Source organism: Dunckerocampus dactyliophorus, chromosome 10 (genome assembly GCF_027744805.1).
Source record: "Dunckerocampus dactyliophorus isolate RoL2022-P2 chromosome 10, RoL_Ddac_1.1, whole genome shotgun sequence".
NCBI lineage: Eukaryota > Metazoa > Chordata > Actinopteri > Syngnathiformes > Syngnathidae > Dunckerocampus > Dunckerocampus dactyliophorus.
In genome coordinates this window covers 28,135,857-28,198,366 of record NC_072828.1, presented here as the reverse complement: position 1 = coordinate 28,198,366, position 62,510 = coordinate 28,135,857, and the positions used below count along the sequence as shown (strand labels likewise).

Sequence of the window (62,510 nt, the reverse complement as noted above, 5' to 3'; positions counted from 1 at the left end):
CACACACACACACACACACACACACACACAGACACACACGCACACACAGGTTGCTGATTAAATGTTAGGATTTGTGTACACACCCTGCTGGATAACTGCTGTAAGGGATGCCAAGTGAAGTGTGTAGAATCAGAATTATCTTTATTGGCAAAGTATGATAAGCACAGAAGGAATTTGTTGCCAATAGTTGGTGTCACTCTACTACAAAAAAGAAAAAAAACATGATACACGTGAACAGCAAGCTTGCTGTTTAGGGAGTTAACAGCAAGGGGGGAGACGCTGTCGGAATGTCTGCTGCTGCTGGGTTCCACTGTTCGATGGCGCCTGCCACAGCAGGAGCTGGAAAAGGTGATGACCGTTGGTTGAACTAGTCTGTTTTACCTTGCTTCCAACTCTTCAGTGCCGTATTAAATTAAAGCATTTTAACGTGCTATCCCGGTGAGATATTTTTCGGGGCGTGTTTTGCAGGGTGAAAAATGATCGGAGCGTCTCTAATTATCATCACTCGTCTATATCTCTGTCAGTGTAAACAAGTGAGGATGTGGGTGGGCCATGCAAGGACACATTCATCTGCCAGACGTTTCCAGTTGAACAAAAAATAACCTTTAACATTAAGACTGTAGCCGGTGTAATAACAAATTGTGTGCCGTTTTTGAGTTGTGCTACCTCGCATTACCACAGAGATAGCTCGGCCCACCGACCAAATTTTTTAAGCCAATGCGAGTCAGTATAATTGTCCACCCCTGGGTTAGACATTTGACGTGCACGTTTGAGTGGTACTCAGGAACTAATGTGATTGGTGCAAATGACTATGAAAATGTGCGGGAAGGTTGCAGGAATTGGTCAGAGCTGCGAGCCCGGGCACATAATTTGCCAGGATTGGTTGAGTTTGCTACAATTGGCGCGATTGCAACAAACAAAACCCTGAAGGGTCTGGTAAATGTAGTGAGTTTGCAAAAACGACACATTGTTGTCAGCATCTTTATAATATGAATTAAATTCCCTGCTCCATTTGTCTCCCTTTTTGTTTCGTACTCTAGATGTCTCGCTCTGCCTCCACGTTCAGTTTGAGTGACTCTGCCAAAAGCAGTACCACGGTGCAACGCTCTAACTCTCTGGACCACCCTCCTGTCAGTAGCAGAATTCCTGTCTGTGTTCGTATTCCTTGCAGCCCAGCAAATGATAGCGCTGTCCTCAACGCTGGTATGGACACCCCAGAAAGCCAAAGCCCCTACCCCAGTTACTACCCTAGACACCGGGCTAAATCCCCCATCCTCAAAGCTCAGGCATCAGGCCAACCAACACTTTCAGGCCCCCCTATTTCCCAACATTCTGCCAGTGAAGCTCATCTCAACTCTGCTTCGGTTCCAACGACCCAAACCAGCACTCTGCTCAAGTCAGATCGAATTGCTTGCAGAAAGGCTGTGGAGTTCCAGCCAAAGCTCCCAGCTCCTCGTACCACCGGGAAAATGTATTCTGAGTCGTGTCGGGATGCCCAGATGCCTTTGAACCCTCTCAAAGCAGTCCTGTCCAGTCCTCGAAGAGAGACTCTGCTGTAATCTCCAGCAAAGCCCAGATTCTACAGTTTCATGTGAGCAATTATCTCACAACTATTACAGTTAAGGGTGAAACTAATTCTGTGTTTGCTATGACTTGTGATACTTGCATTTAACACACTTTGTGCCTCAATTGAACGGGAGATTCATTACTACCAGGTGGCATATGATAAGTACACATGTGTTTATCGAACCGTTTGTAGTTAGAAATGAAAGGGAATCTCTTTTGAGGGGTTTCTTTGGGATCATTCTTGGGTCTCTATGGGTGCTAGCTGGCAGGGATGCCAGTGGTGATATTCACTTGGTGGCTGGGCTTTGGTGGCAAGGTGGGCTGGTGTCATTTTCATATTTTACATGTACAGTATGTGACACAAACATTGTGTACTAGCTGCTCTGTACAAGATGGCAAAATCCATTATAGATCAGCATCAAGAAGAATGGAGAGTACATAGTAAAACCAGATCTTGTTTACTGCAGTGTTAACGTAAATAACTATCTACCACAGTTTCCCTCGTCCCATCGCGATAGTGACCGAGACATATAGTCCAATTACAACAACAACAACAACAAAAAACACTGGAAAAAGTAAATTACAAAACTAAACAAAATTGCATTGTATAATGCAAATTTACAACATGAAACGTGTTGACAAAGTTCTAATCCAGGGGTGTTCAAGCACTTTCAGCGGGCGTCTTATACGTGAAAAGAAAATGAGTTTAATATCAAATATATATCAACAAAAATAATAATGATTTAATATAAAAGCATTAATTGAGTGAGAACAATATAATACACAAAGCACAACTACGTGTGGCGCTGTGAACGGGCATGCAGACGGACCCACGTGACACTCAAAACCACAGACGAATAAAAAACGAATGCACATAAGTTCGTCGTTTTCCGCTTACGAGGAGTGGAATTACTTACGCTAGTCATTATGGAGGATAAGACAACAAAATATCAGGAGAATGTTGACTGAAGTGAGTCATGTCTGACGAAATATTCAGATATGTCTGCTTCTCGTCAATGCTCACTTCTGGTCAGGTGATGGCGACGAAGGCGTTTTCAAAAAATACCGTTTCAGGTCACCAGAACGCGGTTTCCGTGTGGATGAGAGGCCGAAACGATAAAATGCTTTGCTGTTTCCGTGTGGCTAGCCCCTCAATATTACGGATGTCAGGTGGCAAGGCTTTCCAGTGTTTGGGAGCAGAGTGGCTGAAAGTGGACTGCTGAGGAGGGCAAATGGCACGGTTAGATTGCAGTATCAGGAGGATCTGAGTAGTAGTTGTCTGGAGTGGCGAGGTGGATGAGGTCAGATAGATAAGGAGGGGAGTAGTTGTGGATCCTTGAAGGTATTCAGGAGGAGTTTGCAATCTTTTCTTTGCCTGACTGGAAGCTTGAAGTTTTTGCAGCATGGGGGTGATGTGATGGAATGAGGTGGTCGTAGTTATGATCTGGGTTATAGAGTTATGGACCAGTTGGAGGGACTTCTAGGGGAGACCAAAAACGAGAGAGTTGCAATAATTGATACAGGAGATAACCAGACTGTGAATGAGGATAAACGATGATGGAGGTGGCAGAGTCAACGAATGTTGCAGATCGTTTGAACCTGGTCATGATGGTATGAGATTGTGTGTGCTACCCAGGATGACACACAAAGAGACTGAGACTAAGGATCTGTCAATGGGGAGGGAGAAATTGTCAACTTTGGATAGTGATGATTTTGGTTTCATTGTAGGAAGTTTGAAGTGAACCAGGATTTTACTGATAATAAGCAAGAGGTGAGGGATGAGGGAGGGAGTGTGGAGTTTGGTTTGCTGGAAAGGTAGCACGCGGGGTGTCCTCAGTAAAGCAGTGGAAGTGGATATTAAATCTGCGGAAAATATTGCCAGGGGGAGAATGCGGGTGATGAAAAGAAGGGGTCTCAGTCCAGAGCCCCGAGGTACATCTGTAGTGACTGTAGAGTCCGACTTGAAAGATTTAAAGTGTATGAACTGAGTGTGGCCTGTGTGATAAGAGTGAAACCAGTCGAAGGTTGTGTGGGTGATGCCAGTGGATGAGTTTATTGAGGAGGATGTGGTGTAGGATGATGAGAATTGGGAGAAGCCAGAGTTGGCTGCAATGAAACTATCGTGATCTATAGGAGTGCACTTGCTGTGCTGGGATGGGGGCGGAAACAGGACTGGAAAATGTCATAGAGGGAGTTTTGAGTTAAAACGAAGTGTAGTTGAGAGGAGACGGGGGGGTTTTTGAGAATTTTGGAAATTAAAGGTAAGTTCAAGATGCCGATGGCGGTGATTTCTGGGCGATCAGGGAGTGGAGAACTTGGAAAAGGTTGGCAGTATGGGAGAGGTTAAGGTAGGGAGAGAGACAAAGGACTTGAATTAGATGAGAATTTTCCCGACTCAGCTACAACACTGGAGATGGGTCTTCCAGCATGACATTGACCCAAATCATGCTGCCATGGCAACAAAGGAGTGGCACAAGAAGGAGCACATTAAGATCCTGGAATGGCCTAGCAAGTCTCTGGGCTTTAATCCCATAGGAAGATCTGTGGAGAATCTTTAAAAAGTATGCGACACTGGTGACCAACTACACGAAACATCCGACCTCTGTCCTTTCTAACAAGGGTTTCTTCAAGTACTATTGGTGTGTTCAGACTTGTGGTTGACTTTCTTTGACTTGACTTTGGCACAGTTGACTTTGGTCCAGATAAAACAAACTCTAGTTTGTTTGCTCTGCTAGCACATTTCATTTGGTCAAGTGTGAATGCAGGACGGACCGCCTGAGAGATTGGTGCTGGTGCGCTTGCAAGTGGACTCCAGTCCATCTCAGCTGGTAAAAATTCCACCATAGAAACACAAGTCCAATGAGGGTATGCAACCCAGAAGACATCATTTTGTTTTGGATGTGTCCAATACACGTTCCAATCAAGGCATTACATTTGAGTGAAACTGAGCAAGTGTGAAAACCAACTAAAGAATACAGAATACCGAACTACATGTGTGAACCACCCTAAGTATGTCTTGTTTGAGGATCAAATACTTGAGGGGCTGACAAATTAATTTATAACCTTAGCTTTTTTCTGGCTTTGTTTTTACAATGTCTCACTCTGTTACAATAACCTTCTCAAAAAATGTTGGATTCTTTATATCTTTGGAAAGGTTGTGAACTTACAAAGACCGCATTTCAGCCATTCTGCATAGCTGAGTGACATTGCAAAGCGTCATACAGGCTCGGACATTGCCTAGGTCAACAAGGTTCATGTCAGTTGTTGGTGGACCAGGACAACCTGATGAGAAGTTGGTGACTGGAACACAACGTTCATGGAATAGAAGAGAGAATGGAACTACTGGAATGCTAAGGAACTACCGGAATGCTACCATTCTAGCAACCCCAGCAAGAGTGCCTATATGCACAGATTGTGGGGAAAACAGATTGAGCTACTGACCTGAGGTACCTGGACCCACTGTGGACAAGACGCCTAGAGGACATCAAGGCAACTCTCAGAGAAGTTAGCAAGCTTTCAGGACAACATGTCTTTGACATACAACAGGCTGCCCATGCCTGAGGCACTAGAGGCCAACAAACCTGTCCTCTCAGCAGTGGATGCTCGCCTACACAATAATTAGAAGTCAGGGGAATAAACAAAGTGTACTCTAGTGACAGGTTGATGACAAGAACTGACCGACCAGGGCTGTGACTGAACAGTACTAGAGTGATACATGGGATAAGGAGGCATCACGTAACAGCAGTGCTCAGTGGCTCGTAGATCTGGGAACATCACACAACAACCTCACAGAACAAAATCCAGTGACCGTCACAAAGGCAGACACCTCAGAAAGAGTGTCAAGTATGAAGAGGAGCTGGACAGCACCAGGCCCAGACGTGATTCACATCCACATCTACCGTCACTTGGGACTGCAAGGCTTGACAAACCAACATGTACACTGCTTGGATCAACGACAAGAAAGTATACGACCAATGATATTGGGGAGTCATTCAGATGTGGGGTGTGGCAGGATTAGAGGAAAAGATAATCACAGTTGAAGGGGTTGAACTACCTAAAGGTTGTTCAGGACAAATACAACTACCTTAGAATTGAAACCATACGGAGGCAGCAAGGAAGTCAGTCACGACCAAATACTCACGGCAAGCGGGGCAGGTTCTGGAAAGTCAACTGAATGAGGGGAAAAACATCCAAGCCATCAACACGTAGGTCCTGCCTGTCATCAGGACACGTCACTGATATCATCTCATCTCTCACATCATAACTGTGTGTAGGGCCCTGTGATTTCTTCGTTAACGGAACCAAAACATCAGTTACTACGTCTTCCTTAATCACACTCTCGGGCATTACAGTTTTTGAAGATTTTGTAGCAATGTGTGCAGTGGTTCACATCCCATTAGAAAAGTTAGCTAGGCTACATCCATTTCTCAATTGCTGGGCAAAATGGCCCAATGATGTATTGCATCAATAAATGTAAGGATTTTTGCATTTAATTAATGAACATTTTATTCACTAATCCAAATAGCACACACTCTGGTAAAATAAGTGCAAAGTGTAACCAAAAAAAATCCAATTCCAAAAAATAAAAATGGAATTTGGGGGGAAAAAACAGAATTTGAGAAAAAATAAAACTGATTTCATATGTGATTCAACGGACATATAAATTACTGTTGACACTTTGCATCGCTCAGTTTGGCTGAAGCTTCTCGACGTTAACATTTAAGAACCATCAAAGGACCTCAATGAGTCAGGACCATAGAGGCGTTCATGCTGACGTGCACGGAGAGGACAGTGCTGATGTCTACAGACAATGACACAGTCATTAACGGGGTTGCAGAAACCAGTGCGCTGCTTAGGCAGCAGTTGATGCTATACACACTGTTGGTGCTAGTTGGAGTTCATTAAAACATCTTAGAAATAAAAACACGATAGCAAAAGTTGACTGTTCTGCAGCATTTCATTTCAACCATGAAAAAAGTGCAGCGGTCTTGGGTGTTAAAGAGATAGTTGGGATTTTTTTACATGAAGTTGTCTGACATCCCCATCAGCAGTGTAGTACATCAACGGCGACTTACCCCCCGCCTGGTCCCCTAAGTCCAGTTCTGGTCGGATTTCGGTGATGAAGAATGTAGTTCCAGGTATTGTCATTCGAAACAGTTCTTTTTTACAGACAAGAGGTGCCATCTCTGGTCTGGTTCAAAAGAGTAATACATTTGCATCGTAAAAATGCCACCTTGAAAAACATCGGACTACACAAATTGCTCGGTGTTATATTTTTCTCCCGCCGTATCCCTGCGCACTATCCCTTCTCCATTCATGTGTATGTGATGAAGATGCTTGCATCTTCTTCCGCTGTGCAACACACACGTAAACAAGATGGCTGCGGCACTACGTTGCGAAGAAGATGCGAGCGTCTTCATCACATTAACAAGAATGGACAGGCGACAGTGCGCAGGGCTACGACGGGAGAAAAATATAATACCGAGCAATTTTGTGCAGTCCGATTTCCTAACATTTTGCCACCTTTGGAGCGCCTAAGACTGTGAATAACTTTTATCTTTGCAAGTAAAAATTCTAAGAAAACTTGTAGAATCCGAGGAATTCTAAGATTTTTCTAAGAATGACGTCACTCTGAGCTATTTTTAGCCAGAGGATGCTTTGTGAATATGGCCCCAGAAGTCGAGCGCAACCCTTAAGGCATCAGGGAGTGAGGTTTATCGGCGTACTCTCGCACAGCTGCATTCGCTGTCAACACTGCCACTACCATGATTGACAGCAACTTGACCCATGTATTTAACTCGCCATGATAAATTTATGTTTTTTACCTTAAAGATATTTTTAACATGAGTGTTTTTAAATGCATTAAAAAGTCACTTTGTCCAAATACCCCCTGACCCCCAAATATTTATGAAGCCTCTAAAGTGAAAGCTGAAAGTCTGCGCTTCCATCACAGCTCATTTTATTCCGACTCATTATCACAAATTGTTATTGTGATGGCCTATAAAGATATCAAGTCATATGGATGCAATTATAGATTGTGGATGTACGCGCCGCAGCTGAGTCAATAAATGTCCTCAGCCCCTATATAAGGACGTACTTTAGTTACAAGCTGAATTTATATTGCAGTGGTTTTTTGTCGCGTCTTTTAATCGTGCTTTTCTCCTCTTCTAGTTTCCAGCACGTCATTCCCCAGTGAATCTACCTTCTATGTTTGAGAGGAAGTACCACACATTCGGTCGATCAAGTACAAGTACTCATCTCTTCTGAGATCCTGCATCGTAGCACCACCAGCCGCACCCCTGATTTTGTCTTCTTTGACTCAGCCTTCATATGTATGTGTGTGTACATATACGGTATGTATTTAGTCTGGTTCTGATTCCTAGTTGCACATCCTTCATGTTATATATACTGTATATATAAATATACTAATCTAGCCTAGTCGTTTCTACTTTATTACTATGTGACTAAGACCCGTAATCTGATATTTGATGATTTTTTTTTTTAACAATCATTAATACTGAAACGGTGCCATTTTTAACGTAAGGAAAATGCAATACAGCCTACATTTTTAATTTCAAGTATTATTTCGGCTTGTGTCTACTGTCTTTCTGTGTATAATTTGTGTGTGTGTGTATTTATTCTTTTAAAATACGTTCTAAGAGTCCTTATTAAACCTAGGCAAACATCTGAAGCTCTTGACTTTTATTTTTCACATTTGTATTGTAATGTTGTCAAGTAAAGTTGATTTCACAGTTCATTATTTTGTATAACCATTTATTGGAGCTCTGCATGCTTTTTTTTTTTCTTCCTCCAATTCAGAATGAGTGCTTGTCTAGTTTTTTCATTTTTCAGTATGGCAATGGTGTACCAAGAAATACATAAGGAATTCAACTGGCATCTAAAGTCTCACACAGCAACACCTTAAACCAAGGGTGTCCAAACTTTCCAGCGAGGGCCACATACTGAAAAATGAAAGGATGCAAGGGTCACTTCGATATTTTGTATATATGCTAAGAAATTATATACCGTTCAAGAAAAAACTGCATCTCAGCTTTCATATAAGTGAAGAAGCATATTACTGTGAATTAGCTCTTTGTTCTTTTTTCCCATCTTTGCCATGTTTTTTTTCTAAATATTTCGACTTTCTTCGTAAATAATTGTGAATTTTTTTCTGATATTGACTTTGACTTTTGTCTGTGCTGATTTCCAAAAACTACTTTATTTTGTTTTGTTGGTTTCTCATATTACGACTTTTTAAAGAATATATATTTTTCTTTAATATTTCAACTCTGCACTGCAAAAATTTAATTTTTCCTGATATTCTGAGTTTATTCTCGTAAAATTGAAACACTTTTTCTCGTTAGAATACACCTTTTTTCTCTTAATATTTTGACTTAATTCTTGTAAAATTATTGCTGTTTTACCATTTCTGCTGTTTTTTCCGACTATTTTTACTTTCTTTTTATAAATTTTCTTCTTGTAATTATGACTTTATACCCATAATATAACTAACAATTTTCCAAAAATTTTAATTTGATTTTGGTTTTAAGTTTTTTTCTTTAATACTTCATCTTTATGCTACTAAAATAATGCTATTTTCTTCTCATACTATTTTGATTTAATTCTTGTAAATTTACGACAGATTTTTCCATTTTTTTCATGATTTCTTTTTGTTGCTGTTTTTTTTTTTTTTTACAGTTTTCTTGTTAAATTATATTTTTAGAACATTTCTCAGGCCAATTAAAAAAACAGCCAGTGGCCGCACCTCGGACATCCCTATTTAATCCTTGAATAAAATATACCGTGAATTTTAAAAATTGGTACCCGGAAGCGGTATTCATACATTAAAAGTAAAAACATTTTCATAGCTACCCATATAATCTACATTACAGGACATTGACATTTTTGTTCAAATGGATACAGAACAACAGCATACAGCATGGACACCAAAAAAAAAATTGGAGAAATGAAATGAAGCCAGAAGACTTTGTATCAAATGTATGTAATTGATCAGCTTCATCACCAGAAATGTATTTATACATCATATGGCTTGCAAATTTCAGACATACAGTATGTGCTAAATTGTGAGTAGTCTCTATCCAACACTGCATCAAAGCACATGAAGGATTTGGATACCGAATCGTCAATCATTCATTCATTCATTACAAACAAGTCATGTATTTTCTCTGCTTGTTTTTTTTGTATCTACTTCCTTTCACTGGCTGTTCATTGTGTTCCTTCTCCACATCACCTAATTCCCAGTGTGAGACGGAACAACGAGGCACACCTGCGGCTGTTAAGCACAGCAGCTGCAGCAGGAAGATGGTTACCTGGCTGACTCGTAACTAACTACTGCTTTTGTATTCCGTAAGACTCCAGTTCCTGATTATATCAGCCGCCAGTCCATCTTGATCTTGGTTCTGGTATTATTCATTCTCCCTTGCCCTGTCTTTCTGACTGCCTTGTTGGTCCGTCCTGATTTATACCCTTTTGGATTAACTGGGCAATTTTCAGTTCAGTTTAGTCAGTCTCAGTACCTGAGTATCTGTGGTGTCCTTTGGTGTCTTTGTGACTGCACGGTTGCTTTTTGTTAGTCTTTGTTATGTTAAATACTTTTGTTTAGTCACACTATCAGTGACGTGTGGTCAGGGGAGGAAAGTTTCCTTCCTTCCTGAAGAGCTATGCTCTATTTTCCCTCTGACACGTATGACACCATCACACCTAATATTACCACTTTATTCACGTAAATTTACAACTTCATTCTCATAACCTTTCGACTTATTTTCTCGTAAATTTACGACTTTATTCTCACGGAGTGTAAGGGCCACATTGCAAAAAATAATATGAGATTTTTAGAGTAAAGTCGTACATTTACGAGAATAAAGTCGTCGATTTATGAGGAAAAAGTTGTAAAGTTATGAGAATAAAAGTTACATTTATGCCTTTTTTTCTTGTAAATTTCCGATTATTTTTTTTTCAATGTGGCCCTAATACTCCGTTGTAAAAAAAAAAAAAAAAAAAGCCATAACACTTAAAATGTGTCCTATATAGATTCTGTGCTTGGCTTAACTCAAAGTCCCAGTGACGGTCACGTGACTATCCCAGGCTATGTCCCCAAAATGGCAGCGCTTCAGGTAAGATAGTTAGCTCATTTCCAAAAGCTTATTTTTGGCTATAAAAGCTCATTTTAAATTCATTTCGCTTCTGCAATACGTAAATAGGGTGTCAAATGTCACAATTCAACTCTTTTTAGATACCTCTTTTAAAGAATTTATACAAAACAAGCTAGTAAAATAGCGCCGTAGAGCTTTTAGCTTTAAAATTGCGATGGAAAGTCTGACGTCACGTGTTTGTCACAATAGCAAAAAATGCTAATGAGACACCCAATAAATAAGTATTTTAATGATTTGCATTGAATGTTTCAATTCAAAATATATTTGTGCTACACAAGTAAGTATACATTTACCATTAACAATGAATGAATTAGTAGTATTTTACAAAATACATCAATACAATTGTACAGGTATATTCACCACCATTTGTACTCATACTAATACGGAAAATTACGGGTTTTTTTTTGCTATGTTGGTGTCGTGTTATCCAGAAGATCAAATAAAAGACAGCGTTAACGTTTGTTTTTTTCCACCAATTTCATCGTGGACGTGGTGAAGTGCAGGCTGGATGTTGGCGGTGATGATGATGATGGCGATGTTGGGGGTTGGGGAGGAAGGTTAGGAATCCTTCATCTTCAGCATCACCGCCATTATCAAGTAGACGCTTGTGCGTCAAACATGTGTGGATTAAGCAACAATTTGGGGGAGCGAGCGGATGCCTTTCATTTGCTGTCTTCGTTGATCGTAAGCCATCAATTTGCTCTCTCTCATTTTTAGCCTTTCTTTGCTGTTTTTTTTCCACGGGCTACGTCGGACAAAAAGGATTTATATTCCTGTGAGACGCAGCCAGCGGAGGAAGACAGAATTCTCACTCCTACATGAGAAATATTCCCATGCATGGTAAATATTCTCATGCCTGCTGCGTGTTGTCATACATGCTATAATAGTCATAGGTGGCAAATATGCCCATACAGCCTAGCGTCACCAGTGAGTGGATTCCACGATGATGCTGTTATTAATGTTCACAAACGAGGTTTTGTTGTTGGATGTTTGGGGTGTGGTGTTCCTGATTCGGGTTTCATCTTATTATTTTTTCCTGAAGAAAAGACGTCTCGTTTCCCCCCCCCCCCTCTGCAATTTGCTCCTACATTGGCTGCAGCTGCGCACCTTCACCAGGGAAGCACAGGCAGCCGTGATTTGAATATGTGCTGCTTCCAGCCGTGCACGTTTCCACATGCATGAAATCGCACAACATGACGCATGAACCTTGCAGACTGTGTGGGTGCGAGCGTGTAATTATTCCCCACACACGTCACAAATGATCGTTTGTTAATGATGTAATGCCCCTTTTCCTTCCCATTTATCGTCAATGAATGAATGAATGTAAACGTTTCCATGCTCGTTACTGGGCTGAAGACGGGGGGAAAAAACGTTAAATCTATGTTTATATTTAAATATGTATTTGTGTGTGTGTCTTAGATGAAAGTTGTCCCCATTGGGGCACCGTAGTGCAGGGAAAGTGTCTGCATGGTTTTACATGTTCCTCATTATGGGCTTATTGATTATTTGATATGACATTTCATGTGATATATCAGCCATCTCTTGCACCCTTAGGTGCATTTAGCCTTTTTCTTGTGTTGAAATGACGTGTTTTTGCTCCGGCTAAATCTAGCTACTTTTATCCTGCATAATTTCGTTTTCAAAAGGTGTGACTTGTTGAAAGTATGTGACGTGCTCATGTTTGGTATTCCTTGTTGTTTATGCATCCTTTCTGCTGTTTCTGGAGGCTCCATCAGTCCACGGAGTCCCTGGGGCCGTGATCTACATAGCTCAGCCCTCAAGGAACATATCTGCTCAATGCTGTCTTCATATTTTCCCCTTTCCTTCTCCTGTGGCCCCAAATACCAGTTGTAGGACGAGTGGATGTAAAAAATGAATAGAGTCCTTCCCACTGCAACGGTTGAGTTCTTACCTTTTTGAAGTAGGACGGAACCATTTGGGAAAGGAATCCAGATGCAGTCACATCTGCGTAGAAATGCAGTCATCCAGGTCATCGTGAAGGGTTGAATCAAGGCAACTGGACTCCTGGTTGAAGTCGTTTCACGTTGAATCCAAAATTCTTCAGTTCTAAATTTTTAGGTGTGGAGTCATTCTATTTAGTCTCCGGTGAGTGTGTCCCCTGGGGCTGGTCACAATAGGCTTGTTGCAGTCACTGTTTTCCTGCACACAATATAGCTGCATTAGACAAACAGGTTTTTCATATTGTCAGTCCTGACTCAAGGTCATTTTTCGGTTATTAAAAGTCGATTGGGGCACCTGGCATATGCGTCATGTCGGAATTATAGAAACCATCATTAATCTACAAAAAAAAGCAATATGACAAGGCGTGGCATGACAGAGAGCATTTTGCGTGTTGGGGATGAATACCATGATTGCTAAAGCACGAAACCGAGTGAAGCCTTTTATCTTCAAATACGTTGTCTCCAATACGTCTGATTTACATTTCCGCGAGCATCACGTAACTGCTGCCAGTAAATTTGGCACTTGGCCAAATGTAACAAGTGTCAAACAACTCCAAACCTCTACACTACAATATCATCTGGAGAGGTTCAGAATTAATATTTATCTAATATGACAAAAACCTACAAAAAAATAAAATGTCATCTCTCCTGAGCTGTTATAATTTATGGACAAAATCCATCCTCCTTACCAGATAGCTACTGGCTAATTGGCTACTCTCGAACCGTTTGACTCTGAACAGCCAGCTGGAAAAAAACTGACGTCATCGCGGGCAAGCTGGTGAGGCAAATCTTAAATTGGAATGGTTAAAGAAACAGCCCAATTTCTGATAGTGTTTAAGTGACATGGGCCTGCACTACTGATTCTGAAGGCCCTGGGCAGATTACACTGACATGGCAACACAAAGAAACTAAAATCTGGACAAAAAATTGAACCTACAGATACACTAATGCAAGCAGTGCAGCTAAGAGACACACTATTAAATGAATACAATTTTATGGAACAAATACTATAATTTCAATTGTAAATGTAGCTTAGTGCTTCTGATAGTGTTTAGGCCAGCAGAGAGGGCTTTGCTGGCCCTGACGACACACCACTGGCCTGTATCAATGGCAATATTAGCTCATGTGAAGGGCAGACAGTGTGATGGTTTTCCAATTCAGATCCAGAAAAATTTATTTATCCCATCAGCGGCAATTAACTTGGACAGCTTGAGTGAGGTACACACATAATATCGTACTTAACATGCACAATAAAGGCATAGACCATAAAAACATAAACGATAAAAAAACTGCAGGAAATTCAGAAGGCAGATTGCCAAGAGGATGAAGGATTTTGAATAGCGATGGGATTTGCATGGAGGTGAAGCGCGCCGACGTCCTAAGGGTAGCAAAGACAATTAAACATGACCTGATGAGGTGAAAATACTGTAGTTTATTTTTCTTACAAGTTGTTGGTCCCAGAAAGCTGCCAGCTTCCTGTTTTACTCCTGTCATTTTGGAACAAGGTTTCACAGCGTTGTAGAGGTCGTTTCTGACCTTCAGTGTGAAGCAGCGAACCAGCAGATGAAAGGATAAAACACCAGAGATTTCCATAAAATATCAATAATAAAACGCATAAAATTGTGGGACTGACATAAAACGAATTACACTTATGCAGTAAATGAATTCTCTGTTGCCCTTTTTCTTTTTAATTTGGTAGATCCCTGCACATTCATGATTTATTATTTGCGCATTTTTGGTGAAAAAAAAGATGTAAAAATAATTTTTTGCAATTTTTCACACAGAAAACACATCTCATTCACCCTACGTTCGTAATAGTTTATAAATATGTGATAATACAGGTAAAATGCAGACACAATTGTTTACAAGCGTTGAGATTCGCACTTTGATCAGCATTCCTTGAACGCACCATATTTCCCATGAGACGCAAAAGTGAAGCTTACACCTAACTTCTACACTGCGACTCTGATTCCATCTGTTCATTGATCATCTTATATTATCATTCATTGGTGGTGACTACCTGTACATTTTATACATAAATGTCTTTAATAAGTGTGTGAGGCATATTGAAGAGAGATGGAGGAGGGTTCTGGACCTGAATCTAATGTAATAATTACAGTAGTCACTCCTATTGCAAATTTTGATTTGAAAATGGAGACTGTCAATGTCAAGCTAGCAGAAGTGTTTGGAAGGGTGTGGGCACGAGCTGTGTGTCAAAAATAGCCATTTACTGTATTTGAATGTATCAGTTGCAATGGTTTGAAAGTGTTTGCCCCCTTCTTTTTTTTTTTTTTTTTTTTTTTTTTTTTTTTTTTGCATGTTTGACACACTTAAATGTTTTAGATCATCACCCAAAGTTAAATATTAGTTAGTGGTAACACAACTGAACACACAGTGTAGTTTTTAAATGAAATGTTTTATTATTAAGGGAGGAGAAAAATCCAAAGCTACATGTCCCTGTGTGAAAAAGTGATTTCCCTCTAAACCTAATAACTGGTTGGGCCCCCCTTAGCAGCAACAACTGCAATCAAGCATTTGTGATAACTTGCAATGAGTCTCTTACAGCGCAGGGGAGGAATTTTGGCTCACTCATCTTTGCAGAATTGTTGTCATTCAGCCACATTGGAGGGTTTCCAGCATGAAGCGCCTTTTTAAGGTCATGCCACAGCATCTCAATAGGATTCAGGTCAGGACTTGGACTAGGCCACTCCAAAGTCTTCATTTTGTTTTTCTTCAGCCATTCAGAGGTTGACTTGCTGGTGTGTTTTGCATCATTGTCCTGGTGCAGAACCCAAGTTGGTTTCAGCTTGAGGTCGCCAACAGATAGCCGGACATTCTCCTTCAGGATTTTTTGGTAGATAGCAGAATTCATGGTTCCATTTATCACAGCAAGTCTTCCAGGTCCTGAAGCAGCAAAACGGACCCAAACCATCACACTAAAACCACTATATTTTACTGTTGGTATGATTTTTTTTTGTTTTTGTTTTGTTTTTTTTGTTTTAATGCGTCGTTACTTTTACGGCAGATGTAATGGGACACACACCTTTCCAAAAAGTTCAAATTTATTCTCGTCAGACCACATAGTATTTTCCCAAAGGTCTTGGGGATCATCAAGATGTTTTCTGGCAAAAATGGCACAAGCCTTAATGTTCTTTTTGTTCAGCAGTGATTTTTGGCCTTGGAACTTGGAAGCTGTTTTTTTCTTGGTGTCTTTCTTATGGTGAAATCATGAGCAGTACCTTAACCGAGGCAAGTGAGGCCTGCAGTTCTGTGGATGTTTTTGTGGGGTCTTTTGTGACCTCTTGGATGAGTCGTCGCTGTGGTCTTATGGTCATTTTGGTTGGTCACTCCGGGGAAGGTTCACCACCGTTCCATGTTTTTTGGCATTTGCGGATAATGGCTCTCAATGTGGTTCACTGGAGTCCTCTGTAACCTTTTCCAGACTGATCTATCTCAATTACTTTCTTCGGGGCGCAATCACTTTTTCACAGAGGGCCATGTAGGTTTGGATTTTTTTTTGTTGTCCTTTTAATAATAAAAAGTTTCTTTTAAAAAATACATTTTGTGTTCAGTTGTGTTGTCATTGACTAATATTTAAGTTTATTTGATGATCTGAAACATTTCAGTGTAACAAACATGCAAAAAAAAAAAATCAAAAAGGGGGCAAACACTTTTTCACCCCACTGTAACTGCCAGGTCGCTTAAGTGTTAATTTAGGTATGAGTCCGGACTTACACGTTGTCGGACAGTAACTGGTAACTTGAGGACCACCTGTATATGAAAATCTAATTTCAGTTGGTGGTCCCCAGTGCTTCCTGTGTAGTTACACGGAGAGACTTGTTCAACCGTCTCATTAGCATGATAGTCCCAGTCCCAAGTCAACATCGCCTTGTTCCATCTCGAATCAATAATTGCTCCTTTTGCCTTTTAGTTGCGTTCAAGTCCAGAATGTTATCTTCACACCAGGAAACAAAGGCTGTCATCATCATGACTCTGGTCTACAAGAAAAGAGAATTGAATGAATTAGTTTGGTGTATTTTGACATTCATCTCAAAGAATGAACAGTAAAGCTGGATTATGTAATAAATGCAATATAGATACCACATAGATACCACATAGATACGTGGTCAGTGTTGATCATAAATTTGATATCTTAGCCAGTTAAAGATGTAGTATTGGAGGTATCGATCCGCACATCACTACTCTGCTGCTTTCACTTTACGCGGACTCTGGATGGGCAAATTGTTAAAAGATAGTTAAAATAAATGTTGCACCACTTGAAGCCCTTTTCCACCAAATGTCCGGGAACTTTTGGTTCTTTGTAGGGATGCTCCGATCAGCTGCTGATTCCGATACCGATCATCAATGAGTGAAATCAGCCGGGACCAATGACATAGATTAAATGTACATATTTCAATTTGTTTACGATGCGTGCTATTTGAGAGTGGTGCCGTATAAGGGGGGAAAGTTCGGAACATTCCAAGGTCCCTTGACCGCCAGGGGGCCCAAAAAAGTAGGCCGTTATTACAAAATAAAACGGGGGTGCCCAACGTGATTTTTTTTTTTGGGTGGGGGGCCCCAGAATTCCTGGTTGCACCCCTACTATTGGCTATATGATATAGAAAATCACCTTTTATTTAAACTAAAACATATTTGACTTTTTCAAGAGAACATATATCACTGGTGAAACTTAGAGGATGAGATGCCTTCTTTAAGGAGACACACTATGGGCATCTGCATGTGCGACGAGCTGCGAGTGAGTGACAGCCATAAACGGCACTCCCCGTTATTGGGCCGAAGCACAAATCTCATTCAGTTTAACTCATAACTGTGAAGAATGTAGACTTTTTTTTTTTTTTTCTACAATGTGTTCTCTGAAACCACTATTGCTAGTGGTGGTGGTGGCGGTATATTTTTTGATGAAAGAAAAAGTGTCATTTGGAGCCAAGGCGGGATAGCGCCTTTTTAAGCAATAATTATTAAATAATAATCAATGAATGAAATACATTGTTGAAGTTGGCACGCATGCCTGTGCTGTTGATGAATAATTAATCATTTGTGGCCAATTTAATGTTCCTCTGTGTAGTAAAAGCAGTTGTTAATGTTAGAAAGTAATTTAGTGTCTCTAAATCCTGTCATTTATGGCTAGTGTGGTGGAAATTACAAATCTTCTCCAGCCACTTGGAGAGTATAGTATTGCTGAATGAAATCTACATATATTCTTTTGCTAAAGTGAAGTGGGAGTTCATTTTCCAGTTGGTCCTAATTGTTGCATATTCTTTGTTTTGCAGGGTTCGAATAAGTCAAGCACTTCACGGTCATCTTTCAAAAGTAGAAAATTGGAAACCTTTTTCATGGACTGGCTTGGTTACCTCTTGGAGTGACAAATAAGGATGGTACCATCATTGACTTTGATTTCTAAGGAGTACTGCATCGATTGAAGGAATACCACATTGACAAGGTCACATCTCTCTTCCTTGACGTGGATATAACTAACCGAGCTTTAAAATTGGATTTGTCCTGCCCACGTTGAGTTTGCTTCCTGTTTTAGTGATTATACGTGAAGATGTCACAGGTGAGTATGTGCAAGACTAATTAAATTGGGAAAGACAAATGAGCACAAACGCGGCAACCAAGTCTGGAGTAATGGCTCGGTGGAGGCAACATCCGAGGACAGGCAGCCGACTGCTTCCGCTCTGTGCTTGCAGCGGGAAAATGCCATCCAGTTTGGAGCATCACACAAACAAATGTTGGTCTTTTCTGTGGGTGCTTCTACTGCTGAGTCACATGTGTGCAGTGGAAGCCGACAAACTCGACGACAATGACCTGGTGGTCACGACCCCGAATGGCAAGCTCCGTGGAATCAAGAAGGAGTTGAACAATGACATCCTGGGCCCCGTTGTACAGTTTCTGGGCGTCCCGTTTGCCGCCCCACCCACAGGCCCGCGCCGCTTTCAGCCACCTGAGCCGCTGGTGCCGTGGCCGGAGATCCGCAATGCAACACACTTTGCCCCGGTGTGCCCTCAGAACATCGTGGACGGCCGCCTTCCAGATGTGATGCTGCCAGTGTGGTTCACCAACAGTATCGACGTCGTGTCCACGTACGTCCAAGACCAGAGCGAGGATTGCCTCTACCTTAACATCTATGTTCCCACGGAAGATGGTAAGTCAGTCCACGGACTGCGGGTATAAAGATTGGGATAGAAGGTGCTGGTAAAGTCAAAATCTACTTGGAGTTTGTTTGTCACAAACGTACAAACGTCTTTGTGTCTCGGTAGAGCGCATGACTTTGAGCATGTTTCATGAGCATGAAGTGTCTTCAGTCAATACAGTAACTGTGAGTGTTTTTGTTTTTACTCATCAAACAGTACACCAGCTTTTGACATTTCCAGCCAATGATGTCACTTTAGGACTATACAAACAAAAAGCTCTTATTATTCCTGACTCAAGCAGTCATAGCCATGATGCGATGTTTTGTCATTTGGCAAAACACACTGCACCTCAAGTCCAACATAAAAACGCAACACTGATAACAATATTTGTTTTACTATTTAACAACCGTTTTTTAAAATAGGGAATAACAACAAAACTAGCACTATTAATTGTCTGAATGTTGAAGAGCATAGACACATTTTCCGGACAATAAGGTGACGTTCACACTGCAAGTCAATTCCCATTGTTTTTGCTCATATGTGACCTGTATCTGATTTTTTATTTTCATTTTTTTTTCAAATGCAACTCAGGCCTTGTTCTCAAGTACACTACCGGTCAAAAGTTTTAGAACACCCCAGTTTTTGTAGTTATTTATTAAAATTCAAGTTGTTCAAGTCCGATAAACAGCTTGAAATGGTACAAATGTAAGTGATAAAGTGAGGTTCCCCAAAACTGAAAAATAATGTATTTCAGAATTTCAGGGACCACAAAATGGCTCAACAATTTGAAAGCTGTTCTGCAGAAATGGAGGTTGATCAAGCCTTGGCAGCACTTTCGCCAACTTTTCAGTAAGAAAAGTAGCTACGGGCTGTTGTAGAGGTTGTTAGATGATGTCATAGTGTAATTTGCATGTCATTTGCACATGATGTTGTAAAATGCTGTAGGAAAAAAAAAGTGTCAGTGAAGAGGATCACGTCATTTTCCCACCACTCCTGTCTCCGACATCCACCCACACGCTCCTTGGGACGGATGTCATAGCAAGTTTTCCACAAACTGCTATTGGCAAAAGTCTTGCCCTCTTTCTTTGTAATCTTAATTGTTTAGTGAAGAAAATGTTGACTCCCGTTGCACAAAACCCTTGAAATTTCCCCAAACTCCCAGAGGAGAGCACAAATGGTGGCAATCTTTACTACGGCAGAAGCGTGTGACGTCACTTGTGCACATCACTTCATGGATGCTTTGTGTTCACTAGTAGCATTTTTTTGTTAATGTGAACGGCCACATAAAAAATTGGATTTCATCAAAAAATCCAAATTGGGCATCATATCCTGCAGTGTGAACGGAGCCTAAATAACCCCAGCATATACATTGCATCAAAAAATTGCGTCACAAAGAAGCAAGTTACCGGTAAGCAAGTTCACCAAGCTCCCGATCTCTTTGACATCACTTAGCAGTCTATGAATTAACATTGAAAAACATGTTAAATGATTTATTTATATATATATATATATATATATATATATATATATATATATATATATATATATATATATATATATATATTTTTTCATATATAAGTTGCACCGCAATTCATAGGACCAGCCAAACTATGCACAAAAATGCGACATAGTCCGAAAAATACAGCACTGTATGTTATTCCGCCACATTTTTTGACACTCCACCTTTCCCACATTTCTCAATCGACTCAAACCATTTCAACATGTAAACACTCCGCTTATTCAGGAATTGTATCTGTTTTTCCACATTCCAAATATTCCCCACTTGTCCCAGAAGTCCACATTTTTCTGTCCGAAAGTTTATGAAATGACGTTTTTCCACATTTCTCAAAGCATTCCAGCATCAAAACATTCAAGTTCACAATTTTCCACATTGCGAAAATTCCCACTTTTCCTGTAATTCCACATTTTCAGTACAGCATTTCAGTTCAGCTTCAGCTCTTCAGCATTCTCTCACAATTTCTACACAAATTTCTTTCTGTAGTTGTTTTTATTAATTTAGGTGCTTAACTGAATAGTACAATGACAACATAGTGCTTTTTTTCCATTACCCCACCCCCCCCATCTTTATTTTTGTGTTTTTTTGGTAACGTGATGTGTTTGTATTTGTGTGCGTGTGTGTGTGTGCATGCTAAAACATCTGTGCATTTTGTGTCCAGGGGGCCACATGTTATTTTTTAGTGTTCTATTCATTTTACAGTCAAAAGAATATCCAAGGAATGTGCAAGAAAACCTGGCAAGAAAATGTGTAGACATGGAGGTATGTATTATTAAAATACAAATACCCAAACAACAAACACCAAGAAAGAACAGAAAACTGTGCTACATGAGAGAGATGGAGAGGTAAAAAAAACAAGTTGTCAGTTATAATTTAACTTGAGCTACAGTATATGGGAGGGTGTCTTCAGTTTTTGGCATGCACATACAGTATATACGTGTTGTGTATATATGTGTGTGTGCACGTCCACACACACGCACGCACACACACAGATAAGATCATCAAATTGAAAATGTTTTTCATTTTGGTGACTGTAGATTAGTGTTGTTAAACATGTTTTGACAGAGGGCCACATCACAGTAAAGTTGATATTGATATGATATTGTTCATATTTGGGGTGTAACGATACGCCATCAACACAGCTTGGGACGTACCTCGCTTTTAGTCACGGTTTGGTTCATTTAGGCCAGGGGTCACCAACGTGGTGCCCGCGGGCACCAGGTAGCCCCCCACGACCAGATGAGGTGCCCGCAAGCCTGCTTTTCATTCAGGTTTTCAGTTAATAATGAAAGAACAGTAGAAATAAATGCATTCGGAAATACAAAATGTGAGTTGTGGACTCCAGCATTTTGTTAATGTTCTGGTAAAACAAGCATATTCGCTTTGTTTGGGTTTAAAATAAGCTCTGAAAATAAATGTTACAAAAATGAGTAGCTCTTGGCCATTTTCATTTTGTAAAAGTAGCTCTCACAAGGAAAAACATTGGTGACCCCTGATTTAGGCTATAGTAAGGGAACAAAATGCAAGATAAAACTGCGTATATTTCAGTGCGTTTGCATGCAGTCAAATAACCCTATCATAACCGGCACATTAGCAATAACCCGGTTGCACACGGCCATGTAAACACCAGTAACCCTTTTTTGGAAAAAACGGAATATGCTCATATACTCAAATATTACCCCTGTGTTACTCCTTTTCTAACCCGAATATTGGGGCATGTGTACGCCTATCGAGATATTCCGATCGAAAGGAACATTAATTTGCTTCTGCGCTTGTTCTATTAGAAAGAAATCTTGTCTCTTTGGCAGGAACTACTTGTAAACATGACAACACGCAAAAACTTTTGGAGCGAGAAGGAAACAAGGCACCTCGTTAGTGTGGTGAAAGACAGGAACATTATGTCTTTCATAGACTGTAGAAATTACCGCGATAGCGAAATCCATCAGAAGGTGAGTGAGAAGTTACACGAAGCAGGATTTGTACGAACGCACCATCCTCTAAAGTGTCTGGGGGGCTTTGGTGGATGTAGCATGGATATGGATGGCACAGCTCCGGCTCCATTTCCTATTTCTTCACGTTCTCGCCTTCCATTAATGAACAAAGGGAGACAGAATAGAGTGAAGTACCGGTGGTGGGTCAGTACCAGCACCAAAGCACAAACAAAGGTGTTCATTATCTGCCGTGCTGGTGTTATTTTTGTTTTTGGATACAGGAAGAACCGGAAATGACGTTTTCCGTGCGTTGAGATGTTATCCGTGTGTTTTTTGTTTTTTTCACGTCACACATGTAAACGGGTTATTCTGAATGTTTCATAAACCGGAATATTGACCTTAACCCGAACATTGACTGCATGTAAACGTAATGTTTGATGTAAGCAGGTTTAATGATTGTTTTCAATTAAACAAACAAAATTCTCAAGTATGAAATAAAAATAACGTAAAAAAGAACTATGACATAATATACAGTGGTACCTCCGTATTTGTTAGCAATCCGTTCCAAAAGGTCAGACGGAAGTCAACCCAATTCATCCCTTTCAGACACCCAAAAATATCAAGAAAAAAACATTTTATAGAGAATAATTATTTTTTCTGCAGAAAACTATGTTGAATGCTTATAAATGCGGAATGAAATGAATAAACATTTAACATAACTTTTACCGTTATTGAAGACAATCTTGTTGGCGAAGACGGTGGGGAGTGGAGCGGGAGGACAGGAGGGTAGAGGAACCTTCGTCCTTTGCTATGAGTTTGTTCTTGAATTCAATAGTACTTCTCACCTTCTTTATCTAATTCATGGCACTCGCAACTTTCTTTGGCCCCATGGTGGGTTACTTTGCAGTCATGCACAGTTAAAATAAATAAATAAATAAAAGCACAGACTGAGTCATCAACGTGTGGGATGCCTGGTTAAGGCATTCTGTTCCGTAGAATGATACACAAGCAATGGACTAGTTTGTCGAAAACCGACTCATACAGAAAGTGGTGCATACGAAAACCAAGGTACCACTGTATAAAAGTTTAGAATGTTTCATGTAAGAAAGTGCAGCAATGCAGACAAGTGCAGCAGTAACAACACCATGATGATGTCATCCCCAATTCAACATACCGTCTTATTTATGCCGTCATGTGAACAAATGAGGACACATTCTTGGGCATGTAATGAATGTTCTTTATTTCAATATTCAGGGACTACGATCATATGTAATATATATAGAACAGATGTGTTTTTTAAATGATTTGGAAATGTATTTAATGAAAAAGTAATTCCTTGTGAGGGGAGAAAAAAGAGGACACGACATTTATTACTACCCGAAATGTCTAAAATTTGATTCATGTGCACCATATCATATTATATCACTACATTATATCACATAAAAGATTACTGATCTGGGCAAAGACCAGGACTTCTGGAGCAATGACTCTAAAATGGAATTATGTAGCAGTATTTACAGTATGTAGTAGACACAGTAACAGAGGACATGTTTGCTATAACTCAAAGATAGATACATAGAAGATAAGTGTGAAGCACAGGGGTGGACATGTCATGATTTGGAGCTTCTGTGCTGCAGCAGGGCTTGGCAGGATTGCAGTCATAGAATCCACTATGAATTCTTCATTGTATCAGAGGGTGCCTGAAGAAAACATGAGCGCATCTGTTGAAAAATTGAAGGCTGAAGCGGAGGTGGCTCTTGCAACATGACAAGGACCCAAAACATTCCAGCAAATCCACCAAGGAATGGCTCAAAAGAAAGACCTGCGAGAGATCTGGAGTGGACAACACAAAGCCCAGATCTTAAGAGACGCTGTGGGGTGATTTGAAAACGTTTGTGCATGCGACAAAACCTTCAAATGTCACACAGCCAAGGGAATTGTGTATTGAGGAGTGGGGGAAGGTTCTATTAGGTGTTTATTAGGTCTCATTGAGGTTGTTTTAGTGAAGGGGCATTGCTATTAGTAGACAAGGTGTCCCTTTTCCTCCCTAGGAATTTGCATCTTTAATCTTTTGTTCAATGGATGAATTTATTGTTTTTGCATTATCATTATCGACATTATCAACAGGAAGAAATGGGAGTGAGACAAAAACAATTTTTGAGTAAGCAGTTGCAAACAGGCATTAATGGCTGTTCATCAGCTGATTAAAAGTTCAAGATTCAAGAGAGTTTTATTGTCATGTGCATGGTAAAACAGCAGTTATACTATGCAATGAAAATCTTATTCTGTTCATTCTCCCAAGAAAAGAAAGAAAACACAAGAAAGAATAAGAACATAAGAAACATAAACATATATACCAATAAATTAAGCAACAACAACAGAAGAGACATTAATACAAATAAATAAATAAATAAAGTGCTATGAGTGTGTGTTGCGTGTGTGAGTGCTTCGTTGAGAAGCCTGATGGCCTGTGGGTAAAAGCTGTTTGCCAGCCTTGTGGTCCTGGACTTCAAACTCCTGTAGCGTCTGCCTGACGGTAGGAGTGTGAATAATGAGTGTTGTGGATGTGTGCTGTCCTTGATGAGGTTGTGTGTTCTTCGTAGGACTCTAGTTTTATAAATGTCTTGCAGTGAGGGGAGGGCTGCCCCAACAATGTTCTGTGAGGTCTTGATCACCCGCTGGAGTGCCTTGCTATCACGTGTTGTACAGTTACCGTACCAAACAGTGATGGAGGCGGTAAGGACACTTTCCATAGTGCATCTGTAGAAGCAACTCAGGATTTTGGTGGACATGCAAAATTTCCTCAGTCTTCTCGGGAAGTACAGTCTCCTTTGGGACTTCTTCATAATTTGTTGGGTGTTGTGAGACCAGGTGAGGTCCTCGCTGATGTGTGTGCCAAGGAACTTGAAGGTTTTCACCCTCTCCATCTCAGTCTCATCAATAAACAGGGGTCTATGCGGCTCCTTTTCCCTTGTTCTTGGGTCGATGATCATCTCTTTAGTCTTATCTGTATTGAGAAGGAGATTGTTATCACGACACCAAGCTATGAGGTCCGCCACCTCTCTTCTGTATGATGTTTCAACACCACCAGTGATCAGTCCGATGACTGTAGTGTCATCCGCAAATTTAATGATGCTGGTGTTGTTCTGGGAGGCCACGCAATCGTAGCTGAAGAGCGTGTAGAGGAGCGGACTCAGCACACACCCCTGTGGGGTCCCAGTGCTTACAATTCTTGAGCTGGATGTGCGATTGTGGATTCTGACAGACTGAGGCCTGCCTGTTAGAAAGTTAAACACCCAGTTACAGAGGGAGGGAGACAGGCCAAGTGTGAGGAGCTTATTTGTGAGTTTGTGGGGGTTGACTGTATTAAAAGCAGAGCTATAGTCTATAAATAGCATTCTGACATATGTGTCCTGGCCCTGTAAGTGAGAAAGGGCTGTGTGGATGGCAGTGTTGACTACTACATCAGTGGACCGGTTCTGGTGATATGCAAACTGTAGAGGGTCCACAGTTGCCGCCGGGATGCTCTTTTTGATGTGGGTCATGACTATTCTTTCAAAGCACTTCATAACAATAGGAGTGAGTGCTATAGGGCGATAGTCATTCAAGCAGGTCACGTTGCTCTTCTTGGGTACGGGCACTATGGTGGTGGACTTGAAGCAGGTCGGTACAGAGGCTTGTGCAAGCGACAGGTTAAATATGTCAGCAAGCACATCGGCTAGCTCTGATGAGCAAACCCGAAGTGCACGTCCTGAGATGTTGTCTGGGCCTGCTGCTTTTCGTGGGTTTGTTTTGTTCAGAACCCTGCGCACATCAGCTGATGTCACCATGAGAGGTGAGTCCTGTGTGCTTCCCAAGTCCAGCCACCCTCTCTGCTCATCAGGAGTTTGGGTGTCAAAGCGGGCATAGAACTCATTCAGCTCATCTGGAAGTGTGGTTTGGCTGGACGTGGCTACGCTACTCCGCTGTCGATAGTCAGTTCTTAATACCACAGCTTTTAAAAACCCAAATCTTGGCAAAAATGCAGATTCAGTGCCATTTCCTGCCAGAGGATCTGATTGGCTGTCTGTCAAGACAGGTGTGATCCTCGGCTCAAATGAAGGTTGTTACTGGTGCTGGGTGCAGTCCAATAACTATCAGATAGCATCCGCGAGAGAATGCTTTTAACAGAAAAGGTCTTCAAAGGCTTTATCTCTTTCAGCGCCACAAAATTGCTGGTTTGGAGTTTGCAGGAGAGCACCAAACATGGGACATTGAAGGTGGAAGAAAGTTTTATTCTCTGATGAGAAAAAATGTAACATTGACAGTCCTGATGGCTTCCAACGTTACTTGCATGACAAGGAGATCCCACCTGAGATGTTTTCCACATCGTACAGTGAAGGGGGCGCCATCATGATCTCTGCTGCTTTTTCCTTCAATGGAACAATTAAGTTTCAGGTTGTGCAGGGGCATCAAACGGCAGCTGGCTATGTGACGATGTTGCAGGGGGCATCCCTCATGACTGTAGGCCCTCGTCTGTGTGGTAATGACTGGCTTTTTCAACAGGACAACGCTGCACTTCACAATGCCCGCCTGACAAAGGACTTCTTCCAGAGGAATAAGCTCACTCTTTTGGACCACCCTGCGTGTTCCCCTGATCTAAATCAAATTGAGAACATTTGGGGATGATGGCAAGTGATGTTTACAAAAATGGATATCAGTTCCAGGCAGTGGATGTCCTCAGTTAAGCCTTCACCACCTGGAGCAACATTCCCACTAGCCTCCTGGAAAACTGGCATCAAGCATGCCCAAACCAGTTTTTCAGGTGATTTAACAAGAATGGTTCAGCTACTTATTACTAAGTCCTTTTTTTGAATGTTATTTCTATTTTCAGGGGGTTTCAGGTTTTTTGAACAGCCTCTTTTAGTGTAATGTGTTGTAATTCAATTTTTTTTTTGTGTCGCTCCCATTTCTTTTTTTTTTTTTTGTATTTTGAAGCTTGACTGAGAACCTCCTAAAGATTCTTGCAATTTTTCAACTGGTCCTTTAAATTTTGGTCTTAGTGTATTATCCGACATCCCTACTATTTCTGTTTCTTATGAAATAAGTAACTATTATATATGTATATTATGTAATGGGGTGTCCTCATTTTTTTACATGACTGTATGTCGTCATTGTTAGCTTGGGGGGCATTTTGCTTTGAGTCCAATGTGGAGTAAATCACTCCATGCAAAAGTATATTGGTATCATTTGTGTTGGTGGGGCACATGCCATCGTACTGGATTCCAACATCGGATCCACACGGAAACAAGCAGCGAATATTTTTTAGGATTTCAGCCTTGCGTCCATGTTGCATGTGGGTTTTGTAAGGCTGAATCCAGCATTTTTTCTAAATGCCTCCCATAGTGAATAAATTCTACAGGTGTGTATTTTTTTTTATTACAAATGTTTTTGTTTGAACAGGGATATTTCCTCAAACGACCCCTTGTGACTGATGACTTTTAGAAAACAGCAACAAAACCTGCGAGAGTGAATGACAGCTTTGACAGTTTCATAGAGATTTTGGTGACCTTTTGTGCAGGGATGGGAAGTCATGTTTGCTAACTTGTCCAATCTTTTGAGACACGGTTTTCCAGCGGTTCTCTGTCTCACAACTGCGTTTCTTTAAAGGGATATTTGGGATTTTTTGACGTGAAGTTGTGACATCTCCATCAGCAGTGTAGTACATCAACAGTAACTTACCTCCCCACTTGGTCTCGCGAGTCCAGTTCTGGTTGGATTTCCGTGACGAGGAACGCAGTTCCGCGTAGTTGCTGGGTCATTTAAATAAAGAGTTTGGCGTCTCAAAACAATATGCGGTCAAAAGAGTAATACAGATTCATAATGCATAATAATGCATCCCCCCAAAAAAATCAGACCTCACAAATCGCTCTGCGTTTTATCTGTCTCCTACTGTATCCCTGCGCACTGTCGCATCTTCTTCCGCAACAGAGCGCCGCGGCCATCTTGTTTACGTGTGTGTTCCACAGCGGATGATGATGCAAGCGTCTACACATACACAGGAATGGAGAGGCGACAGTGCGCAGGGATACGGCTGGAGACGAATATAACACAGAGCAATTTGTGAGGTCTGATTTTTTTTTTTTTTTTTGAGGAGGCATTTTTATGACGCAAATGTATTTTTTGAACGCATATTGTTTTGAGAAGCCACACACTTTACTTAAATGACCCAATCAACTGAGCAGAACTACTTTCCTCATTACGGAAGTCCGACTAGAACTGGACTCGTGGGAGTGGGCGGGGGCTGGTAGTCACTGTTGATGTAGTACACTGCTGCTGGGGATGTCAAAAAATCCAAACTATCCCTTTAAGTCACCGGTGTGTGTGAGTGTGGAATCAAATAGTGTCTCATTTGGTGCGATCCCGTGTCGTCCTGCTGCAGGTGTGCCTCGTTGTTCCGTCCCACACCGTAAGTCAGGTGGTCTGTCACGAACAGCGAGTGAAACAAAGTAAATACAAAATGAAAGACAGGCCTAGACAATACGGAATGTGACTACAATAACTGTAAATAAAATTGCAGGGGCTTTTCCACAATGTCCACAATTACTGAAGAGAGTGGTGTAAAATGTGCAATAGACACACCGGGTGTAACTCACAGAGCAGACGTACAATTAAGACAAGCACGTGGTGGTAGTGAATAAAGGCTGGGAAAGCCGTGTGGTTACTGTCAGAAGCATCTCTTGGTGTGGACACTAGAAAGACTTATTTTATGGTGTACTTTTATTGTTCGGATTCCGTCTGCCTTGGCTTTGTCAGATAGCTTCTGCTGACAGCTCAGTGAATATTGTGAAAAGGTACGGTCAGAGGGGGCAGATTATTTGAAGATGTGCATTAAGGAGTGTGAGGTCTTTCTTTCGTTTCAGAAGGCGGCTCATGCTGCAGAGCTCATACAAATGTCCTCATTTTGGAAAGATATTATGAGGACAGTGGATCTCCGCATATTTGAAATTCATTATTCACAGCCCGTGCCCTGCGATTGGCTGGCGACCAATCCGGGGTGTACCTTGCCTCTCGGCCAAAGCCAGCTGGGGTAGGCTCCAGCATATCAAGCATGGACATTCACAGCCCCGCAAATTTGCAGATTTTTGGTCAAAACATTTTTTTCTGAAAAATAGGCAATTTTTTCTACAGAAAATAATAATGGATTTGATTTTAGAGCGCTTTTCAAGGCACCCATAGCACTTCACAATAAAGTGAACCCATTAATCATTCACTCATTCACTTTTTATTCACTTATTCATTCACACCGCACACTGGTGGTGGCATTCTACATCTGTAGCCACAGCTGCCCTGGGGTAGTCTGACAAAGGTCAGCTCATTCACCATAAGTCGATAATTGATAAATATGTGATAATACAGGTCAAATGTACAGCATGTACCACCGTTAAAAAGCTCACCATTTTTACATGTTTATACCTTTATGCTTCACAGATTATTTTTTTTTTAGTCAATGCACCGTAGATCCTGTGAAACTTTATATACAGGCGTCCCTCGTTACTTCACTCTATCACAGTTTTTCAAAGATGTATTCATTAATAAATCATGCTGTTTTGGGGTTGACTATGGCCTATTATTATCACAACATATGCATATTTTAAAAATGTGACCTTTTTGTGCCTAAATTAAGCATTTTCAAAAGTACATTTTGTACTTTTGTAGTTCATGAGGCATATTGAAGAAAGACAGGGGAGGCTTCTGGAGATGAATCCATCCATTGTCTATGCCACCTGTCCTCATTAAGGTTGCAGCGTATGTGGAGCATACCCTAGCTGACTTTGGGCGAGAGGCGGGGTACACACTGGACTGGTCGCCAGTCAATCACATGGCACATATTGACAACCAATCATTCACTTTCACATTTATACCTACGGACAATTTTGAGTCACCAATTAACCTAACATGCATGGTTTTGGAATGTGGGAGCAAACCGGAGTACTGGGAGAAAACCCACGCAGTGGAGAACATGCAAACTCCACACAGACATGCCCAAGCGGATATTCAAACCCAGATCTTCTTGATCTCCTGACTTTGTGACCAACATGCTCACCACTAGACCGCCATGCAGCCTACAGTCGTTCCATAAAACAAACAAAAAAAGAATTAAAATTGACGCCTGCAGATAAAATAGTTTCAGTTGTCATATGCACACTTGAATGGAAGCGTTTTCAGCCTGGATTTGAAAATTGTCAAAGTTGAGGATTGTCGCACATCTTGTGGAAGACCGTTCCTTGTTTTGGAAACATAAAACTGAAACACAGCCTCACGATGTTTAGTCCTGACTTTGGGCACCCACAGGAGACCACTCACTGAGCTTCTCAGAACCCGAGATGGCTCATGTGGCTCTTGCATGTGGTCCCGGAATGCAAACCCCCGCAAAAAGCAGGGAGCTACACTATTATAAATCCGCCCTCTGGATCTGTGAATGTGTTTTTGTGTGTGAATGTGCTGTTTGCTGTATCATAATGGCAACAGCTCTGTTTTTAGTTACGACAGGCTAAGTAGGAGGAAATTGGGGTTACGAGTTTATGGGTCTCCTGCAGCAAGACAATGTTTTGACAAACGTAATTGTGCTTTTCAGGGTGAGGCTTTTATTTCAACGTTCAACATGAGCCAAGCTGCCCTCACAAACACTCCTTCTCTGTGCCGCATCCTGACTCGTTGGCACTGAAAGGGCTCACACATCACGTCCGACTGTTTGTGGCTCATCTGCATGAGGCAGAGCAGCCCTCCATAACTGGATCTTCTGAACAGGGATGTTGAGGGAGAGTTTTAAGTGTGCTGAAGTCACAGACTTATTAACCTAGATGTGTTTTCCTTTCTCAAAAAGAAATGATGAATAATAAATATATTTGTCTACAGCAGTGACCGTTTGAGTACTACAGTAGATGACGCCATGTTGATCCAAGAGTTATCACTAGTGACCACACGGATGAAAGAGTAGAGAAGTTGCTTCTGCTTCTGTATGCGACCCACTGTGGAAAAGGTTGGGACACCCCTGCTGTTGGCCATCTCGTTGTCTCCTCTGCCTTATCACGTGACGTCATCTTGATTATGGAGAATGGATAGTCCAAAGCTATGTTCACACAGCTTATATTTATATCTGTTTGTGCTTGAATGGTGCACAAGAAAATAAAACAAACGAGCTGAACGATTAGATTAGATGATTGCAATGTCAGGAGACATCGCGCGTGAATGCGTGAGCATTGACCTCATTCACACAATAAATAAACACCAAATTGCAAATTACTACCAATGAGCCTTCACTCGGAATTTTCAGTATTTTCCTTGCAACGTCGTCCTTAAAACACAGTGCTTTTGTGTTTTTTCTTGCTGCAGAAACGTTTAATATTTTTCAGAGCTTTATCACCCACTATCAGTGTTTGAGCTCCGGTAATTCTCTCTCTCTGCAGCCTTTTCGTGGATGATTTAGTCCTGTACCTTTCGTTGGTGTTGGCAGATCAGTGTTCTTTTGGGGAAGCAGAATCAAATCTGTTCTGAATCCCCACGTCTTTGCTTTGTTTGCTCTTAATTGTGGTTGTGGAAAATATCCACAGCTGTTTTCTTCTTCGTCACCCGAGTTGAAGACCAGTGTTGGGAGTAACGGCATTATTGTTTTCCAGTAGCTGGTAATTATGCGCTGGTATCTAAGAGCTGTTTATCCCGCCATATAAATGTGACTTTCACAAACCAGTTGAGTCTTTTGAACGATGAGAACAGATTCACAGCTATTAAGAATAAAAGATATACTACTCACAAGAAGTTAGGGATATTTCCGATATATTTCAGGATCAACTTAAAATGTACTACTGTATAACCTTTACTGGGGAACTTAATTTGAGCTTCTCTAATTTCGAATGCACATGTCCAACATGTTCAATACTTAATGAATAAAAGTAGAACTTCAAAATTCAAAAAGATTTGTAAAACTTGCGTAACCAATTTATTGCAAACAACTGTTAAACCAAAATAGGCTATACTGTATGCTGCTCCTCCCATTCAGTGACGTGGAATGAGATCGGGAGCTTGGTGAACTTGCTTACCCATAACTTGCTTGGTGGACTCACTGGCTTGTTATGGTAACTTAGCCGATTCTGTCCTTTATGCTATTGTGTAGCTGAATAAGTTACTGTGTTAGGCTAACATACCGGACACCTATGCAGCCTGTTGTTCTGTGCGCTATTGTATAGTTGAATAAAATATCTGTTCTTCAGTCTTGAATTTTGTGAAATACATTTCTAAATCATTTGCGACTTATAGCCCAGTGAAACTTACTTACTCCTGATCAAAATGTTAAGACCAGTTGAAAAATTGCAAGAATTGCACTGCTGGATCTTAAGGAGGTTCTAAGTAGAGCTTCAAAATACAAAAAGAAGAAATGGGAGTGAGGCAAAACAAAATTTGAGTCAGCAATTTATTGCAAACAACTTAAATTGAAATGGGCTGTTCATCAGCTGTTCAAAAGTTTAAGACCCGAAAACCTGAAACCTCCCTAAAATAGAAATTGAATGTTCAAAAAGGACTCTGTAATAAGTAGCTGAGACATTCTTGTTAATCTCCTCAAAAATTGTTTTGAATATAAAAACATGGCTTCAGGGAGGGCGTCCACTGTCTGGAACTGATGTCCGTTTTTGTAAACTTCCCTTGCCATCCATCCCTAAAAGTTATCAATTTTATTTAGATCAGGATAAGGGGAACACGCAGGGTGGTCCAAAAGAGTGAGGCTCTTCCTCTGGAAGTTCTTTGTGAAGTGCAACAATGTCCTGTTGAAATGATGAGGGCCTACAGTCATGAGGGATGCCCCCCTGCAACATCTCCACATAGCCAGCTGCTGTTTGACGCCCCTGCACAACCTGAAGTTCCATTGTTCCATTGAAGGAAAAAGCAGCCCAGATCATGATGGCGCCCCCTCCACATTTTATTACTAATTTATTAAATTTTGATCAGCTGATGAACAGCCTATTTCACTTTAATGCTTGTTGCTTGCTCAAAAATTGCTTTGTCTCACTCCCATTTCTTCTTTTTGCATTTTGAAGTTCTACTTATAACCTCCTTAATATCCAACAGTGAAAATTCTTGCAATTGTTCAACTCTTGTGTCTTGTCCATTTATCACCCCGTCACTTGGAGCTGGTGGGTTTTTGTCCCCAACACTGTTATGCTGTAGTTTGGTGTATTAGAATTCCATTACAGTCTATTACACTTGCTCGTTTGCTTTCCTTAGCACCCCCCCCCCCCCCCCCCCCCCCCACACACACACACACCGTTGTTTTATTCTTATGAATCTGTGTTGTTCTTCCTGAGGACAGGTAAGACCCATCTGAAGATGAAAGTTTGCAATACTGGTTTTGTCACGGGGGGCAGCAGTGGCAAGGGGAGAAACTCAATCTAAGGATGTTATAACATTTTGGCACTTTTTAATTTGATACCTAACTTCAGTGTTAAGGAAGTTCCAGTAATTTTTGTGGTGAGATATTATCTTGTCACTCCTTATTTTACCGTTATCTTCTTCTGGACTGTGATGACTGCTCTGGGGAAGATGAAACGTTTTGTCGCAAATCTTTGCAAACGCATCAAACCCCTTTTGCTCAGCTTCTTATACTGTCTTATCTTAACTGGCGATAGCTTGCACAGCTAATGTTTACCATTAGAAAGGAGGGAGTGGCCGTGGGACTTCCCAGCATACCTTGCAGGCATTTTATAAATAGTTGTTAGGTGTTTCTTGTTAGTGTAGTTGTTTGTTGTTGTTTCAAGGAATCATGAAGACATTTCATCCGTGGATGTGGAACTCCCACTATCCATCCATTTCCTATAGCTTATCCTGTTCAGGGTGCGGTGTGAGTTGGAGTCTATCCCAGGTAACTCCACCCTGAACACGTAATCAGTCAGTGACAGGACAAGACAAACGAAACAGCCACACTCACATTCACACCTTCACTGAGTGTGAAATGAAGCCATGCTGGCTGTACTAAACAAACTACACAATCCGTGAATTCCAACAATGCTAACAACACAATGACATGTGTGATGAAATCAATAAATACATTATTTGTTCCATATTCCGATATTTTCATCATCATCAAAACAATTTGATTCCAATTGAGTTACCTGCCTTTGTGTTTGTCCACATCAAATGTAGCTCCTTTTTTTCTTTTTCTTTCCTTTTCTTGTGAGAAGAGGACCTTTTTCATGAAAATGTCGAAAAAAGTCGCCTTCTTGTCAAATTCTAATTAAAATCCCAAATGCGGTAAAGGCTCCAGAAGCCTTTAAGAAACCGTATTATCAGCCCCCCCAGGATTTCACGGACCTTTTTTGAGATTGTCGCAGCCTTAAATGCCTGATTTCACGGGAGCTTTTCCTAAAAAAAAAAAAAATGCGGTAGAAGAGTTAAATAGGAACATTTGTTGAATAATAATCAATTAAAGAAATATTAAAATACAAAAAGAATGAGAATTGGTCCAAAAACATTCAAATGACTACAAAAATGCTCCTCATAGAAAATCAATATCAGATGTAAAATGACACAAATTTCATTCAAGATTTAACAAATAGTGCTGTAACTAGCGATTACTTTCTTAGTAGATTAATCTGTAGCTTGTTGTTTTGATTAATGGAAGAATAAGTTAGGCCTTAGACCAAATCATTACGAAGCAAACACAAAACATTAGTGGTTTGGTCCGCAACACATCAGAAAAGAAGCAAAAATGTCCATCACTGTTTTTCAAAGTCAAAGCTGGTGCGTGTAAATATCTTCTTTTGTCTAAAATGCAAAGATAATAGGTCTGCTTTTATGGAAGACTAAGGAAATTTAAAGTTTTATTCACATTTGAGAGGCTGAAATCAGAGGATATTTCCATTTTTCAGCGATGAATCGAATACCACAATACCGTAAATTCTGGACTATAAGCCGTTACCTTTTTTTACATGCTTTGAACTGGGGTTAAACAATGATGGGGCTTATTTATGGCTACAGTAACTACAGTTCCCATAAGTGCAGATGCTAATATCTTAAGTAAATTTGATCAAGTGTAAAATTACTCCAACTTCTGCTTGAACCGCAGCAGCTTTTGAACTCTGATGGGGGGGAAAAAAAAGGGTCTCTGTCACACTCATCGGAGCTAACTATTAATGCTGGGCACACCGACTGTAGGTAGGATTGCAAGGTTTACAGTGTGTCTTTCTTTGTAAATATCCCATATTACAATGTGGGTACCTTTGGCTTAAATTAAGTGGGTGCGGCTTACATTCAGGTGCGCTCAATAGTCCGGAATTTAATGTAGTTATCGATTAAATGGATAATCGTTGAAGACGATTAATCAATTAATCAGCTATATTAGTATAAAATTAGCATATAGTTGCACGCTCATTCATCCTGAAAATTAAATGAAATAAAATTTTACAGTTGTCCCTGGAAATATCACAGTTCGATTATCGCTCCCTCGCTAAATCATGGTTTTTCTGAAATTAATTAATTAACAATGGCTGTTTTGTGGTAGCATATGGTCTATTATTAGTCAAAACATATTGAAATACAAGAGATCTGTAGTACTCCTGCAACACTGCATGAAGTCAGCCATGGCTGTGACAGAGTGGGGGTGGAAAAAAAGTTCTGGCTTCTTAATTTTAGAAGAAATAAATTTGAGGCTAACCAGTTAGCTTGCTTTGCAATGTGGTGTAAACAATGAATAATAGTTGTGTAACATTGACTATAGGGGTGTTATTTCATGTCTACAGGGCTCTGATAATATTAAAAACCCTATTGAGAAAGTCATAAACAGGTTTTCTATGCTCTAACTACAAAAATATTCAATTTATTAACATTGAATCCTATATCGCTGAAATTCATTTAACGCGGTCGGGTCTGGAACCAATTAACCGCTATAAAAGAGGGACGACTGTACAACGCAAATGTTATAAAGTGATATTTGACTTGCCCAAGCTGTCTGTATGAAACAGACATTCTCCACGGATGTTTTGTAGTCGAAAAGCGCTTGCCAATCGTCAACTTTCCTTTATGTTCCAACACTTTGCACATCGTTTAGTCCTGATTTCATGGAGAACCCAGAGGAACTGCTGAGCGCGGTTTTTCCTGGTGGTTTTTGTTGGTAAGGAACAGACACGATCACACACGTGGGATGCGTTCAGGAACAAATCCGATCACGCAAAATGACGCCGATTGGCAAAAATGTGCAATTTTGTGGGGATCGTGAACACACAACATTGCGAAATCCTGAGGGGGTGTGATTGTCTTTTTTTTTCTTTTTTTTATCATCTTTTGAAGCTGAACATGTTTTTGATGATGGTCTTTTCCTCCTTCCTTTTTCTTCTTCTTGATCTTCATAGGTCCCATTACAAAGAAACACTCTGATGATTTAAGTGATAGTGACCGCGCAGCAGACGAAGGTATTTTCTACTAACAAAATGGTTTGCATGAATTACAAAACCAATACCCTCAACCCCCCCAACACCTCACTCCCCCCATATTTTCATCTCCAATTTTTTTTTTTTTTTTTGCAATTCCTGTCATTTTTTTAAGCAACGGAATTTTTTTCTTGTAAAACTCTTTTGGGGCTGAATATGTTTTTTGCTTTTCGGCTTTCTGTTTTGAAGTTTACATGTCAATATTGTTGTCTTTGACCATGTAACTTGTCTTGTTCTTTCTTACTTTTTTCCTATGTTGCATCCAGTTTTGTAAATATGAATCACAACAGCTCGTAACATGTTTTGCATGACATCCATTGCAGTATCTATTTCATTTTAAATATTACAATAGTAATGACTGGCTTGCACTCATCGAAATAAGATGCTGAAATTTGAGGCATTTGTACTGTAAATGCTGTCTTAAGTCAAGGAATGCTGATGACAATGACAGGTGACAGATTTAGGGACAGCCACTCTTCCACCTGTGCAATGCAATCACCAAACAGTTCAACCAAGTTTTCTTGGCAGGCCTGAGCACCGGACGCTGAATTTACTCTTGAATCTTGCAGTCCCAAGTTCTTGCTTCAATTTGTCACGGTGACAAGTAAATGCAGGAGACCTTCGTTCTCCACTGTTCTTGTCTCCTTCTGTCTGTCTCGAAGCGCAGCTTGATTTGACATGAAAGCATCAGAAGCGGACGAGGATACACGTAAAAATAGGCACGTATATGCAGCTGTGTGTAGTGAGGTGTGTGTATTCTGGCTTGCATCCTCCCTCTGCACGCTCCTCACCACGTTGCGTAACCTCTCGATCCCCTGAGCCCTTGTTATGAACCTCTTGAGGCCGACACCATGTTAAAAAAAAATCCAACTACTGAAGGTTTTTCACGGCATCTGAAGGTCTACATGCGTTAGGAAAATAAGTAGATTTTAATGGATTGATGTTTGTGACGTTGTACAAACTGGGTGAGTAAAAGCTGTGGATTTCACTTTCTTCTAATGAAAAAGGTCTGATTTTACACTTAAAATCCACGTTATAAATATGTTCAGTGTAAAAAGTAAAACGATAGAAACGTGTCACAAAGCTTTTAGTAGAAGACACACCCTGGAAAAAAAAACATTTATTGGTGTAAATTAGAATTTTATTGGAAAAAAGTGAACAAAGCAAGGTAGTCATCCCTCGTTTATCGCGGTTAATTGGTTCCAAGTAGGATTCAATACTAATAAACGGAATATAGAAAGAGATAGAGTATAAAAAACCTGTTGATGACTTTCTAAAATGGGTTTCAACATTATTAGAGCTCTGTGGACATAAGATAACACCCCAGTAGATCACTGCAGGGACATGACAGATGGCCGCTGCTAGCATAGCAAGCTACTGAACTACTACTTAGACCGGAGGTGACCATGACGTCGATACCGGTCGATCGCATAAACGTCGCTTCATAGATGTCATATGACATCAGTCAGCTGTCATCAAGCTCCCCTCCTGATTTGCTCTTCCTTCCCCCTCGGCAAAGGTGAACGTAGCGTCTCAAACTACACACAGAGATGCAACTTCTGTCTTTATTATTTCGATTATGGATAAACTAACTGAGCGGTAAGATGCTATCTATAACAAAAGTTACCTGTTGAAGAAAATGTAGAAAAACAGTGTATTGTTTGACGACTTTGCTTCGATCCATGAACTCCGCTATAGAAATGCGTGTTTTTCTCCACTTCCGTTTCTTAAACTATTATTTCATGATGAATTGGAAAAATGCCCGCTGCTGAAACCTTTTTAATATGTTGCCTTGACTTCGGCCGCATTGTCTTCTGCATAATCATTTTCGTTTCTTGTATATCGGTAATGTTTGATAGCAAAAGCTAACTGAACGGAACACATGAACCGTGTGTCTAATGAACGCTGCATAGCTATTTTGATGGACATGCTTGGGTTATTTACCCAACTATTGAGGAATTACGTGTAATTATCTTTATTGCCATATTGAATTGTGAATTATTTGTGAACGATATCAGCCACTTTGATCACCTGGAAACTTTGAAACTGTGAATGTGAAATAAAAATCATTAGTATTTAGTAAAGTAATTAAAAAGTTTACCGATTTTATATATTTTGTTATTTTATATATTTTTACATGTAATATTTTGTATATTATTATAAATTATGTTTTATATATATATGTTTTATAGTAAGAGATCTTGTTGACTTATAGCTTGCATGCTGAAAAAGTGAGTGCACCGAAATACATGTACATTTTATAATCATGTTTATCAAGACAGTAAATATATATTTTCTATATTTTTAGTAGGAGGCAGATCTTTGGGACTTGGTCATTTTAAAAGTAGCTGGCAGGCTGGAAATGTGTGAGCACCCCTGGTTTAGACTCTACAATGTACTTATTCTAAACTTAAAGTGTCTCACACGGAGTGGGGAAGAAGGACAAAGAAGCCAAAAATGTACCACTTCCACACAGAGTGAGAGGAGAACCTTTTTTTTTTCCACCCGATCTCAGCCGTGGCATGTTGGCTCAGTTCTGCAGGCTCAGTTGCCAGTCTCCATGCAGTGTGAAAGGTAATGTAATCTAACGTCATGTCTCATAACATTACTGACCACTATGCTACATATAACTTATTTTTTTACTAATAATGGGGCCATAGTCAACCACGAAACATTGATCATTTATCAATTAAGTAAGCGATATTCAAACCTAATTATAGCGAGGGACAACTGTTTTTCTAACGTGCGGACACGTCTGAAATAGGACCTTTCATCACAAATGATGCATGTTCAGTAGTGATATTTCTAATAATAGACGTGGGTGTGTGTCCTTGAATGCAACGTCTGATCTGAATGACTGCCAAGAGAAAACCGCATCACGCCTCCAAATTTCAGATTGAGCGATGCATTTGTCAGACATTCACCCGGAAGATGTCAGGACAGAAAGTTCCACTTTATGGGTCCATCCTTGTTTGGTAGAAATCATCAAACAAACAACTCAGATAAAAAGCGGCCCTTTATTCATATGAAACAATGTTATGACGAGAAAACGGCAAAGGTAAGACACGATTCATCATCATAAGCGCTCATTTTTGTCAAGTCCAGTGAGTTTTAGTGGTAAAGAAATAATACTTACACCGTTTGGAGGAGCGAACGTTAGCTTACGGTGTATGATTTGATGGACTTATTAATGACACACACTGGTCTTGTAGTGTTGGCTTGTTTCTGAGATTTGTCCATTTTCATGCTTGTGATTTGAATGTTCCTAAAATTGGTTTTGCTGAGCTTTAAGCTGACGTTTGTTGCGTTGCATAAATGTATAGCATGTGGACAGTGAGGATGATTATCCGTTATTACCTCCGCCAAAGAGGTTATGTTTTTGCCGGCGTTTATCTGTTTGTTGGTGTTCAAAATAACTTGAAAAGTTCTGAATGGATTTGGATGAAATTTTCAGGAATTGTCGGAAATGAGATGGGGAAGAACTGACTACATTTTGGGGGTGATCCGGATCACTGTCTGGGTCCAGGAATTTTTTGAAAGGATTTTTTTAACATTGTGAGATGGGACCATTTTCGGCATTTCTGCATATAACGGCACAAAAAAAGGTCAGAGTACTTGGGGGGGAAAAAATACAGGATGGAGAAATGATAAAGTAAGAAAGTATGCATAAAATACAGGCAATGAAAGAAACAGACTGTCAAACTAACTTTTGTGCAAAAGGTGAACTAGTCCTTTAAGAAAATGCATACTTGGCTCTCTCTTGATGCAGTGGTCCATCACCCATCATACTGTAGTTCCAGGGAAGAATGCTTGAAGCCCCATTGTGCTTATATCCGCAAACAATTCCTTTCTTTATTTCAAGTAATATGTAGACTTCAGAACAGTTGATGATTTACTGATGTCATCTTCTCAGGACTCCACAATGTTCACATTTTCCATCCAGATGTTTTACCATCAGCAATCGTCCTCTCACTAGACCACAGTGTCCCAGCCTTAGCCTTTCCAAACTTCCATGATGGATCGGACTTATGTGGGATCTTTGCAGATACCCAAAAAACTTTACAGTGGAAGCCCATTATTCATTCACTCAGCAGTCACACACTGGTGGTGGTAATCTACATCTGTAGTCACAGTTGCCCTGGGCTAGACTGACTGAAACGTGGCTGCCAATTCACGCTAATGTCTTCTCCAACCACCTCCAAACATTGTCACATTTATACACACTGGAGGCAAGTGTGGTGAAAGCCGTCAACCCTCCGGTTCCTGGATGACCTCCTCTACCTCGTGAGACACTGCTGCCAACAGAATGGTGGATGGATCAGGTCAGGTTTCTTTATTAATACCCGGAGGTAAATTAGTGGGCAGCGCAAGACAGGCATCAGTGACACACATGCAACACTTAGAGTAAAAATACATTAAAATAAAAGATTAAAAGGTGCGAGCCCATTGCCCTGATTGACGACGGGACATGCTGTTAAGACAGACAATCGATGCTGGGATAAACTGTCCCTGTATCTCTTGGTTCTGCATTTTGGCACCACCAGTCTCTGTCGATGGCAGATACTGGAACAGGTGGTTCAAGGGGTGCAGAGGGTCCTGCGTAATGCAAAAGCTCAGTCTCTGCAGTTTCTTGGTGTAAAAGTTCCAAGCTCACCTGTGACTGTCCAATCCGCTTGACAGACCATTTGACGATCTGATTGAGGGCGATCTTATTTTTTGACGACATATTTCCAAACCAAGACAGTAAACATGTCAAAGAATGTTTATTTTTTTTATTCAGATCACATTCCCACCGCCACTACTCTTCCTGTACATGGTGACATGAATGAGTCTCCACAATAGGTGCACAAAACATTGGCTAAATTAAGGCCAAGGTTTCCTATAATACTGATATTGTATCTCTGACTGCCATTATCAGTAGCAAATCTAATCAGTTCTTTTCCCCTGCTCTATCTTTAGACATAAGGGAGAGTGGAAGCCCCAAGCCAGTGATGGTTTTCATCCACGGTGGATCCTACATGGAAGGAACTGGGAACCTGTTTGATGGCAGCATCCTGGCAAGCTATGGCAATGTGATTGTCATAACGGTCAACTACCGCTTGGGCGTTCTCGGTAAGAATCCTGCCGTACTACATAAGTTAACTGGCATTTGAACTTTCACCAGTTATATATGTGAGACTGGTCGGCTAAAGTTTGTATCCCCAGCCAACACATTGTAGCTTCTTACTAAAGCATATCCACAACTATGAACAATTCAAAGTTGTCATGCCAACGTTTTGGAATGTGAGTGGAAGCTGGAGTATTCGGACACAACCCGGTACCGGGATTCTAACTTGCTAAATTTTTGCTCCACAAACCAAGCCAATGTGGGCTGAGCTGCAGCTACCCAAAATTAACTGAGAATAGTGCCAATGCAGGAAGAGCTTTCTTAAGGATAATCAAATCAGTGGCAAATCCCATTTTTGAATGGGTCTGGCAGAAAGTTGTCATTAGCATCAATAAGACTCAGGAACAGACCTTTCTTGCTTAATTCAATTAATTAGATGGAACGTTGGCCTCAATTAGAGAACATTAACATCGCCTTTTTCTGGCATTGCAGGTTTCCTGAGTACTGGTGACCAGGCAGCCAAAGGGAATTACGGCTTGTTAGACCAAATCCAGGCTCTTCGGTGGACCAGTGAGAATATTGCAGCGTTTGGTGGTGATCCATTACGTATTACTGTTTTTGGTTCAGGGGCTGGAGCCTCCTGTGTCAACCTTCTCACACTTTCTCACTACTCCGAGGGCAACCGCTGGAGCAACTCAACCAAAGGTAAAACATGTAAACCAGAGGCATCCAAAGTGCGGTCCCGGGGCCATTTGTGGGCCGTGGCTGTTTTTGTGCTCTAACAAGAAGTTGGAATCTAACAAGATAAAGTCATAATTTTACGAGAATTTTGTTGTAACATTCTGAGCAAAAATGTTAGTAAAATTTTAGTAGCATAAAGTTGAAATATTGAAGAAACAATACTTTTTTATGACAAACAGGCAAAATGAATAAAGTTGTAATTTTTGGAAGATTAGGTTGCGGAAAAAGTTGTAATGCTGCGACAATAAAGTCAAAATATTATGGGAATAAATTCATAGTTACGAGAAGAAAACTTACATGTACAAAGTTGTTATAGTTGGAAAATTAAAAAAACAAACAGCAGCAGAAATGGAAAAATAAAGTCAAAATAGGATATAACTAAGACAAAAAGTTGTATTCTAACAAGAAAAAAGTAGCAATTTCACTAGAATAAACTCATAATATTATGAGTAAAAATAATATCATTTTAGTAGCATAGACTTGAAATATTAAAGAAAAATACATTCATATTATGAGAAACAAAACAAGATCAATTTGTAATTTTTGGAAAAATGTTAAGAAAAAGTTATAGTGTTACGGGAATAAAGTCATAATATCACAATTTTTTTTTCAAAGATTATTTTACAAGAAAGTTGAAATGTTTTGAAAATATTAATATAGAAAAAAACAACAGCAAAAATGGGGGGGGAAAGGACAAAGACAGACGCTTTTTCACCTACACCACAAGGTTGAGATGCAGTTTTTCTTGCACCTCCTTTCATTTTTCACCATGTGGCTCTCGCTACAAAAACTTCGGACACCCCTGCTGGAAGTCCACTGGGAATCCATCTATAGTAGCCGTGTCTGATAATATCGGCCAACCGATTTTTATCGTTCATATCGGTGTCTTCTGCTGATAGTGATATCGGAGTGAGAGTGATGATGTGTTCCACACAAGCTTGGTAGATCAGTATGTTGGCGGTGTGGAATTATTTCCAAGTTTTGCCTTTGGATTGGAAATATACAATTTGCAATGAAAGTCCTGGTCATGCAAGGCGGGAGTTCGTGTTGCATTCATGGGTCGCGTTGGTGCATGACCTGTTGAAAGAGCTCAGTTTATAATTTCACTGAGTGTATTAGTGCAGACTTTCATACTTTGCACTTTACAAGGATGTTTGTGCCACATAGAAAATCCAAATCGTATCCTTACCATCAACATTTAACTAGATTCTTCTTTGTGAATGTATTAAGACCGCACCATATGGGCTGATCATGGTGGTAAATTTGACGACTCGCATTACAGGTGGTATCCATTAACCTTCTTCCCCCAAGAGAAGACATTTGGATCGCTTCCAAATCCATACCATTAGACAGATGGATGTTATAAAATTGTGAGGACAATGGTGTTTTCATCAGGTGGGTGGAGCTTCGTAGCAAAGATTGAGTTGGGCCAACCATCAAACTATTAGAACTTCACTGCAGATGATTTATTGATGACACACTGATGTATTGAATAAAAATGTGGACCTGAATTAAGCCATAGCGGTCCTGTCCTGTATTATGATGATAGCAATAAAGATGATGAAGGTCTGTTTTGATAGAAAGACGGCAGAGCTCGGTGTTACTTGGCCGAGGCCTATGACAGCGTAGCTAAAAGATGACCTGGGACATGCCTGAGTCAGCCCAGTGCGGGATCTGTCTGGGATGTGTCTGGGATCATCGTTTTAATGCAGGGGTGTCCAAACCTTTGCCACCAAGGGCCACATACTGAATGCAAAGGCCACTTTGATATTTTGTAAACCAACATTAATGGTTGGATGTCCCGGTCCGATCTTCAGGAATGGATAAAATCGGCGTCCACCACGAGATTGGGCAGATCTGGTTGCCGTATAACGTTCGTAACTCTGGGCCACACTCCAACATGGTGGGTGCGGTAATGCACCTCAAAGGTGGTTGCCAATCGGCTCCCGCCACCCGCAAGAAGAAGAAAACGCAACACCACCATGCAGACATGTCCACGGTGTATCCTGGTGAAGTTAGTTTCACTTTGCTTTAAAGAGCTATTTTCATAACCATAATCAATTCCACAAATTAATGTTTGTAACAAAAGCTTACCCAAAAAAAAAAAAAAAAAGATCGGGATCGGATCGGAAGCCAAAAATGTGGCTCGGGACATCCCTATCATAAGTATGAACTTCGCTCTTTGCTCTTGTTTTCCCCATTTTTGCTGGGGGTTTTTCCCAAATATTTCAACTTTTCTTCTCGTAATATTATGACTTTATTCCCATAATAGTTTGACTTTACTCTGACAATATTATAAGTTTTTCCCCCAACCTAATTTTTCAAAAATGACAACTTTTAGTCCCCGCGACCCTAATGAGGATGAAGCGGTATAGAAAATGGATGGATGGATGGACAACTTTTAGTTTTGCTTGTTTCCGTTACTATTATGGCTTTTTAAAAAATAACGTCTTTCTTTGATATTTCAACTCTGTGCTACTAAAATGAAATTATTTTCCTCATAATGTTTCAAGCTTATTCTTGCAAAATTGCAGCTTTTTTCTAGTTAAAGTATGACATTTTCTCTTAATATTTTGATTTTATTCTCGTCAAATTACAGCAGTTTATTTTCATTTAATTTTCCAACTTTTTCAGCTTTCTTCTTGTAAATGTTCTTCTCGTGATTATGACTTTATTCCCATAATATTGGAATTTCATTCTCATAACATTATAACTTTTTCCGCAAGCTAATTTCCCCAAAGCTAAAGTTTTTTTCTTTCTAAAATATTTCAACTTCAACACAAAAATGACGTTATTTTTCCTCATATAATTTAAAAAATTACTTTTTCTCGTTAGATTTCAACTTTTTTTTCTCTCTTTTTTTTTTTTTTTCTTGTTAAATATATCATATTATGTGCCGCGGCCAATATAAAAAACAGGCGCGGGCCGCACTTTGGACACCCCTGTTTTAGGGGAACACCCAGTTGTGTCCAAGTTTCAGCTGTCTAGTTGATCATTTAGTTGAATTTGGAGGTCATCCTCCCCCTTCAATATTCTATCCACTTTGTGAAATGTCCCAGTACTGGCACACAAACGCTATCTCAGTAAAGATTACCTTCAAGGAAAAGTGCACTTTTTTGGAATTTTGCTCATTATCCACAATCCTTATGTCAGGCATGAACACACGTCTTTCTCTTTTCTGTGCGTTCTAAAGATATAAAAACAGCTAAAAAGAGACAGCTTATTAATGCACGTAATGGGACACACCTATCCCGCCTAAAAGCCTGCTATTAAAACAACTACAAAAACCTCCAACAAGGCTTTATGGTTGACATTCATCTCACATAAAGTTTCTTTTTTCCTTTCTCCACTTCCAACATTTTAGGTCTCTTCCAGAGAGCCATTACCCAGAGTGGCACAGCGCTCTCAAGCTGGGCTGTTAGCTTTCAGCCAGCTAAGTATGCGAGAATGCTGGCCCGCAAAGTGGGCTGCAATCTTGAGGACACGATAGAACTCGTGGCGTGTCTTCAGAGGAAACATTACAAAGAGTTGGTTGATCAAGACATCCAGCCGGCTCGCTACCACATCGCCTTTGGACCTGTTATTGATGGTGATGTCATCCCTGATGATCCTCAGATACTCATGGAGCAAGGTACAAGAAAACAGATTGTACTTAAATAGAGTGGAACCTTGGTTAGCATCATGAATTCGTTTCAGAAGGTCCGACTCTAACCCAAGCGTACCTCAACCAAATCAATTTTTCCCATAAGAATGAATGTAAATCCAATTAATTCATTCCAGAAAGCCAAAATGTTAATACAAAACACATTTTTAGAGTTTTACAATTATTGTTTTGCATGCAGGAAATTATTTGAAACGCATATACAGTCAAACCTGTCTTAGCGGCCACCTTTATAGAAGGGCCACCTGCCTATAGCAGCCACTGAAAAATCCCCCTGCAGCAAATTTACATGTTATAGACCCTGTGTATAGCAGTCACCTGTCCAACGCAGCCAGCGGCCACCCATTTTGTCTTCCTTGGTCAATACCTGACTGCCTATAGCGGCCAAATTACCGACTCAAGTAGAAGCTTCATGCACAATAAAGTTTTTCTTTTTCAATCAATGAAGCCGTCGTGTGTAGACTTTAATTACTGAGTCCTAGCTCAGTCACAATCATTCACAAGATCCACACAAACTGTCAGTTGTTCCACATAAAAAAAACGTCTTCTTTTGAGCTTGCTATTTCCTGGTCAAACATGTAACTTTAAGAGCATTTGCACCAAAACATTACCGCAAAGTAGGCTGGGAACAGGGCGTGCTCCCAGCGACGCTACAATACAATACAATACAATACAATACTGCCTGCACGCTAAAACCATGCTAGCATATGTTTTTAAAAAGCAGCGGGAGCAAAACTGAGTTTGGTTGTACTTAATTGAAGTATTTTAGAATGTACTCACGTTACTTTTGATCAATCCTCATCCACAAATCCATCAAAGTCCTCATCTTCTGTATTCGACACAAAAAAGCCGTCTTCTTTTCCGTTCGCTACTAGTCTGTTAACTTGTCAGTGTTATTCAGCTCCGAAGCAAAGAAGGAAACTTCTCCTGTTGCTTCTGCCAACTTTATTTATTGAACGCGGCCACCAGACAGCAGCTCAGAACACACACACATCTCTCAGCATCGTCTCTCCTTCCTGCTTGCCCACAAGGCAAAGGTTAAACAAGCCCCACTACATAGCTGTCCAGCCAATGCCTGTAACAAGTGACACTATTTATTTCCTGGTGTGAGACAATGTGCACAATGTGTGTCAATACTGTAATGCCGCTTGTTGTGGGGAAGGAGAGACTCACGTCGCCGATGCACTTTAATGGCTTTGACAGCGGAGAACACTGCAGGACTTTACATCCACGCCAACATAAACACACTTCCCAACTCTCTCCAAACTCACAGCTAGCACTGAGCCTAGCTCTCCTGCTCGGGACGCCCACCGTCACTTCCCGTCACTTCCTGATGAACTAAAGCTGTAATGTCACTCTGCTGTATAAAAAGTAAAATATTAAAAACAAGCGTAAGACATTACTAGCACAGCTTTGTTCTGTGGGTCGTGGATAATAACAAGCCTAGTAGATTCAAGAGTTTTATTGTCATATGCATAGTAAAACGGACAGTTATACTAAGCAATGAAATTCTTATTCTGTTCATTCTCCCAAGAAAAGAAAGAAAACAAGAAAAAGAATAAGAACATCAGTAGTGCTGTACAACTTTTATCCGCAGTCCCACAGTGCTGTAATGACACTCTGCCGTATAAAAAGTAAAATATTAAAAACAAGCATAAGACATTAATTTGTTCTGTGGGTCATGGATAATAACAACCCTAGTAGTGCTGTACAACTTTTATCCGCAGTCCCACAGTGCTCTCTACTGGTCAACATTATAATTTTTCCCGCCTTTTTTTTCTTTTTTTTCCTCTACTGGTCAACATTAAAACTGGACGCCAACCTGTCTATAGAGGCCACCTGTCTACAGTGGCCACTTTTGAAGTCTCCCTCTAGTGGCCGCTATAGACAAGTTTGACTGTAAATAGATACGAATGACGAATGAAATTGCTAAATGAACATTTAAAGTAACTTTTATCCTCACTGAAGATGTTATTTCTTGAATTCAATAGTGTTTCTCACCTCAAGACTCTGCTTTTCTTCTTGATTCTTGGCTGCAAAATAACTCAAAATGGAGCCAAAGAAAGTTGCGAGTGCCAGCATTTTGATAAAGCAGGTGACAAACACTGTCGAAGAAAGAAATGACTCCAAACACAAAGGTGGCATCCGCGTTGATTTCACTGTCGCATCGTGTGACCTTAAATGTTCATTTATCCCTTTCATTCGTCATTTATATGCATTGAGAATTGTTTTATGCAATGTGAAACTATAATTGTAAAACTGTAAAAAATTGTTTTGTTTAGGGCTTTCAAATGATTAAAGATTTTAATCAGATTAATGACAGTTTTGAAATTAATTCATCATGATTACGCACCATTAGCAACTGTGTGTGAAATATGCCCATACTGTATGTAATAAAGAGAAAGATAAATGACAGGACAGGATTACAGTTATATTTATTTGTATGTATCAACAGCTCCAAATGAACTGAATATGCCAATCAAGCTAAACGATACCACACAAGTGTAACATCTATTTGTGTAACACTAGTCTCTTTAATAGTAGCAGAATATTTGAATCACACTTTAAACCGTGTTATTATGAGCAATGAGGGGTTGCGTTCAAAGACATCACGTAATTTAAGGTAAGCGTAGCGTTTTCCAACGAACTTACACACACACGCAAACATTATTAAGCTGTTTTTGTGATGTTCGGCGTGTCCCTGAATGCATCTCGCCTTCTTGTAAAGAGAATGACGAAGTGTGGTTCCCAGGATGAACGGACAAGAGACGTGTGTGAGGTGTATATGGTGTGGGAATTGTACTGCTGTTGATGTGTTCAGGTCACAGTGAAGTTAGAAAAGAGCGTGAGACTCTGTGTGACTGTGTGGGGACGCTCCACTGTGCTCCGTCTGCCGTCATAACAGATAAACGAGGGAACACTGTATTAGCAAGCTGTTAACCACAATAAAAATACATGAAAAACACAGTTGCATTAATACAACAAGACATGCACCATTTTATACGCTAACTGGAAAATGTACGCAAACCCAGGCAAAGATTTGGCGTAGATTTTTACGTTAACTGAGGTCCCACAGTATTTCCAGTCAAATCTCGGTTTTCGAAGGTCCCGGATTTCAGGGACAATTTTGGGAAAAATTTTGCCATTTTTGCACACTGCCTCGATGATTGTATATTGCATGAAACAAACTAGTCAGTTTTAACGATTACTTAACTCATTCAGTCCCAGCCATTTTTCAAAAGACAAACCCCTCCAGTACCGGAAATTTTAAACGATTTTGACAGATCTTTCAAGGCACACAGAATATTGTGTTCTATGGCTATATGAACATTGAACCTACCAAAAGAAAGAGTAGACTCTCCTCTTTCATCAGAAAAAAAAAAGTTTGTTTCTACCTTTTTCCGTTCTATAGTGATCAGCAGTAGATCATAGGTACGTTTCAGGAAAATACTTTACTATACTAAACTACCACAACATAAACAACACAAAAAAGGGGTTGTTTTACATCAAAATAACGATTTATTTACAAATATAACACCGTGACTTGTTTACAATTTTCACATTTGGAACTAAACTATGTGCGTGTGTAACCTTCTGTATGCCACACTCCTCCACGCTCCCTGTCGTGTGTTTTTACCATCCGCATGATCCAATACAAATACAATACAATCCGTGCCGAGCGTTTATCAACTGCACTTCTGCCACCTTGTGGCCGTTTTTATGGCTTAAAATTGCTCTAGAGTGAAATGCACTAATGGGGAGTTGCGTCATCACCTCTTTTTGCCTCTCGCGCAAAAAAACGTAAAAGACGTATAAATACATATTTGGGATGAGGCGTTCAGGTTTATAAAAATGTCCAAATACGTCTGGTATTTATATTGAATGAGTTAATAACCACTGTGCTTTATTATTCAGCCTTTCACACCGAGCACTGCTTAGTACTTACCAGTAAAGCAATCTTTTCTAATGTGTTTAAATGTTTTACAACTCAGCAACATTCTGTTCTTTTTTTTAATCTCTTTTCCCAGGTGAATTCCTGAACTATGACATTATGCTCGGAGTGAACCAAGGGGAGGGCCTTAAATTTGTGGAGCTGATCGTGGACAATGAAAACGGTGTTCAGGCCAATGACTTTGACTATGCCGTGTCCAGCTTTGTGGATGACCTCTATGGCTATCCAGAGGGTAAAGACGTACTCCGAGAGACCATCAAGTTCATGTACACCGACTGGGCTGATAGGCACAACCCGGAGACACGCAGGAAGACACTGCTGGCCCTCTTCACTGATCACCAGTGGGTGGCACCTGCTGTTGCCACCGCTGACCTGCACTCCAGCTTTGGGTCGCCCACTTACTTCTATGCTTTCTACCACCACTGTCAAACAGAACAGGTGGGTCTCTGGCGGCCTTTGTGTACATCTGTAAAATGAAGTATTGTTATTGCAGGAAAAGTATCTGTACATCTCTTTATGTTTTTTTCTATCAGTAAAATTGCCCTTGACAGTGTTCTCGTGCGCTAATGGAAAAAGGTTCCTTGCCACACATGTGTAACACAATTACGCTTGTTACTCATAAGGTGCCACCGTGGGCGGATGCATCTCATGGAGATGAGATCCCATATGTGTTTGGCCTGCCAATGATTGGACCAACTGAGTTGTTTCCCTGCAACTTCTCCAAGAACGATGTGATGCTCAGTGCCGTGATGATGACTTATTGGACAAACTTCGCCAAAACTGGGTATACATGTGCCAGTGTTGTCATCCAATCCATCAATTCATCCATCCATGTTTCCTCTGCATCCACCTCACAATTTTTGCATACCAAGATGCTGATTATCACAGGTGTGCCTTAGGCTGGCCACAATAAAAGGCCACTCCAAAATGTGTTGCTGGTCTAAGACGATCTCGGAGGTGAAGATGCTGGATGCGGAGGTCCTGGGCGAGTGTGGCTACATGTAAAGCCCGCTGAATGTAGTGCCAAATACTCTGAAATTAACATTCAGTTTACAGCAACAGCTCAGGTGGACAATCTTTCCAGTCCGCATGCCTGTTGCACGCCGCCTCAACACTATGCAACATCTGTGGCATTGTCCCATGTCGGGGGTGTCCAAAGTACGGCTCGGGGGCCATTTGCAGCCTGCGACACATTCTAAAAATATAATTCAACAAGAACTAAAAAAAAAAAAAAAAGAAACTACCAAATACGGAAAAATATGCAGTAAATAGACAAAATATTCAGAAAAAAGTTTTAATCTAATGAGAAAACGTTGTAATTTTATGAGAATAATGTAATAATAATCATAATATTATGAGGAAAAATAATGTAATAATCAGTACCACTGAGTTGAAATAGTAAAGAAAATATACATTAATTTTAAAAGTTGTAATATTATTAACAAAACAAAGTTGTCATTTTGGAGAAATTAGTTTGGGGAAAAAGTTATAATATAGGAATAAAGTCCACATATTGTGCAAGCAAAGAAAAAACATTATTTTGAAAGGAATGGATGGGCATTTGGTGTCCAGAGAAAAACTTTTCGAGCTTTGAGTTCCTCTCATGACAGAAAAGTGTGGCGTTTATATTTTTGTTGAGTGTAATACTGTATTTCCGCATTAGAGATATTCTGTGTTGCCACTGCTGGGGCAGTTCAGTTGAGTGTGAAGCTGTCGTGATAAGATTCACACCTAAAAGTTGGAGGCCGCAGCAAAACCATGAAAAAGTGGAGCCAATCCTGGCACGTCCTTTATCTCCAAGCAGCAAGAACTCCTGAGTCCCTTCTAACATCCCCCCGGTATAAGATTTAACCATTTTTAGCCACAGTTCCCTGACCACCCTCACTTCTTCCATTATCTTGTTTAATTGGTCGGAAGAGGCTAGCATGGCTTGGAACATCCCAGACCGGAGGAAAAGTCTGAGACGACGGATGAGTCCCAGGAACAGAGACATGTGAGAAGATGAACACTGAAGTAATTACATTATATGGTGCCCTTTGGGTGCTAATGATGGAAGCAATAGCCGATTCGCCAAATGAGGTGTCAAAAGAGATGACAGAACAGCAGAAAGAATATTCAAGCGAGACTGCAGCCACACAGGTAGAGAAGAAGTTGACAATAATGATGGCAAAACAAATTGCAGCTCTACAGAATGAGCTACAGTAATTAAGATATCAGACAGGCAAGGAAAGGCATTTAATTACTTTAAAAAGGCCGCTGAGGAGCAAAAAAAAAAAAAAAAGACAGCTGAGGACGGAAAAGGAAGCCAAAAATCTCCAGAATATAAAGCATCTGAAAGAGAAAAAGACTGCACTGTGTCACGACATCAAGGATGACTGGAAATAGAACAACACTGCATTACATCAAGCGCTCAGGAAAAGAATGAAGAGCAGGAACAAATGATACGTAGAATGGATGACATGGCGCAAAGCACACACATGAACACGTGATCGTGAGTGGGCTTCGCATTAAACCCAGGTCTTGCCAGTAAGTATTTACCACTTTCAGTGTTCATCGGAGTTGAGGATGAGTCAGCAATCTATCCAATGAGAGATGACGCGTCCACATGTACTTGGCACAATCAAATATGAAAAACATTCATTGATGGGAATGTCCTTAAAGGCCAACATAATGTGATGTCTCATCCACGTTAATCCAGCCAGCAAATGGCTGCAGCCAATAATGGTACACGCCTTGTGAAAATTAACACACTGTGACCATAAAACAAAAATGCGGCACCAACATGACTGTTGATCACATTTGCTGACAATAGCATTGTATCACTGATAATGAATGAGCCTAGAGGAACGACATGAATGCGGGGGATTAGACCACACTAACCCAGACGGATGAAGGCATATTGAAAGATGGCAATGGCAGCTTTCTGCCATTTGATACTCTAGACTGTATACAGCATTATAATGCATACTCTTTATTTTCAGGGACCCGAATCAGCCTGTACCGCAGGACACCAAATTCATCCACACAAAGCCCAACCGCTTTGAAGAAGTGGCATGGACGCGCTACAACCAGAAAGACCAGCTTTATCTGCACATCGGCCTCAAGCCTCGTGTCAAAGAGCACTATCGCGCCAACAAGGTAGCCATTCCAGTACAGGACAGCCATGAAACCTCCAAGTTAATTCTAATCATGTAGCTCATAGTCACAGCAGACATCATCACATTAAATGATTTCACAAGGAACTCTTGTTGGATGGGAGACATACTGTAACTTGTCGTATTTGCCCTTCAAGTTCTTCCAAAGTCGTTGGTTTGGTAGAACAGACTTGCTCCTTTAACCAACCCCAAAGAAAAAAGTGGCAGGGTGTTAAGTCAGGACTTCTGGCTGGCCACTCGTGGGGACCATGATGACTCATTCATCTCCCAGGGAAGTGGGCATTCAGCCATTCACAAACAACAATAGCACCATCTTGCATGAAAATTAAATCTTCAATATTCTCCCAATTACTGATAACTGGCCCGATTTCACAGTGATTGCTTGGTGAGGTTCCCTTCATTTATTTACCCTTTATCAAGGGAGATCCAATGGCAGCATAACTACGAGATGACCCTGAGTCAGTCCTCACAAAGGTCAGTTTTAAGTTTATGCTTGAAGAGAGAGAGGGTGTCTGCCCCCCGGACTGAATCAGGAAGACGGTTCCACAGGAGAGGAGACTGACAGCTGAAGGCTGTACCTCCCATTGTACTTTTATAATCACAAGTAATCTCTGGGAGTAGATAAGGTACCAAAAGCTCTTTAAGGTACAATGGTGCCTGACAATGTACTGTAGGTGAAGAGAAGGATTTCGACAAATTGGGATTTTGAACCAGCTGGGGTCTTTATAGACTTTTTTAAGTAACCGATGAGCACAAGGTCACAAAAGCATAGATGAGTTTGTCAGCAAAAGCAAGGAGCATGAAATTTTGATTTAAAAACATATTTCTAAAGTGAAAAATGCTGTTCTCGACACTTGTATGTGGGGATTCGTGGATAAATCCTGAACAAATGTAACACTGAGGTTCTTTTCTGTGCTGTGGGGCCGAGTGCAAAGTCATCCAGACCAGCTGACTTATATCAGTACGGGTGCTGGGGGGCCAAGGACTATAATTTCTATTTTATCTGAGTTTAGTAGTAAGGAATTACCAGCCACCCTTTTCTTGATCTCTTTAAGACACGCTTGGAGAAACAGCTGACTAATTTCATTTGGTTTCATTGATAAATAACATTGTTTGTCGTTTACGTAACAATGGAGCTTGAAAGAGTGCTTTCCAGTAACGCTGCCTAAGGGAAACATGCAAAGACTGAACACACACGATCTTCATTACTGCTATTTACAAACTCTAACCAGTGCCAATGTCAATTTCTGAATAATGTGTTATAAAGTGATGGCTAATTGTGTCAAAGGCTGCACAAAGATCGAACATGACCAGTATAGAAATGTTATTTATTTGACCGGGACATTACACAGTATTGCACAGACCAGAGCTAGCTGCAAGCTAATTGTCATCCATTGGCCCAGGGCAAGTTCAAAATACATTCAGTGATTCTACTCCATAAAACCAAAATTAAAATGAGAGTTAAAACTACACATGTACAAAATGTAAAACACAGATGAACAAAACGGCACACAGTAACAGAGCGCCAGCAGAAAGATCAGATTAATGTATTTTTACCACAAAACGGCCTTGTTAGCATCCTTAGCTTGCTAACAAAATGGCAACCGGAACTGGAATTCAGCTGTGCCACCCGTCTACGATGTTATCACAGCTCAAAAATGTTAACACAAAACCCATTTTTAGAGTTTTACAGTTTTACATGCAAGAAAACAATTGGAAATTCATATAAATGGCGAATGGAAGGGATAAATGAACATTTAAGGTTACCTTTGTTGAAGACATGGCTGTTCTCAAAGACACGATGTGGCGGCAAGATCAACGCCTTCCTCTTTTATCGTTTAGTTATTGCTTGAATTCAAGGGAGTTTCTCATCGTTCTCATCAAAATGCTGCCACTTGCAACTTTCTTTAGCTCCATTTTGGGTTATGGAGCTGAGAAACACTATTGAATTCAAGAAATGACTCCCAGCAAAACAGGAAGGTGATATTGAAGAGGAAGGTGCTGATCTTCCTGCCGTGTCGTGTTTTTGGGAACAGTCACGTCTTCAGTGAAGGTAAAAGTAACATTAAGTCTTCATTTATCCCTTTCATTTGTCATTTATATGCATTTTCAATAGATTTTTTTGCATGTAAAACCATAAAAACATGTTTTGTGTTAAAAGTTTTGGCTTTCTGGAACAGATTGGATTTGCATTACTACTTATGGGGAAAATTGATTCGGGTGGAGTCCGACCTTCTGGAATGAATTAATGACGCTGTTCCACTGTAATTGTTTTGTAGAAAGCCGTGTAGCTGTTTGGCTACTCCTTCCTGGAGAATCTTGGACAGGAGGGAGTGTAATTAGCTAAGACATCATGAGCTTTTCTAAGAAGAGGTTTGATTGCAGTGCTTCAAAGGTGTGCTTTGTAATGATGGGGCCATGACTTACTGGATGACTGGGTAGCCACAGAGAGGGCCGCAAAAAGCTTTCGGTGTTGCACCTGTGGATTGGAGAGCTATTTTTAAACTACCATCGGTCAAAAAAAAAACCGAGGTTGTGCGCTTTCCAGGAATAAATGGGTCATTGTGATTATCAGTGGGACAGCGTACCTGGAAGATGGGGCTTTGATACAAAGAATATGTACTTTATGACTGTAGTATTATGCTATATTTTTCTCTCATTCTTGCAGGTTAATTTGTGGCTGGAGTTGGTTCCTCATTTGCACAGCCTGAATGATGTCACCCAGCTCATTCAAACCACCACTAAGGTAGCTGATGCTTTCATTTGAATGCCATTTCTAAAAGTTCTACTTCGCAAAATTGTCTCAAGGCACTTTCAGTCACATCCAAGAGTCAAATTAAAGACAAAACAAAACTCGGTGTGATGTGGCCTACACGGTCGCTTGTTATATTGAGCGGATTATTTTTCCACAATGTTTGAGGAGATTCATTGAGCAGATCACGCCAACGAGGAACCCAACGAAGATCTACATAAGAAGGACAATTGTAGATTTACCCAAGTTGGGAAAGTCTTTTGGAGCAATTTCTACACAACCGCAGGACGACGCATGGATGCATAGATCTTGCAGATTCCAACAACAAGTCATTAGGATGTGTCACCATGCTGCCAAGGTCTGGAAGAAGGCCGATACTGTTTGAGGAAGGAAATGGGTTAGGATGCTCAGGGACAAACCAGGAACCACCAAAGCTGAAGTCTACCATGAACTGGAAACTGCTGGAACACCACAGTCACGGTTCATAGCGGTTCATCGTTCCACCATGGACTGTGAGAGAACCAAGAAAACAATCCCTGCTCTGAAATTTATACTTTCAAGATGGAAGATTGACCCGTTTGTCCAAAATGACAACAAATATTTCAGAGTCAAAGTGAGGCTTTCAAAGCACCTAAGATAAGAACACTGTAACAACGTTCAAACATGGTTGGAGGGACTCCGCTATCTACTTTCGAAGGAAATTGCCTTCTGACAGCCGTCTTATACTGGTGTAAATAAAAGCCGAAGATAAAGCTTTTCTCTCTCTATCTCTTCACCTGGCCGTGGGGATTGCCCTCGACTGTCAAATGCTTGTTTGGTTTGGACCTCAGGATGCAGAGAGAGAGGCAAGTGAGCAAAAAAAGAAGTGTCCAACTGTAACAGAAATACACTCGAGTACAAAAAACGACCTTGCAGGGAGAACTCAGAACTATGGTGCGGCAAAAAACAATGAATGCACCGAGGGAAAAGTTAACAATAGCATGTGTCACGTGAAGAAATGGACAAGGCTAGGTGCTCACCTGGGACGCAGTTACGAGAAGGGCAGGAAGCCGAGTGATACGAGTGAAATGATACACGCCAAGGTGGGACACATGCAGGATAAAAGGAGGATAGCACTCAGGACTGGAACAAAAATTCTGCCCTGGACATTTTGGTTCAGACTGCCCCCCCATTACAAGCCTCCGTTGTTTGTAATTTAAAAAAAACAGACCAGGTTGGGATCAAACCTGCTCCTTCTGCCTTGAAGGGGGGGTTAGCATGGACCATTACACCAACAGAGACTGGCAGGAGATTCACCCTCGACAGCCTCAGACTAACTTGACGCTGCATGCACGTGTATGCGCATCCTTTGCACATATTGCCCCTCTTGTACAAAATGGGCCCCCTGCCCTAAGGATCGTGGAGCCCTACGAACAGCGCTTCTTCTGCATGTTGGGAGGGATGCCTCTGACTGTGCCAACTCCGCCCCTCTGTTGTGTTGCGTCTGCAGCGGCATGTTCCTGGGACGGCCCGGGAGTTAGTTACCGTCAAGGCAAGGCGCAACAGTAAACAAATAAATGGCCGTTGATCAGCCTACCGGGAAAACTCAGGGTGCTCCCGATGGCCAGGCCACCCCTGCGCTCGGAAAGAAGCCAGAGGGGAATTCAGCATGAGGAAACAACCCAACGCCTTCCTGCAGCAGCAGGGGTGCTGACTAGGGAGCTGCCACAGGTGTGTCTCATAATGAGGGAGTGCACAGGTAGAAAGGGGTGGAACCACAGCAGCGCCAATCGGAACGACACAACAGAGTAAACTTCTTCTCTTCTCTATTCCTATCCTCATTACGGAGGGTCGGCGACCATGACTTCCTGCACCATTCTCCTGCATTCACATCTATCCTGTGCAGTTCTTATGCATGAAGTCAAGGATTCTCTTGTGCAGTCATGATGTCGTCGCTCCATCGTCTCCGCTGTCTACCTCTGGTCCGTCACCCTAAAAAATGACATGGCGAAAGTATTTTAACTTCCGTTTCATCACGTTTCTCATGTGCTCCGTTGTGTTCCCATGTCTTTCAATACAGATCATTGGTTCGATGGGCCGTCCAGCCAATACGCAAGGTTCGCCTGTAACAGCTCATTTCGAAAGCTCTCAGTCTTTTCTTGCTTCACATCCATAAAGCGCCACCGGCCACACCGGCGTTTTTTGGAGTGGTAGATTATAATCACAACTTGATCCAAAGTAAACTAAAACCACCCTTTGTGCCACCGCCCACCATCGGCAGACAGTAAGTAACATTGTCTTTAATGGTGTATCGTATTTCTATTGTATTCCTTTCTTCAGATTCCTCCATCAGACACCAGCAACCGCACCCCAAAGCCAAAGGTTTTTGTGACCAAGAACCCCAACCCAACTCCATTGCCAACTGAGACCCAGGACAGCCAGAACCAACCACATCTGGTGGACCAGCGGGACTATTCCACAGAGCTGTCAGTGACGATCGCCGTGGGAGCCTCCCTGCTCTTCCTCAACATTCTGGCCTTTGCCGCACTTTACTACAAGAAGGACAAGCACCGCCATGACATCCACAAGCGCTGCAGCCCTCAACGCAGCGCAGCCAATGACCTCGCGCATACCCAGGAAGAGGAAATCATGTCTCTTCAGATGAAGCAGCACTCAGACCTGGAGCAAGAGTGCAGGCAGCTGGCCGATTCCCTGAATCCTCATGATGTGCTGCTAAGGACTACCTGCCCCCCAGACTACACGCTGGCCATGAGGCGGTCACCAGACGACATCCCTCTCATGACACCAAATACCATAACTATGATCCCCAGTACCATGGGACGGCTTACCTCGCTCCAATCCTTCAGCACCTTTCCCAGCAGCGGACAGAGCAACACTCTGCCCCACCCTCATTCCACCACACGAGTATAGCCCTGGACGCACCAGCGGGACTCTGCGGGACACGGCTGACATCTTTGCTAGACGCCGTCAGTGCAAAAGCGGCCTGAAACACTGGTTCTACTCCCAGCTGTTATCCGTGGATATAAGGCACTCAGGCCGCAGGAGAAAACACTCATTTTTGATAAATCAAAAAGTACAAAATAGCGAGTTGAAGAAAGCAATCACTCAAACACATTTGGGATATATTTTTCATTATTTTTACGCCGAAATAAAAAAAAGATGAAGAAAAAAAAACCTTGGAGGTGGAAAGACGAGCCAAGACATCTTTGTAAAAGATAGATAATGCACTCTAGACTTCTATGGGACAGATTCCATTTAAATCTATTAAGGCATGTGTTGATAATGGGGGGGATTTTTTTTTTTCTTGAAAAGATCGGAAAAAAAAATGGAAAAAAACGGAAGCGAAACACGATATGCACAACGGAAACCTTAAGAAATGTTTGTTTTTGATGATGTATTTTGGAGTAAAGGATAGAACCAATTAGAATATGGAATTCTGCACTTTCAGCATCACGGCTTTCTAGTCTTTCTATTCGGTGAGCGATGCGGTCGTTCTATTCTATTCTATTCTATTGTACTCTACAATTGTCCCAGCAAGACTGAACTTACGGGATGCACACACAAAAGATGTGGAAGGGAATTTAACACTTTCTCTGTTCGTTAGCATTAAAATGGTCGGGGGACTGACTGGCAACCAGTCCAGGGTGTACCAGGATGTACCCCCGTCTCAGCTGGGATAGGCTCCAGCTTAACCGTGACCCTGAACGGAATACCGAGGAAACATGAGTGGATCATTGTCACCTTCCCCCTTTCATTCATCGATTTTTGGTTGGATTTCCTAATTTGATTCTTGGAAACATCCGCACAAGACTTTGGGGACCTCAGCCTCCACTGTGGATGTTGTCTTCGGCGGAATTAGGCAAAAGACCACCGGTTGTGCATACGGGAAAATACAAATATATCTTAATACCAGTCGGAAGTACGAGGACACTCTTTGCACTCTATATGTTGGCACGTAATTAAATTAGTTGTATTGTATCATTTTGATATGAAAATCCATTGCTACAGTACTCTACCACTTTACGCACATCGGTAATAACTTGTGTCATTGCCCTTTTTTCAACATTTAATAAACCATGCATTGGCTAACCATTTGTATGGAAAAGTGTTGGTCCACAGTAGAAACACAGTAGAAACACGGCAAAGGTGGCGCTACTTGGCCAAGGTTGGTACTTTCCTCAAAGGCGCACTCTACTAGTTGAAGGATGCCGAGTTCAACTTCATCTTTTACTACTCAAGTTCAACTACTCCAGTTTGCTCGTGTTTCTTTGCATTTCATAATAAGAACAACAGGACCATGTTTTTCTCCTGAATGTATTTATGGGTATTAGAAAAATCACCAGTGCCTCAACTGGGATTGGAACGAATAAAATAGATTAGTCATGTGCTCAATGATACTGGTCCCCAAAACTGAAAGCAACAACCTTTCTCACTCACGCTAGCATATTAGCTTAGCACAAACACGCGTGCAATGCAAGCGTTCACACGGATGCGACACCCTGATTGTCATCGTTTTTTGTTTTTTCTTCAAGTGTGACTCCAACAAGTAGATTACGACGGAGTATTGGGGCCACAAAAAAATTCTGAAAAAAATGTTTGCCGAGAAAAAAAGTTGTAAATTTCCAAGAATAAAGTTGTCAATTTGTGGGGGGGAAAAAAGTCGTAAATTTCCAAGAATAAAGTTGTCAATTTATGAGAAAAAACTTGGGACTTTATGTTACAGGCATTGCCTGAGACAGCTATGAAAAGGGGGGATCTTATGTGACCTTTGGCCCTGGGCACGTGGATGGGGCGGGTAAGGAAGGCGGAAGTGAGAAGGGCTAGCCTTGCTAATCTGTTGGTGCTCAACTGCTCTGTTTTACGTTATAAATAAAAGCTTGCCTGAAGCAAGAGGAACGTTTCCTTGCTTCCTGAAGAGCTGTGCTCTGTTTTCCCTCTCACACGTATGACACCTAATATTACCACTTTATTCTCGCACATTTACAGCTTTACTGTTGTAATATCAAACCTTTTTTATTCTCAACATCTAAGATCTTTTTTTTGTGTCCAACGTGGCCCTTATACTCCGCCATCGTAGTAAATCCAGTGGAACCTCCAAAGTACAATGCTTTTTTCAAAAGTTGTACCATTGGCTTCATTTACGATGTTCACTCAACTGGTCTTCTGTTTGATTGATTTTGAACACAAATGAAACTTTTGATGCACAGGTCTCCTTCCCAGCTGCGTAGTCCAATCCTGGTTGCACGGTCGGCAGTCGTGATGGGAAACGCCAATCCTTTTACTGGCTCGAGTTCTGAGTCACTCACTCCATTGAATCGGGTTCTCTAGTAACTCATCGCTGAGCGAATGCGCACAGACTTGCACATGCACAAAAAGCTGCACCCACGAGTCAATGAAACTTGAGTCTTTGTGGAGCACTCGTGAGTCAGTGAAACGCAAGTCTTCGTCGGGTACCCGTGAAACAGTGAAGCTCGAGTCTTTGTGGAGCACCCGTGAGTCAGTGAAACTCAAGTCTTCGTCAGGTACCCACCCATGAGACAGTGAAACTCGAGTCTTTGTGGGGCACCTGTGAGTCAGTGAAACGCAGGTCTTCATGGAGCACCCATGAGTCAGTGCAACTCGAGTCTTTGTCGATTAACCATGAGTCAGTGACACTCAAGTCTTCGGCAACCCTTGAGTTAGTGAAACTTGAGCCTTCGTTGAGTCCCCGTGAATCAGTGAAACTCAAGTCTTCGTCAACCTGTGAGTTAGGAAACTTGAGTCTTTGTGGAGCCACTGTTAGTGAGTGACACTTGAGTCTTTGTCAGGTAATTGTGAGCCAGTGAAACTCAAGTCTCCGTCAACCCATGAGTCTGAAACTCGAGTCTTCATCAACTCGTGAGTCATTGAACCTGGAGTTTTCATCAACATGTGAGTTAATGAAACCTGAGTCTTCATCAGCCTGCGAGTCAGTGAAACTTGAGTCGTCGTTGAGCACCCGAGAGTCAGTGAAACTCGACTCTTTGCCAAGCTGTGAGTCAGTGAAACTGCCGTTTTTGTGGAACATCCGTGACTGAGTGAAACTCCGGTCTTTGTCAAGTAATTGTGAGTCAGTGAAACTCGAGTCTTCGTCAGCCCTTAAGTTAGTGAAACTTGAGTCTTCACGGAGCACCTGTGAGTCAGTGAATCTCAGGAGCAGAGCGAGTGAATCATTGTGTCGAACACGTGCTGCAGCAGAGCAGTGAGGGAAAGGGATCAGACGTGAGCTGATGACAGGGTTAGGGTTAGCATACAAATGCAGTTAGAGCAACCGTTGCACAATTCATGTCATTGTTCCCTGTTTTTTACTTTTTTAATTAAATTTTAGCTCGGGTAGTAGGGGTGAGTAACAATTTAACGAAGACTAGT

General features: G+C 41.0%; 2 protein-coding genes across 8 annotated transcripts in view; both read left to right on the top strand.

The window, feature by feature from the left end:
• The window catches only part of ect2 (epithelial cell transforming 2), a 44,265-nt gene extending 35,942 nt beyond the window's left edge, over positions 1-8,323 (top strand). For 2 of the 3 annotated variants that reach the window (XM_054790577.1, XM_054790576.1), the window contains 2 exons: positions 1,041-1,591; positions 7,738-8,323. In XM_054790577.1, coding sequence (XP_054646552.1) covers positions 1,041-1,559 — 519 coding nt within the window. In that variant the 3' untranslated portion in view covers positions 1,560-1,591; positions 7,738-8,323. The remainder of the gene's footprint in view (positions 1-1,040; positions 1,592-7,737) is intronic. The other variant, XM_054790578.1, reaches the window with a different exon arrangement.
• A 2,880-nt stretch (positions 8,324-11,203) lies between these two features.
• Positions 11,204-60,770, top strand: nlgn1 (neuroligin 1). Of its 5 annotated transcripts, none has more exons than XM_054790620.1 (12): positions 11,204-11,423; positions 17,992-18,863; positions 21,071-21,130; positions 36,678-36,737; positions 41,715-41,867; positions 42,355-42,567; positions 45,968-46,234; positions 50,293-50,654; positions 50,840-51,000; positions 53,198-53,354; positions 56,040-56,117; positions 58,443-60,770. In XM_054790620.1, exons 2-12 carry the CDS (start codon positions 18,314-18,316, stop codon positions 59,031-59,033), a joined length of 2,652 nt encoding a protein of 883 aa, XP_054646595.1. In that variant the 5' UTR covers positions 11,204-11,423; positions 17,992-18,313; the 3' UTR covers positions 59,034-60,770. The 5 variants fall into 5 exon arrangements, with proteins under 5 accessions (XP_054646595.1, XP_054646594.1, XP_054646597.1 ...); XM_054790619.1 differs by having other exon boundaries at positions 11,204-11,579; XM_054790622.1 differs by lacking the exon at positions 36,678-36,737 and having other exon boundaries at positions 11,204-11,579.
• The last annotated feature ends 1,740 nt before the right edge of the window (positions 60,771-62,510 follow it).

What these genes read in the sequence shown, in the direction of transcription:
- nlgn1 (XM_054790620.1), top strand. Translation starts at nt 18,314, where the DNA reads ATGAGCACAAACGCGGCAACCAAGTCTGGAGTAATGGCTCGGTGGAGG. An exon ending in CTATGTTCCCACGGAAGATG is followed by an intron (nt 18,864 to 21,070) that starts GTAAGTCAGTCC and finishes TTCATTTTACAG; the next exon opens with TCAAAAGAATATCCAAGGAA. An exon ending in CTACCGCTTGGGCGTTCTCG is followed by an intron (nt 41,868 to 42,354) that starts GTAAGAATCCTG and finishes CTGGCATTGCAG; the next exon opens with GTTTCCTGAGTACTGGTGAC.